General features: G+C 47.2%; 1 protein-coding gene across 1 annotated transcript; it reads right to left on the bottom strand.

Moving 5' to 3' along the window:
• Window positions 1–1,497: 1,497 nt before the first annotated feature.
• Window positions 1,498–50,197, bottom strand: adgrl1a (adhesion G protein-coupled receptor L1a). Its single transcript, XM_076085833.1, has 25 exons — window positions 50,128–50,197; window positions 38,268–38,481; window positions 36,967–37,076; window positions 30,479–30,493; window positions 22,235–22,442; window positions 21,741–22,005; window positions 20,054–20,381; window positions 18,531–18,824; window positions 17,078–17,181; window positions 15,950–16,135; window positions 15,712–15,750; window positions 13,758–13,938; window positions 13,463–13,585; window positions 12,379–12,587; window positions 12,103–12,276; window positions 11,310–11,519; window positions 10,824–11,044; window positions 10,451–10,517; window positions 10,177–10,268; window positions 9,889–10,057; window positions 9,499–9,654; window positions 8,267–8,363; window positions 5,328–5,444; window positions 2,558–2,575; window positions 1,498–2,414 (listed from the first exon to the last, which is right to left on the bottom strand). The coding sequence occupies exons 1-25, from the start codon at window positions 50,195–50,197 to the stop codon at window positions 1,498–1,500; spliced, it is 4,584 nt and encodes a 1,527-aa protein (XP_075941948.1).
• Window positions 50,198–50,622: the final 425 nt, after the last annotated feature.

Below are 50,622 nucleotides of genomic sequence, written 5' to 3'. Positions count from 1 at the left end.
TCTACGACACGTTATAATCTGTCTCTCTCTCTCTGCCTTTCTCCCTTTCTCACCAAGTGGCACAGAAGAGCGAGAGAGCGAGAGATCAAGCAACGGGGGGGGGGGGGGGGGGGGGGGGGGGAGAGAGAGAGAGAGTTCATCATCATTCAGTTCACAAACTCCAAAACATTTTATTTTTTTCTTTCGTTGGTTTGTTGCAGTACAAGAAGTCATTTTTCATAGTATTTGTTACTTTTTGTTGCTTTTGATCATCTGGTGTCTTTATTTACATAGTAGGAATAAAGTAGATTCATGTGTGGCTCCTATGTACACGGCTATACCAATTGGTCGACCAGTGAGTTTGCGGTGTTTACAGTCTTGCTTGTCACAACCACACACAGGAAACAAGTCCACTTCAACTGGCTAGGCTCTAATAGCAAAGTACAGGGGATGGGGAGGGGGGGGGGGGGGGGGGGGGGCGACACCAGTCCGCTCTTGCAGCCCCCAGAGGATGCAGACCCAAAGTCAACAAATTGAATACTCTCTTCAAAACAATAGCAAGGCAGTCATTTAACTTTTCAAATGCCTGAAGCAAACAACCAGAGAGAACAGTGGAGATGATTGGCCAGTCTTATGGATGCAAGTTCTGCTGCTCTGGAGGGGTGGTGCAGCTCCGTCTCTGCCTCTACTCCACTTCTGTACATAGTCGTCGATTCACAGCAAGAGAAAATGAAGGCAACCTACTCTGAATCTGCTCCCACTGCCTGCTTGGAACAAAGGCTCTTGTTCCCTTTTACTTAGATGGAGTACTGTTTTCACTTTTGATGTTCAGTAATGAGCACTTCTGGATGAGTGAGCGCATGTGTGTGTGTGTGTGTGTGCGTGTGTGTTTGCTTTGTGAATGCTCTAGTTTCCGTTCTGGCTCAATAAAAGATATTTTTGGCAACAATGAAGAGCTTTCTGTGAGACATTTTTTTAGGTTATAATAGTGTACTATATTCCCTGTCTCCACAGCTAACTACTCCGATCAAATGATGACTCAAAAAAGACCTATGGATGGTACGAAAGGGAAATGAGACTAAATATAAAATGATATTCCCATCTCAGGAAGCAGGTCTGAAGATAAATTACATAAAAAACTTTAACAAAGTTTTAAAGTTTTGAAATATCTGAAGGTAAAGGGGGTTGGATCGGTACATTCAGAGTGCTGGACTTGGCCTTAGGGTACCAAAGGAACTGGGGAGGACTGGGGTTGGAGAGAGCCGACGAATGCTCCGCAGAAAAACCCCCATCGCTCATCTCCTTAAGACAAGGGAGGGTTCAGGATAAAGGCTGATTCTGCAGAGTCAGCCACGACTCCCCCTGAAGGTCCCTCTGCTCATCTGTTAGCGAAATAAAAGTCAAGAGAAAAAGAAAGGCAACCAAACAAGCAGAAAGTGGAGAGACACGAGAACGAGGTGGGCTAGGAGGCGGCTTTGGCCATCACATTAGTCTCCAACTTCCTCCTCCAGGCTCCAGTCACAGGCTGGTGACCAGCTGCATCTGTCCGTCTCCCTCATTGTGGGCAGGCTCCTGAGCCTGGTGTCCCTCCCCACTTGGTCTCCGGAGTGGAGTCTGGTAGAAGGTCTGCATGGGGGCCCCACGAGAGCCCAGGGCGGGCCTCCCGGAGCTGTAGTACAGCTCCTCAGGGGGCTGGGCTGAACGGGGGACCACCTCCAGGGGCTCAGGACTGCTGTCGGGGTAAGGTGAGTCTCGCAGGTTGGTGATGCTGGTGTACAGGGAGTCACGGGCAGGGGAGTCTGGCGCTCTGTTGCCCACCTGCCCACCAGCACTCTGGCCACTGTGGCCGCTGTGGCCTAGGCTCTCGGTGAGGTCGGCCGTGTAGCTCTCTGACTCCTCTGGATCGCTTTGGTAGAGGACCGACTGGGCTCGCTGCAACAGCAGGGGCTCCTCCAGAGCTTTGTAAAGCAGCTCCACATCCTGCGGAGTGCGCTGCCGCCCCTGTCTCAGAAAGTCCTGGTCTTCATCCATGCCCATAGGCAGCTCTGGCCCGGCCCCCGTTGTCCCCCGACCAACCCCACCGTGAGGACGTCCCCTGGCCAGGCTGCCACACACCCTGTCCCCTACGTCACCTCCTCCACTTCCTCCTCCGACACCCCCTCTTAGGTTGTTGTGCACAAGCTCAGAGATGATCATTTTTTCGAAGGCAGCGGCATCAGAGAGGTTTCGTCGGATGCCTCCGCCTCCCAGTGCCTCTGAGCCGCGGGGATTGAGGAGGGGCGGGGGACTGTCTCCGCCCCCACCACCGAGGAAGTCACAGCTGCCCCCGCCCACACCCCCTGGGCCACTGCGCAGGGAGTAGCTGTTGTTGAAGTTACCATTCAAGGGCAGGGTTTCCATCCCACAGGGGTCGCGGGCCTTTGATAACGTGCTCTCTGGACCCAACACAAATAGAAGAGAGACAGAGAGGCAGAGGGTTTTGGCATTATTATGATACAGTCAGATAAAAGTGTCGGCAAGAACAGAGGAATAAATATCAGATGGTAAAATGATGTGAACTGAGGTGAATTACACTTACTTGGATCACGGAAGGTTCCTATGCGTCCCAGAGAAAGTCATGTGGAGTGAATAAAATGAAAGACACTAGTCAGTAAGTGTTCTTTAATGGAGTAACATTAAGTAGATTTATTCATTATTAAGACATTTCAAAAGGGAACCATTAACGGAATAAAAAATATCCTTGGTCCATCGGCCCCTTTTCTTTTCTCTCTGTCTCTCTCACACTCAATATCAAACCCTCCAACTCTTACCACACGCATTAACTCTGATTTATGCAAACTTGGATCTGTTTGTTTGACACTGTATTCCTCCAACATTTACATCTAAGCCAAAGAAAATACTCTGGATATTTATTTACCACTGGCAGTGATACTTGGATACATACATAATTCATGCAAAAACCTTGTACAGTAGCAGTTATGTTTTTTTTTTTTACGACTTTCTTTCAGCACACCACAGATGTTGTGCTTTTTCTCCCAAATTACCATCACACAGCAAAGCAAAAGCCACAGCCTCCCAGAAAGTTATTTTTTTTTATTTAATTTGAATGCGTAGTATGACTTTAATCAACGTTATTCAGTGGTGGTGTGGGTAATTAGACATTCTAATGAAGTGCTCTCCCTACTTCCTCTCCCACTCTCTTCTAAAAATGTCTTCGCTGCCAAGCCCGTGGCCATCAGGCTTGACGTATTGTGCAGAGAGGTTTTAAAATATTTAACAGAAACGCCGCCTTAAATTTCAGTGCTCTGACACTAGGCCTGATACACTGCGGGTGCACACTCAGCCAGCAACCAGCCACACGCAGTTATAGTTCTCCCGTACCAAGTAAATATTAGTACCGTAGTGGCGCAATTACCAGAACATTCAGCGGTTATATGCACCCAAAGAGTAGTGTAGGGATGCAGCAATGCAATAAACAGCCATCGGGCTGTTTAAAGAAACTCTGAGATAGGAGCAAGTATACAAACACGCACACACACACACACACCTGAGTGACCTCCACTCAGATGGACTGTCCCAGGCCACCGAGCTGCCTGATCCTTCTCTACGGCCGTCATGAGTTAAAGCGGACTACTTTTTCTGCCTGGGAACAGAAAAACTGTCCTCAAGATTCCTGGCAGTCGCAGCTGTAGCTAAACTTCAAAATCAATTTGTGGCTGTTCTCATGAAGATTCGAGATCTGACCAGATGGCTGGTTAGGCTGTAAACGCTGTTTGGCTCTGTTCTGCTCAGCCTAGTGAATCTATCTGACAGCTACAAAGTCTGAAAAAACAACACACACACAGGCTCTCGCGCACGCGCGCGCACACACACACACACACACACACACACACACACACACACACACACGCGCTAAAAGCTATAAGATATAAGCTAAAAAGAAATGACATGATGTGATAGTTGTATTTATTGATCATTTATTCATATTCAGGATTCATAATTTTATGAATTACTAGTAAAACTAGTATGCTACTTTTGTCACTTGCTCCTCAAAATACCGTTCCTGAAACCGGAAGTTCAAGGTGTAATAGGCCAACGTCGATGTAGATTTGCGCATGCGTTGTCGGTGCAAAGGTAAAGAAAAAGAGAAACATTTTTTAAAAAAACACCAAGTGCAAGGCAATAGCTCTGCCAATCGAGGAAATGTTGTTGAACATGTTGCATGTGTTGTCAGAAAGAAATGATAAATAAGGACATTGCCACCACAAGTCCCGTCAGAGATGAGTGGATATACAGTCCACTCATAAAACAGTCCAAGGAAGGGCGCCTGTACAGCTGCTTACTTTTTGGACAGACAATGATCTGCAGCAGACTGTAAACCCGAGGCCACAACACGTTTGAAGCTGGTCTTAACATCTGTGGACAGGACCTTCTTAAGGAAAGACTTATGGAACCCGGGAGTGCACCTAACAGGGAGGCCTTTTACTACAAAACCACTGTCATCGTTGTCCAGAGGGATAGACGCATTGGACTTTGTCTACAAATAAAGTAAGTGCATGATTTCTTTTTTTTTCTTTTTAAAGGGGGTTGTACCGAATAGATCCAAGCTTCAAAACTTTTCATGCTCTCTGGAAACACAAACTCCCCATTTTCCCCATTTGTTTAAGGTGATGTCATCGCAAACTATGACGACAACCATTCAAAGCCTCATTCGACATCCCCAGTAGAAGCTTACATTAGTTAAAGCCCTCAATAATTTTTTTGTTCAACCCTTTTATTGACGTTGTGTATGTTGTCTGATGATGGGCTACTGGTGCGCCGCCACCAGACGTGTGTGTGTGTGTGTGTGTGTGGGTGTGGGTGCTCGCTATTGCGCATTTTGTAGAACCGTTAAGCTGTTTTTTCTACCAGTGCGCCAACACAAATATTTCTCTCTTCTTGTCTTTATCCTGGTGGGCTGTCGCCAGAGCATGGTGTGTTGCACTTTTCCACATTTTGGAGAAGTGAATAAGCTGTTTCTGATGATGCACTACACCAAGATCTTCGCTTTTTTTTCTTTTCTTTATCCTGGTGCGCCGTCGCCAGATGCTCATTGTGCGTGGGTGTGCTATTGTGCATTTTGTAGGAGTGAATAAGCAGTTTTCTCCTGGTGACACCAAGTGCTCTCTCTTTGTTCTTTGTCTGGCTAACTAATATTATAATATAACTATATTTTATTCATCCATGTGTAATGTAGACTTATGATATGCCACACTGATTGTTTACTGCCTAACCAGGCAAAGAGTCCTACATGCGCACTGACAAGAGTGCACACACACACACACAGACTGGAGTGTTTGGGAGCTAACCTGTAGAGTTAAAGACACCAGGTGAGGGTGGCGTGAAGCTCTCAGCCAGCAGGGTGTTGTAAGGAGAGGTGCGAGTCTGTAACACCGGGTTCGTCAAAAGGTGGTTGCCCATGGTTGCTGCAAGACACAAACATTTAATAAATAAATAAATAGGCTCTTATCTTTGTCTCAAATGCAAGCAAAGCAATCACAAGCAGAAACACAACACACAATAGGTGTAGCGCTCTGAAATTCACGTTTCCAGACTCGGTAATAACATCTGGAATCATAAAAAATATTTACTGTTTATTCAGATGGGGTTATTTTTTGTTGTGCCGGTGCTTTATGGAGTAATGCATTTCACAGTGTTCTCCTCAATGTTTATGACTGCTGATTGTAACCTTTGAGTAAAAATACAATTGCAGGGGAAAGGTGCTGTTTGGAGCATTGCCATTATTTTGTTTTTTCCTTTTTGGCTCCTGACAATGTAGTCAGATGGGGTAGAACAGTAATGCATGCCATTATGCAGTCTAGGGGTGCAGCCATTGAAACACAGTTAATTTCCCAGTGCAATGTGAATGCCACTACAAGACAAATATAATTCAAGGGAATGGCACACAGAATGTTGTATAATGCCCATGTATGGCTCCAGCCTGAGGCAACTCCAACAGAAATGCCATGAAATTAAAAATAGGACAGCATGACGGAGAGTCGTCCTAGGCAAAGTGCAACCTTCAGGTCTCACGCCTACCGTTCATCACACAAGCAAAGGGAGCAGGGGATTCAAAAAAAAAAAAAATGCAATAAAATATGCACTCGCACACAGCTATTTATTTGTCATTTTCCCTCTTTTTACACTTCCGCTGTCCATCTTTCTGGCATGCCACACAAACCCCTCTCTCTCTCTATTCTCTGGCTCGTTCTGCTGTGTCTTGACTCAACCACATTTCCTCAGTTCCTCGTGCCAGAATTTTTACAAACAACACCAAATTAGTTGGGATTAGCTGCCAGTCTGTACCTCATAGGAATATCTTGTAGAAAATTAAAGGAACCAGCTTTAAGTGGGGAGAGAAAGTAGGGCACAGGGAATCATGGGAGGCTGTGTGTGTGTGTCTGTGTGTGTTCTGCACGCCTTGTCTTCTGGACACATTACTATTATCAGGAAGAGATTGTGCTTCATAAAGAAGTGAAGTGGAGAAATCAAAGAGATACGAGATGCCAGTTATAACGACGCAGCGTCTCTTCTCCAGATTTGGCCTCTTTAATTACTCCTCCATGATGGCGCCACCCTCTCTCGCTTTTCTTCTCCCTCCCTCCCTCCTGCGCTCCCCTTCGTCTTTCACTTTCTGCCAACTGACAAACTTTTCTCAAAGCCCAAAAAATAAAGGCTTCACACCACAGTTGTTTGTGTTTGACAGAACAACATGGAAGGATCCACATTGTGTGTCTTAACAGCCCTGGTGATTGCTATGTCGTGACGAAAAGCCCCGGAAACTGACCCGCCCGAACACACACCCACACACACACACACACATAGATACATACAACCCCCTCATCCATGCAGCTCGCTCGTAGCATCCTCTTCTTCGCCCCCCGCCTTGCTCCTGTCACTCTCTTCAATTAGAATAATTACCCCCTGTTCATTCACACGCTAATCAGTTCATTAAAAACAAAATGGATGAAATTAGCATAGAGAGTGACGGCTGATTTAGCAACTGCCTCTGTTGCCATCATCACCCTCCCACCTCCCCAATGCGGAACCTTAGCCAGCCTTGATCGTCTCCATGTCACTGGCGGCTGCGGCGGTGACGCCACCAGTTGCTGAGGCTGAGACAATCGGTGCCTCCATGCACATTTTTCACTTCTTAAATAATTGCTAGTGCGCTATATATATGTACTGTGGGGAGGGCATGAGTCACTGCATTCTGGCAAATAAGAAATGGGATGCAATTGATCCCATGACGCGATAAAAAAGGCTGAGGGGACAGAGTTCAAACTGGGGCTGGCAATCTCGGGTTAAACTATATTTTTCTATTATGATGAATCGCAACACATGCGATTCTGGAGACCCTTTTACTGCCGGCATCACGATTACATCACGGTGTTGGCTGGATACAAAACAGTGGAAAGACTGGAGGAAAACACAAATCACCTCAAACAGTGGGCTAAAGTTACACATGGAATATGTCCTCTTGCTGTGTTGTTGGGTGCCAGAATCGATATCTCGTACGTTTTTAAAATGATGAGCTGTGATGCGAGGCTCTAGCGAGCAACGATATCGGGCAAAAACTGGAAATTCACAAAACAAAATCAACAAATGAAGCTGAAGACGGATGACTCATCCTTAATGATGAACTATTTCATCACAACTGGCTGCAAACCATTTCTGAGAAATAATTATACCCTGTGATGGATGTGATCTATGTACACGCCCTCTTTCTTTAAGATAAATTAGTATTAATGACTTTAAATACACAACAAATATTGTAAGTCTACCTAATTACAATAACAGGAGTTTATTATGACCCACCCACACACATATTTACAGAACACGAGTGTTTCAGCTCCGGAGTATTTAAGTGCTTTTACTGACCAGCAGCTGCCACAAACTGAAAACCCACCAACCAGCCTTCAACCATATGTTATTCAATTCAAGCCATTACTGCTGCTAACTGCTGTTTGCTGGCTGCCCTTCTGGCTGTAAGGCGGTCTGAATCATTAGTTGACCTTAATACACCAGGCATGGGCACATATATTTCATCATCCTGTATCCCGTCACATGTGCACATCTAACACTGAATAACAGTGCTTTTTGCCTTGGCTAAGTGTCCACTCATGCTTTATTTGTCTTTGTGCAATACGTCTTTATGAGTGTGCTGGACTCTGTGAGTTTTGTGTGCATTTAAGCGTGTCAGACTTAACACAGGGGAAAGCAGAGCAGTGACAGAGGGAGGCCTCACCGCGGTTGAGTGTCGGGGTGCTATTGATATCTCCCGCCATGAAAGACGATTCCGTCTGCTTTCGAACCGTGTCGTTCCACATCCTGCGGATCCGACTCTGGAAGAAGGAGCAGAGCTCAGTGAGTGGCGGCAAACAGACAACAAGTTAAATATAGAAACGCGACGGGTAGACTTTGTAACTCAGTGGGGCTGCTGTAATCAAAACTGTGGGGCTCGCTCTAATCCGCAAAGAACAATAGGCAAACACGGCACACAAAGAGATCGAGACGTTGGGTAAAGAGGCACACAGCCATGTCATGTTATCATGAGGGGGGCTAATAAACGGGAGATGTGTAAGACATGATTGCAGTCGCTGATACAATTGTTCTTTTGGAAGCGACTTATTACAGTGTGGGGAAGCTCGTTTGTTGATTGTGAGGACTAACTGTCAATGTGTGTGTGTGTGTGTGTACAGTATGTGTCTGTGCCATAGCGCAATATGCCAGCATGCACAGTAGTTCCGGATGTCTTGTATGGCGCCTGTGTCTATATTTAGTACATGGACTTCAAAGGATATCTTTATTAATTGGTCATGTACTGTGTGAAGCACAGGGCTGCCAGTAATGGATGGAAACTTAAAAGTAAAACCGTTGCAACAGAAATGTCTGATGAACTCGTCATGTATATCGTGATGTAACGTTTGATTCTGCCTTGTCACTGTGAACAGCATGTGTTGTAACACTGGTGTTTCACTGGCAGCTTTTGTCTTTTTGTTATTGGCAAATGAAAACAATTTGAATGTGTGCTCAAAAGTAAGTAAAGTAAGTAAATTTGCGTGCTTTGCAAAGTAATCGAGTCATTTGTATTGATCAGGTGCACTCATTTTGTGCTCTAGAATCTTACATAACAGACCTTTTTAATAAAACGAGAGGAAAATATAGCAGCAGGGCGAGGATGTCCGAGCATGTCCTTTGTTTCCAAAGCTATCTATTTAATCCTTGTTTTAACACCCTTTTTGAGAGTGTTCTAAAAAAAAAGACAGCTCGTATCAAGACAGTCTGGAGGGCTGATTTCTACTGAAATCATCTCTCCGCTCAGGCACATTTACTTTTCATTTGTTCAAAGAAAAAATCCAATTTTAAAACTCGACGGTGCTCAGGTTTTTTTTTGTGCAAAGCTGGACGAACAATTGCACCCGCGTCGTTTGTGTGTGTGTGTACTGCTTAGTGTGTGCGTGTCTGTCTTGCCCGCACCTGTCGGTGGGCGGCTGCGTGGCGAGCTTGGCTGCCGCTGTAGTAGCGGTTGTTGGCACGTAAGCCCGAGTTCTTCAGGGAGCCGTGGGAGCTGGTGGTGGAGGTGCGGCTGCAGCAGTAGGAGTGACGCAGACACTTACTGTACTCCTTATGGACCTGTAAAGAAACAACACCACCGGCACAGCGGGCGGGTTTTAAAGCCACTCGTAAACACAAACACTGGGGCAATGTGGAGCAGCGGAGGCTTTTAACACACGGCAACAGAAGAATCACTCTGAACATGTATGCTGAATATTAATCACACATGCACATCCGTCTCAACAACATTTCATCCTCTTATTCAAAACGTTATATATAGCAAGTCTTCAGACACTGGTCTTGTATCGTTACCTTCTTCTGAAGTGCACAGTGGAAGATGAAGATGAACATGCCCTGGAAGGCGTTGAAGGTGGTGAAGAGGTAGGCCATGATTACCGTGTTCTCATTGATAAAGAGGAGGCCAAAAGCCCACGTCATTCCCAGCAGGAACAGAAGAGCAATGGCCCCCAGAGCCCACGACCTGATGGAAGTGGAAATATTGACAAATAATGACTTGATGCACGGAGTTACTGAATTAATTTGGAATCCATCTGACGGCGTGGCTTATTTATCACAAATTATTGAATAATTAGAACTCACTTGATGTTATCCAGGCGGCTGGAGTCGGGTTTGAGTGCTGAGGAGTTGCGGATCATCTTGTGTAAAGTGATCATGAGGAAAATGAGGTTGAGCTGAGGACGAAAGATGGGAAGAACCAAATAAATGTGTGGTGAACTTTACAGTCTGCACCAAAAGGTACTGGCTTTGCACCATTAATAACCTCATAAAGCAGGCACGGTGAAATAGTTTTGGTTTGACTGGCTGATATCAAAATAGAGAGGGAAATAATACTGTCTGATAATAAAGCTAATACCATAATAACAAATGAAACGGGTCCAATGAAGCTCCAGATGAAGTAGTTATCCACTCGCAGCCAGCATCTGGAGTGGCACAAAGGAGAAGAGAGAGTTACACACAACTAAGCTCACCAACACACACACACACACACACACACACACACACACACACACACAGGCAGGCAGGCATGCACACACTATTTCCCTGTCTCAGCGGATTATCTTATGAAGGCTAATCATCAGGCTTTGGAGAAGTGTGTTCAGAAAAGCCAGTCCGCAGGGAGGTGCAAGAGCCGTTCACACAGCGCTGCATATTACAGTTCCAGCTGAGGGAATAACATAATCCTACTTCTCAATCTGCAGGTGCAAAAGACCCGTCTTCACACGTACGCTTTCTTGGTCCCATAGCTCCTGTAGTCTATTGCCGCGGAGATGCCCACCACCAGTGCGGGGAAGCAGTAGCCGCACAGATAGTAGTACTTTTTGCGGGAGTACTCGCTCTCAAAGACCTCCACCAGCATGAGATAGAGTTGCACACCCTCCAGACACATCCAGGAGAAGGCAGCCAAGAAGAAGAAATGCAGAAGGCCGGCAAAGATGGGACAGGCAATCTGAAGACGGCAGGAAGGGAGAGAGTAGAGAGAGAGAGAAGAGAAAGAGAAGAGGAGGAGGATTGAAAATATTAGAATTAAAGAAAGGAAACGGTTAAGATCAAGGACGTAGTTTTGAAAACTGACCAGATGATGCAGAGTTTTAAAGCAGGGTATGTACTGTAGTGCAATTCTCTCTCTTTTATTTTTTTTTTAAAGATATATTTCCTTTCCAAGAAAACAAGCAAAACCATTTTCATGAGTGAGACCCCATCTAGAAACTCACATGGTATTCCGTCTTGTCGATGCCGATGAGGAAGAGCAGCTCGGCGATGAAGAGATTGATGCAGAGGTTCTTGTGGATGGTGTTGCGGTCGGTCTGCAGGCCGCGCAGGAAGCAGAACGTGGAGATGCAGATGGCGAGACACACCAGGGAGATGACGATCCCCACCCAGGTGATCACAAACAGGATCAGTTCGTGCATTCGCCCCGGGTACTGAGGTCCGGGTAGCGATGCGCAACCGAACACGGGGGTTGAGAGAGTGGAGGGGAACGGGGTAAAAGCAGAGGGCAGAGAGACGTAGACAAATGGAGCGGGAAAAGAATATAGGACAAGACAGGGTAATGGGAGATGGGGAGTACAGGGATAGATGGAAGAATAGTGGAAGGAAGAAACAATAGCGGGATAGATAGACAGAACAGGGGGAGGGGAGAGAAAGAGCAAAATTGCTTTATTTAATATTTGTAAATATATGCAAGGAGCTAAAGTGTAGAGACAAGAGACAAGACGTCCTGGAAACAAAATACATGACATTCAAATTCATGTGAATGTCAGCTAGAAGTAGCGGGACATGAATTTTTAAGCATGTGCGTCCCTGAATGTCGGAGTGAAGGAGGGAAAATAGGAAATTCAAAACAAAGGGCTTGTCAGCCTTGAGAGGGTACATTAATGTGCATGTGTGTGAGGGTGTGTGACTGAGAGCCAGCGAACGCTAATGCTCGCACGAATGAATGTCTGCATAAATTACCCGGCTTCAATTTTATTAACCGCGCGCCCTGCCACGCCCTTGTTTACTCACATCGGGCTCGCGGTGAGCCATGAGCACGGCGAAGTTGGTGAGGTGGCTGCAGGAGCAGGTGGTGTGCGTGTTGTTGGTGTCCAGCAGCTTGCAGCCCTGCGACGACCACTGGCCCGTCATGGAGCGCTCGGAGTAGTTCCAGAAGGAGCAATTCGGAGTGTTGTAGTTCTCCAACTGTAAAGAAAAAGAAAAAGAAAAGCAAGGGATGATGGAAAAATGTTAGATTGGAGTCTATGTGAATGAGAATTGAGTACGACATCGACTGAAGTAAGCCACCTGTAGGTGTTTGAGAGTGAAGACCACCGGCTCAATGAGAAACACCCTGCTGGACTCTTTGTTGATGGAGGCGGCGATTACGTGGGAGTTGACCGCCAGGCGCTTCTTATCGTGGCTTGGCCCGTCAAGTTCCATCTTTACAGTGGCGTTCTCAGTGGACAGGAAGGATCCCAAGTTTTTGTACAGAATGAACACCACCTTGACTTGTCCTGCACATGGAGGAGGAGGAGATAAACGAGGAGCAAGAGAGTGAAGGGAAAAGCAAGCAAAGAAAAGGCCGGCGTTATTTGAAAAGGGAGATGCAGACAGAAGGATAAAGGGAGGAGGAGGAGGAGGAGGAGGAGGAGAAAAAGACCGAATTCAGAAATGGGGCATAATATGGTAATGAGAGTGAGAGTGACAGAGATAGAGGGTGGGGAGTGACAGGGTGAGCGAGAGGGAGACAGAGAGAGAGAGTTAGTGAAGGTTAGAATGATGGTAAGGACCGTTTCATTTTGACTGGTGGAAGAGAGCGAGATTTAATGTGGAGGGCAATGGAACATTCATCCCTCAAGCATTCACAGATCTCTTATTATTCCATATGAATATTTCATGTGCGTTTGTTTCAATCATTCTAATCTCGTTCCCACTGCAGAGCCGAGCGGAGACAGAAAACAGAAAGGGGGTATGGGATGAGGGGCCGGGGGAGGGGGGAGAGGGGGATGACAGTGGTGGGGGTTAGAAACAAGGGAGATGAGAGAGGAGGATAAGGCGGCGAGGAGACGGAGCGAGGGGATGGGATGGGGAAGAGAGGGAGTGCTGAGATTGCTCTGTCAGACTGGGGCCGATTGTAATCTACACGCCTCCCCAGCTATTCTATTAAGACTGCTGTTAAGAAACCATCAAGAAAAGAAATTGTCTCAGCACTTTTGTTAATCTGATTAGCCTATTATTATGAACCAATAATTTTGTCAACTGCATGCAGATTGTTTTACGGTTGCATGAAACGGAAACATAAGTGGGCTCCACAGGACAGTACAATTTATCAGGCGGTGGGGGTGAGGATGGGGTTGGATGGGGTTGGATGGGGGTGGGGGCTGCTGACCGTTGCGACTGTACTGTTTGATAGTGGAAGCTGAAAGCTGGATGGTGCTGTCGCTGGCGTAATTCTGTGGGAAGGACAAGTCCTGCAGGTCCATCTCTGTGTTTAGGACATGCACCTCGAGATCTGATGGGGGAAACACAGCACGCAAAAGTTAAAGGAAGACTTCTACGCCGTCAAATACGCAACAAAAATAAAACACACAAAGAGAAATTTAGATTCACAGCCTGGAGGTTTGTTTCCACAAACTGTGGCTCATCCACACATTCACTATAATCAGCAATGCTGTTTTTCTTACCAATGCTGGGCGCTCGGTCACAAAACCGATTCCCGTACATGTTGTTGGCCAGCAGGAAAGCTCCCTTTTCCAGCACGTCCAGTAGCATGGTGGCAGTGTGCGCCTGCTCTGTGCTGTTCATGTCCTGCCACGACTCCAGGGCCTCGGGACGCAGCAAGTTGTCCACTATCTGCACCACCGCCTGGATACATGCAGGAGACACGGCATTCTTTACCGTTACCGAGAACACTTCACAACAAGGTACACAAAACCCAGAGTAGTCGACGAGGAACGAGTAACAAACGGATCAGGATTCAACCGATAGTTAATGAATGGCTTATGCGTAGTTCCAGATATGATGTGAATATTTATACATTTAAATGCGCCGAATAATTCTTTCTCATTCTTGTCTTCTGAGAACGTATAGCTTATTCCCACGTAATCTTTAGTAGCTATTTCTCAGTCCACTTGGATTTTTTTAATTGTAAGATAATAATTAGGTAAAGATCCACTCCTGTTATTCTACTCCACATGAGGGTACAAAACAATCACTCGTTTCTACAATAAGAATAACTTAATACTATTTGTTTTTCTGCCATGTGCAATTTGGAAAGTGATAAACGAATAAAAAAAATGTGTTAGTATGCAGAATCACAGATATCTACAGTGGTAGCTAATTATTAGACACTCTAGAGACAGTCTGTTCTCGGTTTTCAGGAAGCGCTGTTAGATATTAATCAGCCATCTAGTTATTATCAGTTGGTTCTTCATTTGTTTTTCGCATGCCCTTGGTAATCACTCTTTGTTTTGTGTCATTTTGTTAAGTGAAATCATATTACTTGAGCACTTTAAAGTACAAAGTCCCTCCGATTCCGCGATCATTTCCTCGAAACTCACCACTCCCCTGCACTACATTTATTACCGCGCTATGTCAGACATATTACTTTTCTATTTCACACTTACAATTCATTTAATGGCAATTTTGATGGTTGTATCAGCTATCCAATTTATTGGAGTAGCCTGCTTGATGAATCATGTAATTCTCTTGCTCAGGCCTCTCAAAATGAAGGATTGACTGCTGCGTGGAATAAAGAGCACTGCCGTTAACAAAATGAATTCGGCGTCAGAATGCGCTCTGTCGGCTGGAAAAAGAAAAAGACGGGAGGGTGTTTTCGGTTCATCCTCTGGACGGTACGCGGCGCTAACTTGCGGCGAGTGACCAAAAAGAACACTGGTCAGTTACACACGACACAGCAGCTCTGAAATTCATCTTGCGCCAACAGAGATGAGAAGATGCGGTGTCGTATTACAGACGGGTCAAGATACACGAAAGACTGTGTGCTGCAGAGCGCATGCATTTCATCATTACAGAGAGGCATACACAAGGCCTTTTCATGATATTAGATTACAGCGCTCTCACAACCAGAGATATTGCACACATATTGGAAAAGAACAGAAGGGCGTAGTAACACATACTGTTGCCTTTCATACAGTACTGTCGTCAAATTACATTTTCCCAGAGCCACAGATATTGTAGCCTTTTGTGCAATGCAATGAGGAAAAGCTCCATATTATACACGTAGGATCAGTCGCAGGCCAACTAAGCGAAGCTTATGTCGAAGACAGACGACCTCCACATTAACTCGTATTTCATACATATGTACATCGTGAGCAATTGGAAAAACTACAAATCAGCTTTCACTACTCTGGGAAATACTGCAACAACGTCTGCCAGGAGTTGTACCAAAAGTTACTCTCACTGCTCTTTGAAAAAAAAAAAAAAAAATAAAAAAAATAAATTCTATAAGTGATGATTCCAAAGGCAATATAAATCAAAATACAGAGCACTGAGCCGAAGGAATCTCATCCTGAAACCCAGTCTACTCAAGGATTTATCTTCCCCCAGTTATTCTAAGTCGCAGCGCAGTCCTACTCCACAGGCATGTAAAGCAGGCAGATAAAAGAGAAAAGCTACCTGGATGTAGGCCCGGCAGGTCCGCTCTCGCTTCTGGAGCTGGAAGGGAGAAAACAAAAGCATGGAATTAAACTGCTAAACAAAAAAAAGTCCGTAAATTAAAAACTCGCTCGTCCTTGCATGTGCACTAGGGGGGTAAATTCGCATTAACCTCAGCACCCTTTTCTAATGCTTGAATTAAAAACTAATGTGTGCTGTGTGTGTGTGTGCTTATGCGTGTGTTTACACTTTGCTCTACCTTGTTGTAGTTTCGTGCAGCCGACTCCTTGTTCGCGGGCCTCAGGGCCTGAAGCTGGGCATCCAGTATGTCCAGGAGTTGCTCAATCAGTCGCACGGACGAGCTCACATCTCCGGCCTGGATCCGGCCCCGTGTGTGGTTCACCAGCTCTCCTGCTATGTTGGCCGCATTCTCACCGCTCTTTATCTGCACGTGACCACATGCAAACGCGTACACGTTTTACATACAGCGACAGTGTAACGATGATACAGCCGATCTGGTTTTATTCGTTGAGTCATATTCAAAGCGGGGGGGAAACTAACTGTTTATGTGTTTACATGCATACTAAAATGAAAAGAAACCACATGTTTTGAGGTCGTCTCATCTCTGTCCCTCTTGCATCGTTGTAAACAAAGATGGACCTTGTAGAACCCATCGTGAACTCTTTATGCTCACTTGTGCTGTTTCACTTGCAAATCACACCCTTGGCAACCACTTTGCAATTGATTGTTGCCAAAAGGAGAAGGTATAATGGATTCTTTCAACGATGTTGCTTGTGACCGTGATGCTGCGTTCCCTTTCAGGCACATGGACAGACGTAAAAAAAAACTTTACGAGAGCCGATCAAGGGTAGACATGGCTAAATAATCTGGGTTATCTCCTGCAGAAATGTAGCAGCGTTTAATTAACGATGTAATTAACGACGTTTAATTACTTTTAATTCACATTTATATGGACTGAAATGTGATTACTGCCCAAATTGGGATTGATCAGATTACTACTCTAAATATCAGTGAGCCGAGGTCAAATCATGATGTTTACATACTGCACAGGTATAATGCATTATGTGAGACTTTGAGAAATTGAAGAGGCAGAGTACTTTGTAAGCTGCAAGGCCATAGGCCTGATTTTTTTAAATAATTCAACCAACTGTGATTAAACTATATTATGGAAAAAAAGAGAGTTAATTAAGTATCAAGAGCAAATGCCTTGTAATGAAGGGCCAGTTGAAATGAGCAAGTGTTTTAATCAGGCCAGCCTTGGAGATATGTTAATGTGTGTGTGGAGGTGGACTGGGAGGATGGTCGGGGCGGTGGGGCAGAGGACGGGGACGGACCCGTGGCCAGGGGGTACGGCTCCAGGTCTCACCTTCTGGGCCACCTGGTTGACCCACGGGGAGGTGCAGTTACTCAGGTCAGGACCCCGCGGGTTCCACATGACCTGCTCCACCATGCACTGGAACGAAGCGATGCCTGGAGACGAGCAGAGGGAGAGGAAACGGAGAGAGGAGAGGGAAGTAACGGAGAGATAATAAGCGTTAGGTGTCTGCAATTAAAGAGGAAAGTGTGGAGGAATTATTTTCTCTACCCAAGAAAAACGGAATGAAATGAATTTTAAAAATGCAACAGTCAAAAGTGTTTGAAGATGAGAGGTAAGAAGGAGGGAGGAGGTAAAAATGGGTCACAAATGGAAACGGTTCAATAATGGAGTGTAGAGCCGTGAGAAGGTACGGGGAGAGAAAGGGAGGAGGAAGACGGCAGGGCCAGAACGGACCTTCATGGGCTAAAAGGAACGGTTCAAAAGGAATACATGCAGACGTACCACATGGCATTTACTGTGTGCACACAGACACATAGACACACACACACACACCAAAGACATCAGGTATGATGCCTCACTTTCAAATAAAAACACCCTGAAGTGAAGCGCCTTCCACCAACTCTTATCTCCAGCGTGGTCTCTCTTGTTCCGTGGGTTCAGAGAAAGGACACCACGTGGGGATAAAACCAGAGAATGGTCTATATGCTGCTGCTAACACAAATAACCAACGTCAAGTCACAAAGACGAGGCTGGGAAAAGAGGAGATGAGAGACCACACAGAGAGAGAGCGAGAGAGAGATGGAAGCACAATGGCAGAGATGAGACAATGCGGCAACGCCTCACAGTTGTAGAGGGATCAGAGCAGATGTGGCGTTGCATTTCATACTGCCTTCTTCTCTCTCTCCCAATGATTTTTTTTTTCTCCTCCTCTCGCCTGCTTTTCTCTATACTCTCCTCCATCGACCACAGATTGGCTTTGAGAGCTCTGCCAAGATGCGGCAATTAAGCCAGCTGCTAATTTAACGTTACTGCCGTTCACGGAGAGAACATACAGAAACGGCAAAACGGCGTTGGAGAGGGAGATGTCTTTTTGATTGCTGCATGTTGAGAGGTATAGAAACTAGCATGAAGGGACGTGAAGCCTGTGTTGTCTAGCCTTTCATTTCATTATTCGCCACTTCCAATCAGCTCTGTTTCTGTGGGAGATGAGCCTTTCATATGTAGAGGACTGGCTTTCATCTGCGAGTCCTCGGGGGACTGTGCCTGCTGGTGGGACCAACGCAGGGACAGAAGAGGACAGCAGTGGAAAAAAACAACTGTGAGCGCACAAACATGCTGATCACTTGGGCACACGCTGAGAGATATATTGCACGCACAAAACACCCGCATGCCTGGAGAACATACCGTGTGAGTACACTCTAACACGATGATGATGTTTGTTTAATGGAGAGGAAAAAATGCACACCAGTTTTAAAAAATACACAAGGGCAGACGTCCTCACCTAGAGACCCTTTGGGACATGGGCGGTCTACTGTTTCCCCTCGCTGCGTGGTGGGCCACCGGACGCCACGGACCAGCTTGGCCTCACAGACGTGGTTCTCCGGGCCTTGAGGAGGGCGAGGTGGCTTGCGGGTGACGGGCACAGTGGCCGTGATTGGGCGAAGATCAGGGTGCTTGTTGATGGAGCCGATCGGGCGTGAGGTGGGGGCCGCAGGGCGGGCGGTAGAGGGGCTGGCACTGGAGGCGAAGGGCCTGGTTGGAGGAGTGGTGGTCACTTGGGTGGTGGTCAGAGGGCCTGAGGTAAACCGAACAGTGGTACAGAGAGAACAGACGAGTTAGAAGCCACAAATGAGACCCAGAGTGAGTGAGAGACAGAGAGTTACAAAAGGATATACGGGACTTGTTAGAGAGCAGCAAAAGCCGACAGCAAAGCAGAAAAATATCAAGAGAGTGAAGGACACATGCATGTGAATTAAAGATGTTTCTCAGAAGTTGAGTTCAAAAGTTAGCCTGACAATAATTGGGGTGACAAATACTTTTTTGAGCCTCTCAAAGCCTGCTTTCCAGAGAGATGAGAGAAGCAGAGGTGCAGAGAACGCATCATCTCAAGTCAGGGAGAAGTAAATAATTGATCAAATGTATCAGAGAAGTCACCATCACTAACAACCAAACCTAATGCGAACATAAAAGCAACGCATCACAACTACAAAATCCTAGCTGATCAAACGCAGAGGCAGCGCGCACGCTGAAATCCGCTGCCTGTGTGTCTCTGCCTCTTCTCTCTCTGGGCCTAATTCAAGCTTCATACGGTCCTTTATGCGGCTCAGATCTAGGCTCTACAATACATCCAAACCTCCCTCTCATACTGATGGACTGCCAAAACGCAGTGAGGTGTCCTCATTTTATCCTCCCCCTTATCGCTTCAAAATGACTTTTTCATTATCCATGACACAGAGAAGTTGATATGAAGTGCTATAGCAGTCGTACCTGAGAGGCTGCTCTTTACTGTAACTATGGCTGGGGATGGAAATACAATGGTTTGATATCCAAATGTCAGATAAGAAACAGTCACAAACACATTCTGCATGAGCCCAGATCAAGCAAAACACACGTTTTTTTAAATACAGTCATTGCAAGTGCTTAATAAGAACTGGGTATCGGTACTCGATACCTTTTAAATTGTCCACCGCTATGCATTTGATCCATTTTGTGTTTAATGCAACGTGTCTCTCTACTGCAGCAGCTACGAGCAATACAGATGCGACAACTAACCTTGCCAACAGCGCGAAAGGCGCTAACAGTGGCAATAGTGCTGACAGAGCCAACAGTTTTAATCTGGGTGGGGGGGGACCGGAGTGTGGGCGCTACATGGTCAGGGGATGGCGCTGGACGAGAGATGTGCACTGTGACGGCAATAAGCTAGCCAGTGGGACATTCACATGATGGGTATGGTATTAAATACTCTATTGGTGTCTGTGCTTCTCTACTGTGTTTCTGTGTGTTCGCAGTGGGGTCACTTCTTACCCGAGGTGGGGTCCGGCGGTCCAAACTCCAGCGGGTAGCGCAGCACATTATAGTTGTTCCAGACATAAAGCTGGTTGTCTCGAGGGTTGTAGTCCACAGAGGAGATGTACTGGTAGGGGTTGGGGAAAGGGATGTTGACGGGCTCCTCGCGTGCTCGGTTGGTATTGTAGGCATACATCACCAGGTCGCCGCCTGCTTCGCTGTCGTCGTCCTGGTAGACGGAGCGCACTGCGTAAAGCACGCCACACGCCATGAAGGCGTTGGATGCCACCCTCTTGTCAAAGCTCGTGTCCCAGGTGCCTTCAAAGCGCAGGGTGTAAGGGTTCACCTATGGGCAAAGAGGAAAGGCTGAACTCGGCCAAGGCTTATTGTATAATCGATCATATTGGGAAGCTTGAAGAGACAGTTTGGGGGGGGGGGTACTTTTTTCTTCACTTTCTCAGCAGAGTCAAATACTATCGCAACTAAAAGAGCAAGTCTATTTACATTTGATTTCTTGATCCTTTTTTTTTTATCTCTGTGTGCCGTTTTATGTTTATTAAACTTTGAAAATGATTTGATGTAACATTTTCATTATTGCTCATGTTTACATAAGCCCACAGTAGCACAAATGGTACTTCTGTACAATAATGTTTTAGATTTATAAGCACTTGGAAAAACATTCAAAAAGTAATTAAACCTCCAGTTTAAGCTTCGGAGGAGAGATATTTCTTTGCTTTTATGCAAAGCTGCTTCTACTCAATATATTGTACCTAAAAACTGTATGCAGAGAAATAATAGAGACTTGCTTGTGTTTGTTGCGCACTAAAAAGAAAAAACTCCCCAGAACCCAAACAATTCCTCGATGATGAAAGTGATCACTTCCTTATTTATTACTTTGTTGTGGCATTATTCTGCACCCTCATAGCTCATGCAGGGTTTGATATTTTAGATGGATAGCTTAACTTATACGGTTAGAAAAACAATTTCATGGTTAGGTCAAAGATAGTGATTATAAATGGGACCTGTCTATCCGAGCAACACATTAATTCAAACCCTGTTTGTGTGGAAACTTGCTGGCTGATTGCAGTTTTGTTTGTAAAGAAACAAAGAACCAACTTGTATTAAAATATGAATGTTCTGAAGTTCACAGAGATGGATCGTGTTTTGAGTTTGTCAAGTAAGCAGGGCAAAGAAATGCGATTAATTTCAAAACGGTCGACATAGTATATGATTCTAAACTAGTTCTATACAAATGAGTAGACTACCTAAATATATCACATTTCCCTCCATTCATTATCTTTAACCGCCAATCCCCAGGCTATCGCAGGGCTGACACATAGAGACAGACAACCATTCACGCTCACATTCACACCTACGAGCAGTTTAGAGTAGTCAATTAACCCGAGAGAACCCACACTGAACACATTTGAAGTCATTAAATCGTACAATGTTTGCAGCCATAAAGAAACTAGTTGTGGACCTACGAAACGTATGATAAAATATTTGGATATGAGGGGATTTGAGGGGCCAGACCTTTTGCAGATCATTTTATGTGACCCTTTTCATCTCATTTGTCAGTGCACCTGTGTAATCTCAATAGTGAGTCATTCATCTGTGACGTATGAGCTTTCGCCTGACTAATCAGATGAGATTTAGATATAATCCACATCTCATCCCCCTTCTGTGCAGCGCAGTGCTCTCCCACCTGGCTGACTACCAGCCGTCCATTGTTTGCCTCAGTGGCGTAGATCACCCAGAGGCCGTTCTCATCCACAGCCAGGTCGATGTCCGATTTCCCTCCCCAGCGGTAGGGCGAGGTGTCGTGGTAGTTGGCGTTCGTGATGATGGCCTCGCCGCTCTTGATGCGCGTCCGTAGGTCATACTTGACGATGTTTCGCGTGCGTTCTTTGTTGTAAAATACCGCACCGTCGTACACCACGAACCCCGTGCCGTCAACTCTGTTGGGCAACCTGTTGAGAGAGAATCACATGAGCGGAGCAGGAATCGAGGAGAATAAGTCCATTCATCTACTCCGCATGACTGTCATGACACAATCCTACACGACGGCCACACTGTGAGCAAGCTGACGCCACAGTGGGACCATTCTGCTACCACCATCCATATCCACATCAAAAGCCAATAAATCAATATAGCAACAGATGCTATTTGATCAACCAGGACTGTGGGAGGCACCCTCACTTGTAGGTGGTGGTGGCTCGGTTCTGTTTGAAGTCTTCCCAGGAGGCGTACTCGTACAGCATGTCAGTTCGATAGGGGGTCCAGGGCATGACGTACAGACGGTCCCCAGACTGCAGCGGGTCCTTGCACCACGCCCCCGCCTGGTGCTCCGCCTCCTGCAAAGAGCTGGCCGCCTGAACCCGCAGCAGCGTGCCCGGACACACAAAGACTGGAGCAGGGGAGGCGTGTTGCAGCAGAGACGAGCAGAAGAAGGAAAAAAGGAAAAGATAGAAAATGAAAACGAAGCATTGTAGAAATGAAAGATATCATGGAGATGGCAGGGGAGGGAGAGAGGACATGGGAAATAGCCAACGACCATGAAATATAGAACAGGAGAGAAAGACATGTAGGAGACAGAACAAAGATGTGAGTAGATAACAGTAAGTTGAGGATTGAAAAGGAGACAAAGAGTTGGACAATTGGAGTGAGAGGGAGGAGTGTGGAGTGAGGAGATGTACGATATAATATATAAACTGAAGGAACATATAAAGGCTCATTTGTAGAACATCAGCGTTGTAGTCGGAAAGCGTCTGGATATGATAAATGGGAGATTTCTGGCTGCAGCCGCGGCTTAGTTGTAGTCTCTAATCTAATTTATCTTGGCCTACTTTTTATTTGATTGTGCATTTTCTATTTGAAAGGCCTCTGCTACTGGGTGGTACAACAGTAATTGTGCAGCTTGTTTTATTAGGACTCAAATTTGGCTCTCAGTCAAGAGTAATGCCTCAAAGAAAAAAGCATCCCAGGGCAAAGATGTGAGGTTGGCCAGGCCTCCCCTTCCTCCGCACCTGAAACTTGGCTTCACACACACAAATTCAGACACAAGCAACGGCCCTTACTCCAAACACAAAACAGACGCACACACAAAAATACATGGGAACCCATACACACAATCCGTATACCAAACAAGAACACACACACACACACAGAGGATGTCTACTTTAGGCAGGTGGAGGTCATCCACTGGGGACTGGTGTAAATTGGCTGGCGGACGCACTGTGTCCCTGCCTGACAGAGACAGTGCCCTGGGAACACTGGGCATGTCAGGTGATATATGAGGAAAGCTGCTGGCATCCTCGCCACTCTGACGTCATAGTGGTAGAGGCAACACAGAGAGAGCGGGAGAGAGAGAGAGAGAGAGAGAGAGAGAGAGAGAGAGAGGGATTTGGAGGCACTACAGAATAAAACAGCTGAGGAGTCCCCACATCTCCTCTGCCAACTTATTTATGTGGCTCTCTGGCTCGGGGTTGCGACAGAACCAGACACCTGCTGGTCACCACATGATTGAACGTATCTCTGAACTAATTGGTCACTGCAGGGGCAATAGGACACAGATGACACACAGCACACACAGATGCACAGACAGACAGACACACACACATACCATCCCAACGCACACAAGGATAGTACACGACATGCATGCACAAGCTGACACACATGCATACGCTGTCACACAGTGACTGTTAGAGTGATGGATCAGTGTGGGCTCAAACTGTCTTGAATATTGCATGGAGTCTGGAGCAGGAGGAGAATCATAATAGAGAGATGGAGCAGCTTCAGGCTTTTGGAAATCCTGCTTTCTCTTTCCGCTGCCTGTCGTGCTGCTGTTGTTGTTAGTGGCTGGTGATCTGTGGTGCTCGGCCACTTAGGAATCTGCCTGTTCTGTCTGAGGGGGTCCAACAGGGATTGAGACCGGCAGCCAAACAGGCATCTAATCAAGCTCAGGCATAAACAAACAGTCTGAATACAAACTATTCACGGGGAGGAGGCTCGTCATGCTCCATTGTCGAACCAAAATGCTCCCACGAAAGCAGGGATGCCTGAGGTGTTTGCTTTGCAATTATGAACATGAAATAATGGTGGGAGCAATGGTTAAATCTGGCACTTTCAGACAGCTGAACAATGAATTTCTTGACTAACATCTATACCAATTCTAATGGATATGACATTTTTTTAATCCGAACACAGCATGCGTTCACTGCCAAAAAAAAAATACAAAAAGCGGAAGTTGTGCTCCAAAGCATTTCAAATAGAGGCTGTAAAAGGTGAGGTATTATCGGAGCAGAAAGCTATGGAGTGGAAAAAACAACAACCACTAAAAGTAGGACACTGCCTCAAAAGTACAATAGAGAAATAAACAACATGCAGAAAGCAATGCAGCGGCTCTGCGTGTAGGTGACCCATAAACAAAGCCAGGAACACTCTGCCTCAAGGTAGAATAAAGGACAAAGATACACAAACATGCAAGCCTGTTCTCTACAGTCGCAAAAGAGGATGTCCAACCAAAGACGAGTAACTATTAATGTGAACGCTAGCATTCCAACTCCTCTGTTTCCACGATACAGTGAGACTGATGTATAGGTCATTACAGTCAGGGCTCTCAGCTAACCATCTTTACCCCATCCTCCCGGAATAGGACCCGAAATTAATGTGGACCATCCTTAATTTAAAATCTTATACCTTATCTATCTTAAAAATGGTTTTGGTCCCCAATAAATCTAGAAGCGACCCTGCTTGCTGGTGTGTCCTAAAGTTGGAAGAGGTGCTGTCCATGATGCTCTTGTCATGGGGAGAGATGTAGCTTGTTGCCAAGGACAAAAGGTAATGAAGGAATCTCCCTGCAGCCTTATTACCCTTCGGGGATAAAGAGTAAGGAAGTAAATAAGCTTTTGCTGCTGACTGGCTAGCTTGCGGTTTCTGTAACGTTAGCGAACGGGTAATAATAGTAATAATAGTTGCATGCGTACCTCATTGACCTGGGTTGACTTCCCCGATGCTGCTGCGGCTGTCGGAAGGTCAGAGGTCAGCGGTATGCGCCGTGTGTGTGTGTTTGTGTTGTCTAGGTGGCTTAATAAGAACCGCATGCTACACAAAACGGCCCAAATTCCGCCCAAAATGTATATTCATACTGTATGCCTATGCCATTGGACTGATGGCTGAACCCTGAACCTTTAAGCTAAATACCATTGCTCAATAGAAGAAAACAAACGTAAATATACTCGTGTTTTCTGATGCAATTCTTGACTTGAGTCTGAGTCTTGACTGGCTTTAATGTGTGGGGAAGAGATACGAATGCACTACAATCTATCACGGCACCAAAAGAGTTGTTTTTATCTGCAATACAATTCACTGCCCCCCCCCCAAAAAAATTATTATTGCACCTAACCCTCTAACCCTGTCCTAAATTGGTAGCACTCTGTACTCTATTGGGCTCATCATCACAACAACACTGCGGCACAGCGTAGACCGACCGTCTCTGGCCTCTTCCTCCTCCATGTTCCTCTCTCACCCTCCTCTCCCATGCGAACCCTGCTGGCTGCCGATCAGCGAGCCTCGGTTAATTCTAATGAACCCACCGTTGGGTGGGCCCGCTGTCAAAGGAGCTCATCAACGGCCTCCAGGCTGTACTGTACACGCAGGCCACGAGGACACAGACACACACAGAGACACACAGGCCAAACACAAACAGTGGCCACGCTTCACACCCTGCAAACTCTGCCTAGGGGGGCTTCATTAACTCTGACCTGCGCTCCCCAGCCTTCCCGGCTGCCTTCCTGTTTACCAGCTCTTTCTGCATTGCCTTCACTCTGTTTCTTTCTCTCTCTCCTGCTAACTGTGAAGGGCGATTATAGCAGTGGGAAGCCGGAGCAGCCAAACTCTAAAAGTAGAGACTCTAGTACAAAAGGCTATTATGACGACAGTAGGAATGAGGTATTAGGCAATAGGCAATAGGCATTAGGCGTAAATCATGAGATTAGGCATTATCCTAGTCTGGCTAGAGCAGGTTAGCTGGAGTAAGAGCCATCTGGGATTATGTGAGATAGTTAGATTAATAGATCCGTTCCGGTTTTGGTGCGGATAGAAATCTTGCAGTCAGTGAAGTCACTAGGCAGCGCAGTCACAACACACTTATTTACCCTACAAACTAGCCAGATGGCAAATGAAATTTACCTTATCAGGGATTAAAACCCAGGCTGTAGCTATCATACTCTAGCATGCCAATTACTGCCACACATACAGGGAAATACTGCTGTAATAATTGACTATTTATCTCCATAATCCCTTTTCCCAGGAACAGGTCAGCTGTTGCTTGTCAATATGAGGCTCCAGTATAAAATGATTAAAGCGGCAGTACTTTTCAGAAAATGACAGTAAATATCTCCCATTAGTGTCTCGCTGCAATTTGTGATCGACTGGTAACGCAATTAAAAGTGAGCGCTGACAGCTTTAGGCTAAATTTAGACTTTTCATTTTGGTTGTCTTCTGCGATCCATGGTGTTTTTATGTTTGATGTGACAGCGCCACGGTGATGGTTAATGTAAGACTTTGATGATCTAAATACCCCCTGCCAATGGTTGGCAGCTGTTTCTAAAGTGGCGTCGTCGTGGTTGTTTGTGCTTTGGTTGTTTTTATTTATTTTTTTTTTTTTGCTACATGGGATCTGAGAGCTCTGCTGGCCCGAGCCTTTGCCCAGTTCACAGTCATGGCCTGTTCACAGGACTGACTGCTGAGAGCATGCTGCTCTAATTGAATCCCACACCTGTTACTGGCAGGTGCAGCACGTAGGCAGCAGGGGGCAGAGTGGAGCACGGCACGGTACCCCGCGTCCACGCTGGACAGTTAATGGGCTTTAAGGGTTAGTGTGTGTGCATGAGTGTGCAGTGGGTCTCCTGATGGTATGTTGATGTGCATTCAACAGCCCATTAGTGTGTGTGTGTGTGTGTGTGTGTGTGTGTGTGTGTGTGTGAATGCGTGTGTGTGGGCATGCCTGTGTGCGTTTCAGAGAGACAGAGAGGCAGAGAGATACAAGAAAAGAGTGAAGAAGGATTTGAGTGTGTTCTGTGTGTGCAAACAAGAAGAGAGAGAGGAGTGAAGTAAGAAAGAGCAATTAGGTTATTTCCTGTGAAATGAGAATTAGGAGTGAGTTAATCTGCTGAGGATTGACATATAGTGAGAGAGAGAGAGAGAGAGAGAGAGAGAGAGAGAAATAAGGAAGGAGACGGAAAGGGTTCCCATTGTGTTTCCGCTTCCTTTTAGACTACAAGGGGGTCAAGTCATGGGAGTAAATAGACAATACAGGACAAACAGCCGTGCAACGTATACACACATACTCTCTTAGGACACACACACACACACACTCTCAGACAATACACACACATACACACACACACACACACACACACACACACACGCACACAAACTGTCCAGACTGTGGAAGAGGCAGGTGTCAAACTGGCACCTTTATCAAACCAAACATTCCCCCCAGAGAATACCCTTCACTGAGACCAAAAGCTGGCAACAGCTCGAGATAACGTCCATTGAAAGCGAAGTCTTATCTGCGTTGGAGAGAAGCTGACACTGAGTGACAGGAAAGTTGGTCTGGACACGGTTGCAGATACAGTAAACGACATGGGGTGGGGGGGCGGCTGTACAATATAGACTACTGACTGTTAGCCTAGCCTAGCCTAGCCTAGCCTGCCACCGCCCTGCACATCCCTACTCTGAATCAGGCCTCCCGAAGGTGCTGTCTCTCCATAAAGGTCCTGAAACCAGAAGCTGTGATTCATATTCATGACCACCTGCCTCACTCACTCACCTCCCTGTTCTTTGGCTCTAACAATGCACTGACTTCTGCATGTGCAGTCAATCCCCACACTCTTCCCTATCGCCCTGTGCCACTGAACAGGGTGTCTGCACTTCCTCGGTCACATGACTATGCTTGTGTGTGGTGGGTCATCCCTAATGAGGCGATGCTGCCTGACTCATCGTCTCTATTGCGACTGCTCTCGCTCTCGCTCTCCCTCTCCCTCTCCCTCTCTCTCTCTCTCCATTTGCGGCGATCTCTTTGTGTTTTTCCTGTCACACGATGCAGTGGTTTCTCACTCATTTCCTCTCACTTTTCCAAAAAATCACAGGTAGAGAGCTGTTTGTGTGAGCGATGGCTCTGTCCTTGTAAGCCCCCCCCCCCCCTTGTCTTTCCCCCTTTTTCTTTAGAAGCAAACAGACTGGAGGTGAGAAAATATAGCGGACACTAGTTTGGTCCTGTCAGCAGTGATAAATGAAATACTGTAATGATGTGGGTAGTGCACTCTGCTAGACTGTCAGCAAAAAGGGTGAGAAAAGGGACAGAGCGAGTGATGGGAAGAAGGGGAGGCGGCTGACGCCGACATGGTCTTAAAATAGCCTAACAGTAGGTAGGTTGAAAGAGTGCTGGACATTCATTGAACAGGATCTCCTGCATGTGACATCATCACCGCGCGGTGGACGCCATCCCAATCCAAATCTGTCAATCAGCTGATCAATCAGTGAGGATTAATTCGACAGACACGGACAAGACACAGGTCTGGAATGTTAATTCAGCCATAAACGGAGAGAGGAAGTGTGTTTAGCAGCAGCGGAGGGATGGATTAAGGTGGGTAAGGGCAGGAGTGCAGACAGAGGAGAGGGGTTTTCATCTCAGTGTTAGTGGGAGGGAGAGTAGTAAAAACAAAACAACTAGTTGGGTTGAGGTGGAAGCAGGAGGAGGAGGATGGTTTTGTAGCTTGCTATTCCACCGCAAGCAGGGAGAGTGAGCTAAGATGGCTGCTTGCGGTGGGAGAAAAATGTGAGACAATGTTAATGAAAATGGACACGACAACAGACGAAGGGGTCCATAAACCATTAATGGCAACCTCTATAGGAGTTAATCCCTCCAACATATGGATCCAGCCATGGGGCCAGACAGGGAAATGGCTGAGGCTGAGACAGATGTAAGTAGGGGGGTTCAGAGAGAGTTGAGGAGGGTGAGGACCCGAGAGAGGGACTTAAGGCTCATTGGGACTCTGATGGCCACTACTCTCACCGTGACCTTCGCTATGGGTCAGCTCTAGCTCTCCTCTTTAAGAAGCTAGTGATTGAGGTGCCTGGCCATGCTGATTGGGACTCTTTAGGAGTGCTTATGGCGATGCCCTGCTGTATCAGACAGGCCATTACGAGAAGCTGGAGCACTCCCTGCAGGGGATACACCTCCCTCCCCCATCCCCTCCCCTCTCCTCCCCCTCCAGAGCCTCATTGAACACATAAGGAACCAGGAGGGATTGACTGATGTGGATGGGTATCGGGGGGTGGGGGTGGCAAGGGGAGGGGGCACAAGTTCACAGTGCATGTGCAATAAAAAGAGCAGAGACAAACTGTAGAAAGAGAGGAGGAGGAGGAGGAAGAGGAGTGTATGAGTTGCTCAAAAGAGCCTGCAGCTGCTTGTGATGGCCAGATGTGATCTGAGAGATAAACCAATCAGAGGAAGGCGAGAGAAAAAGAACGAGAGAAGAGGAGGATGAGAAACGTAGACAAATAAGGAGACAGTGAGAGAAAAGGAGTTGGATGGAAGTGTGATTATTTGAGAAAGGAAGAGAAAGACAGAATGAGAGGACACTGAAGCGCCTGGAAATGGGATACTGTGAAATGATACTGAGAGACACTTTGGCCAGTTACTGTGTTATTTTTACACAATGTTTTGCTTTCTAGATTACAGCAACAACAAACTTTTGAATCGGTCCTGAGAAACCCAAAAGAAGAGGGGGAGGAGATACAGCGTGGAGAAAAGGAGCAGCTGGGTAATGAGAGAGAGGGTTTTTTTTTTTTCTTAGATCTGGAGGGTCAAATATATTGCAATAGCAAAATGAGCTGACTTGAGAAATGTAATGAGAAATGTGAATTGTCAGGTGTATGTGAGGCAACAGTGTGAGATAGTTTTGGAAAGGCATGGAAAAGGGAGGAGAGATTTGCCACCCATGAGATGATATGAATGTATGTGGTCTGTACGTTTAGGCTGAGATGTACTTGTTACAGGAAAGGAATGAAGTTAATCTCTCGTTTATCTCTCATAGATACTGGACCAACCCCCCCGTAATGCCTTTTTGTGTGTCTGTGCGAGTGTGTGTGTGTGTGTGTGCGTGCGTGCAGGTCAGGCTGGTGTCATCAGAACCAAGGAGGAAATCTAGAAGGATTTTAGAGTTTTGGTTATAGTTCAGAGAGATAGAAAGAAAAGGGCAGAGGAGGCGATTAGAGATCGAGAAAGAAAGGGGAGGGATATCAACATCAAACATGACCACAACACGAGGTGCTGGGTTAGGAGGGGATATGGGGGGGGGGGAGGAAGGGAGACAAGGGAGGAGGAGAAGGGAGGAAGGGGCGAGCTGTGGTTGTTATGTTCATTGTGGTCTTTACCTTTTTGATCCACTTCTATTCAAGCATCGGAAAAAAGGAGAAAGAAGGAGATAGAAAGATAAAGAAGAAAGACAGTAAAGAAGAGAGAGAGAGAGAGAGAGAGAAAGTGAAGAGAACGAAAGAAAAACAGGTGCAGGAAAAAAGAGAAAATTGAGATTAAATAAAACGCTGTCCTTTCTCTCTTTCTCTCTCTCTTACTCTCTCTTTTTAAAGCAAGTTATCTGTCTGTGTTATGGTTGGCTACTCAGAGAAAGGATGGCTCAAATGGAAAATGAGGAGGGGAAATGGCCTGACCTGGGTTTAAATCCATTTCCATTTCATTTCAGCTTTATCAATAATCCCCCAACAACACAGTCCTCCCCCAACCACACACTCTCGACCCCACCTCCACCCCTCTTATTGCCACATCCCTTACGCCCGAAAAAGTGCAGCTCCAGGAACCTGTTGGGGAGAGAAACCGAGGGAGAGCCTCTTTGCGTTGTGGTCCTCTTCAGCTGTGGAAGCAAAGAAAGAATGGGAGAGGTCGAGGAAGAGATGAGGGGATGGTAGATGGGAAGGTGGCGATGGGGATGTCTATCTGTGGCTAGTTGTCTTCGGAGGGATCGTTGAATCCCTCCCTCCCCATGTACAGTCTGTGTTGACATTGGAGCGGCCCCTTGGTCTTAAGAAAGCGGTGCTTTAGGCTTTGCTCAATTTACAGAGTTCGGACACTCGCTATAGAAGCCAGCGAAAACACTCAACCCATCAACTGTCCAATCAATGGGGAGCTGCTGGCTTGCCTGACCGATGCTGGCTCATCAAAGAAAAAGAGAACAAACAACAGGGGAAAGGGAGGGCTTGACAGAGTGGAACGTCTCAGAAACACAGAGAGAAACTAACAGACACGGTCGGAGGGGGGAAGAGAGAGACAAAAACAAAGCTGGTAGAGACAAAAGAGAGATGAGAGCAATGTCTAGAGCGGGCTCATCACACACAAATCAATAGGGTTGGTGTGTTGAGTCACGCCGAGGCCTCTGCTGACAGCAGGTAAGGCGCGGCTCCCTCCACATCCATGACGCTGTTCGGCACCTGCTTGAGTCGCCTCGTCTGGGGAGGTCCGCCAGCAGCTGGAGACTCTGGCGAAGGATTGCTGGCTCCGCCTTTCACGTCACAGAGCCGGCGCGCGCCTTTCGTCTGTGTCTGCTGAGGCGCAAGCGGCGTGCGAGTGGATCGTCGCGTCTCTCGGGAAGACACGCGTCAAAAGGCGCACATGGCTGGTGGATCCCCGCTGCCGGCGTGGTTGTCATGTATGTGTCGAGGGAAGTCTGATGTCCCCCGGGGAGCCCTGTGAACTTGTCACGGCACCTCGCAGGGTTACCCATAACTAAGGAATAAAAGGGGAGAGACAGACATAAAGAGAAAAATAGCGAGCAAAAGAAAAAGGAAAGAAATAAAAAAAAAAGGGAGCGTTAGCAGCAGTAGCCTGATCTGTGTGGGGGATGGCCTTGCATCTTGCCGGCGATACAGCAGAGGCAGCATCAGTATCAGCAGCACCACTGATCATTTATCATCTTGTGCCAAGATCAAACAGACAAACAAACTCGCATGAAGACCCGGGGAATGGCAGCCATTTTCAGCCTAGAGGAGTAAACATGGCAAAGCTAGGGATGAGAGTCCTGTGAAGCTGTGGCAGGGGGCAAGAAAGCATTACATCCCCGCCACCAACTGCGGGTGCAATCATTAGCTCTAAGATCAGGGGGAGGGAGAGACCGACCAGAGAACATCCTGCTTTCATCTTCACTGAAACAACTGCGGGTGGGGGGTGGGGGGGGGGATTCAGGATTCAGCAGAGCTCGAACAAATGGAGCTTTCTCATAGACGCATCTACTGACAGCAGAGCTTGTCCACTTCATGCAAGTGTGTCCTCAAAAATTTGTATCCTAAATGTCATTAATGGACAACTAAGTATGTTTCCCTGAACGGGAGGAAAATGACGAGTGTGATGCACAGCGGTGACATGTAGAGAGAAAGAGAGAGAGAAAAGAAAGAAAGGAAATGTCTTCAATGCTGCAGAAAAGGAGGAGAAGAAGAATATTGGAGGAAGACTTCATTTCTTCTCCTCTTGATCGACCTGAAAAATAGACGCACACACACACACACACAGAAAATCATCACAAGTACCCAAGGACACACACACACAAACACAGAGAAAAGAGACAGAAACTCATCAAACTGTCCTCACAGTGAGCAGGTGGTTAGTTTAAGGCCACCTTGGTTGTTTGTCTGATTCATTCAGCATTTCTTTTTCAGGGCCCTTTTGAGAAATAAGCCACTGCCCTCTCTCCCCTTAATCACTCTGCTCAGCGCTCTCTACAACCCTATCAATTACTCCCACACTAATGAGTACAGCTAGGAACACACACTGAAGTACACACACACACACACACACACACACACACACACACACACACTGTTGTACTGCAGGATATCTTCAGCCTCGTCCGTCTCCTTCACAGTGCTGAGAGATAGTGTGTCCTCTCCAGCTTCTTCCGTCCTCTCCCTTCCCCTTTCTCCTTCTCTCCCTTTTTCAATCTTTCATGGTAAAGAGTCCTCCCTTTCCACGGCCCGAGCGAAGCCGCCTGCTTTCTCATTCACCAAACATTTATGAGCCACCACGTTTAATGGTGCCCCTAAACATATTAATACAATTTCATTTTCAGCTACATCAAAGCGTTTCCTTTTCTTCCCCGGAAAACGTGTCATGTGACAATGCCGTTATTCCTTCTACTGACGAACTCTTCCCAACAAGTCAACTGTCATTTCCATCGGCTTAGTGTCCGGAAGGCCGACGTCGCTTAATGAATAGAGGGCGCTGAATACATTTGTGGGGAAGAATCAATTTCATGAAGTGAAACACTGGCAGAGCCACATGATATGAATGTAAAAGTGCAAGAATGCGGAGTTACCTCTGCAGAAACCTCTACGGCGCAGCCTCGGTAGGCGCTTCAGCTACCTGCACCGTGCATATCAGCAAGAGAAATCGCAGCTGATGAAGTAGCAGAGGCACCACACTAAGTCTAACGGCTCTGGCATGGCTAGCATGGATGGCCCGAGTGGAGAGCGTTGGGAGTCAATAATGATGTAGCACTGTGTCCCGGAGGTGGGGGTGGGGGGGGGGGGCAGGTGGAGTTCTCTCGCAGGGTAGATTTTCACTTTGACTCGGTGTACATCTGTGCTAAGACTGCAGTGTAGGGTTTCCACTGCAGTAAATACACGCCGCAGCTGTGTGCGTGGATCTGTGATGTCTTAATGTAGCCCAGGAGTCTACAGCCGGCTGTGACAGTGCAAAATGAGAGTTGTGTTGAGCCGTTTTGTCTTGCTCTGTTCCGGCTGGCAAAAACAACGCTTTGTGGCGGGGAGGCCTCGCAGGGCTTTTTGGCTCGATGAGATATGATTTGACTTGTTGGCGGATGTTGTATTTTGCCAAGGCGATCCCACGCGCTGCAACAAACACACTCGTTCCGGACCCTTGTTTGAGCTCAGCTGACAGAGATGTGTGTGTGTGTGTGTGTGTGTGTGTGTGTGTGTGTGTGTGTGTGTGTGTGTGTGTGTGTGCGTGCGTGTGTTTGTGCGTCAGCTTGGCTGTGGCTGTCACCTCGCCGTTTCAGGTGACTGGTAACACGGCGCCTGTGTGACACGCACATAGAGGACCCTGTCAGATGCTAACATCACACACAGTCATCGACGTGGCTGCGTGCCATCTCAGCTGCTATGACACACAACCTCAACACATCATCTCTCCTTTGTTCACCTTTTTTGTTTTGGCCTTGGGCGACGCCGGAGTGCCCGACGTTCCCAGCCAGACGTGAACGATGGGGCATTACCAGAGCGATTAGCAGCAGCAAATTCAATTAATCTTGACAAATCTCTGCTGAGGCAGAACTGAGGAGAGCGCCGCGCGCCCCCCCCCCCCCCTCCTGGTAATTAAAAGTGGCCGAGTTGAGTGGCGTGCGGTGCGGCGGTGACTAGGTTTTGGGATGAACAGTTCCAGCTCCGAAGTCTGAATGTGTCAGGTCGTATTTACTTTGTCAAATGAGAACAAACACGTGGAGCGGCCCGTGGTATAGGTTGTGTGCGTACGCGTGCGTGCTTGTTTCTCTTTCTGGGCGTGTGAGTGAGTGTAGCGTGGTCGTGCTTCTCCTGCGGAGGAGAGTGGCAGAGGACAGGGGTAATTGTCTCTTCTTTGTCACCCCAGACAGGCAGGACTTTTCATCATAGAGGGATCAGCTTCCAATTTTCTAAGCCGCGCCATACTTCAGACGCAATCATGAATGTGTTTTGGTTTTTTTCCAAACAGGGCGGGGAAAAAATGCAAGTCAGCAGCTATTTAATCATCCCTTTGATTGCCTCGCAGAGAGAGAGCGCAAGCTCCCTCGTGCAGTCAGAGGAGGGGAAAAAACAAGGTTAAAATGCATGAGGAGTAGAAGGCAGGTACACAATGCTACCTTGAGCCTCCACGGACTTTACAAAACAGGACACTAAGCTACAGCACAGAACTTCCAGAGGGCTAACAACTAAAGTCAGGCGCCTGGAGAGGGTCAGTCTGACTGCAGCTAACATCGACTGAAAGACGGGTGTAGAGGGCAGAGGAGACTTGAGACACTTGTTGCCAGTTGGGCGGCAGTGAAGAAAAGATTCACACCAGAGAATAATCCCCAATGGGAAGAAACTCGGCTAACTTCTTATCTGTGACTGTGGCTGCAACCTGACTCGACAAAGACTCTCAAAAGGTAAACCAAGGGCACAAAAGCACCGAGCAGACGAAGGGCAAAGACTGAGAGTGGTGCTTGGACGTCCCTGAGTTTCTCCGAGCCTCTCCACCCGAGCTGGATGGTTGGATATTTGAATGTTTTGTCGCACCTGTAAAAGAAAAAAAACGACAGAGACAGCGGAAGAGACTGAATAGAATGATAAGATACTGTCACAGTTTGAGGTAAATAAATAGAAGAAGAATGAGAGAATTCGGTTTAAAGACCTTAAAGTGTAGATCGGAGGTGAAATAAGAGAAAAGCAGAATACAGAAAGGGAGGGAAAGGGGTGATATTGAGTGTGAGAGATAATAAGCAAAAGAAGGATGAGGGAGAGACTTCAAAGAGAAGAAATGAGATGGAGAAGAAGAAGAAGAGAGTAAAGGAGGTTAGCGGCTGGCGATGACTCCAACCCGTGGCTCGCCACAACATCTGTGCCTGAGGAAAGAGCAGAGAGAAACACCCCATATTTCCCCACCCTGATCAATCAAACATCCCCCGTGCGTCACAGTTTCCCACCACCCCACCACCCCACCACCCTCAATCGTCCTTGCACCCCTTCCTGCACCCCAATTCTGCTTCTGTCTGGTGAAGGGGAGCACCACTGCCCCTCCCCTCCAGCCAGGTGTTCCTGCACAGGGAGGGGATCAATGCTGAGAGTAATAATACATGAGAGGGAGGAGGGGAGACTGAGCGGAGATTTTCACATGAACGAGGATCAACACAACTCCGTATAATCCTTTGTGTGTCTGCTCCCTTGGCTGTGTGAGTGTGCTTTGGTTTGTTGTGTGCATGCTTGCTCAAGGGGAAGACGAGTGAGAGGGAGGAAGAAAGAGAGCAACTGTGTGTCCCCCTTTTTGCAAGTGTGAGGTAGACTTATGTGTGTGTGTGTGTTTGTGTGCGTGTGTCACACCTGCCACTGAGCTCTGAGCAGTGCCGCGTGGAAGTTAGCTGTTTCCATTGGGACATTGAAATGTGTGGCGCTCCAGGTCTATAAAATAAACCCTTTGCTGTTTGTGTTAACATTCCTATTGTGAGGCGCAACATACACACACACACACACACACACACACACACACACGCCCCCTGCCTCCCAGTCTCACTGCGCCCAATTTTCATTTTTATTGGAAATCAGAGGGACAGCAAAGGTGTTTGGCACCAGATAAAGGCAGTGGCGTGCCCCCGGGGTCAATCAGTGTGCGAGTGTTGGGCGGTGTGTGTTGCACTGCTGTGATCGCCAATAAGGGCTGACCCCACGTTTGCAGTGGGCCTGTGTGAAGTGCTTATCAGACCCTGTGTTTCCTTCCCCCATGTGAAAATCCCTCTCGGCGACTGTTGCGTTGCTCTGTCGATGAAGAAAAAAGGTTTACGTGCATGTGTGTGTCTGTGCATAGTAAGTGTATGAGAGAGAAAGAAAAGAGAGTGAGAGAGAGAGAGAGAGAAAGCAGGTGAGGATGACCGTCTGTCGTGTTTTGTTGTGCTTGTGTTGGAAAAATAAGCCATAGAGAGCACGTGTGCATGTGTACGTGTGAGAACGTCATTTGTCGAGGGCTTTTGGGGGGTTGAAAAGGGGGTAGGAGGTTCAGGTTGGGGGGGGGGGGGGGGGGGGGGGGGAGAGGGAGAGGGGAAGGATGGTAGAGGTGGTGAATGGGGTGAGGGGGTTGGGGAGGTGGGGGAGGGCGACAGGGTCTCAGTACTCACTGTAGGGGACACACTCGTACTGGATCTCCAGGTACTTGTAGGTCCCTGGGCAGGGATCTGGGAACACATCCGACCCCGCTACCACCACACACTGGGTGCGGTTATTACACCTGTGAGAGGAGACAGATGGGGGAAGGACGGGAGAAAGAGAGAGAGTGGAGAAAGTAAGCGATAACAAAAACAAAAAAATGACGAGTGCCATTGTAAGAAAGACAAAGAGGAGCGGGTGCAAAAAAAAACATCTTCAGGCTCTGAAAGATGAGGAGAACGGTAGGGAAGGGAGTAATTTCACACTAGACTAGATCATGTGACAGCTGCACCCGAGGGGAGGTGGGAAACAGAGAGGGAGGGAGGGACGGGGAAAAGAAGAGGGATGAAGGATAGAGAGAAGGAAGGAGGGAGGTAAGAGGCAGAGAGAGGGCGAGTGACGTAAGAGGCTCCTCTCCTGGGGGATTGTGAGTGGGAGCAATTAGAGGTGAGAGAAGAGGGAAGGACGCGAGGGGCTAAGGAAAATACTCCACCGCCACATGCACAAGGAAAACATTCATATGCACATAATACCTACATCTAAACCGCATCGCTGCATGCCTTCTCACGTTTGCACACCCAGAGAAACACCCAGATGAAAAGATACACACACACACACACACACACACACACACACACACACACACACACACACACACACACACACGTGCTCACTCATTCTCATCACATAATCCTTCTCTATCCAGCTTTTAGTGTTTCTCCCCTGCGCTGTCTCTCTTACTCCCTTTATATCTCAAATCTCTGCTGAACTCACTCTATCATCCCATCGTTTCTAGCAGTCTGTCTTCCTCCTTTACCCCCTCGATTCTCCACTCCCCCCCCCCCCCTTGCACCCTGTGCCTCCATTACATACGTGATGGATAGCTGGGAGAGAGCTTCCATTGATCTGAGCTCAGAGGAAGCAGATGCTGAGCGCAAACGCAGTGAGCAGCTGTAGGAAGCCCTACAAACACTCCTGCAACAATCCAGAACGTACGCATTCACATACACACACACACACACACGTGCACACACACGTGATAAACCGTCATAGGCATGCACGTCTCGCCAAGACGGAGTGGTGTTCTGCACGGATCGGGGATGCCGAGTTCAGAATTTCACTCAAGACATCAACACCTCAGGAGGAAAAGCAGGAAGTTCTGGAGGAATGATGTTGTGAAAGAGTATCTTGTTTCTTTGGCCAATAGCAGGCTCTTGACTGTACACACACACACACACACACACGTACAAGATCCAAACGGATCAATAGTTACCTCTGTGACATTATCTTGAAGGCGTCGGGCAGGTAGCACTGCACGTTCTCCATCTGGAAGGGGTCCGCGTCACAGATCTTGTCATCGGTGCGGCCGTAGTTGGCCGTCTCGATCATGATGACGTCACTTCCGGGGCAGCGCAGCTCGATCGGGTAGCCTTCGCACGCCAGCTCTCGGCGCATCAAGCCGAAGGGCATCATTGACCGGCTCAGAGCTGGAGTGGAAAGAGGGCGAGAGAGGCAAAGTTATTGATAATTCAATGAACCTTAATACTTTTAGGAGGCACTTTATTATTTGACCACATTGTAAATATGATGTGAAGTATTTGACAAGTGCAGGCGGAATGAAAGTGGTTCCCATTGTCCTCCATGTGAAACACAAATTAGCTGTTATCGACTCGCCTTCACCGAGCAGTGACGTTTCAGCACTGTTCCAGTTTTCACGTTGGAACGTCGCAGATCACATATTGGCACGACGGATTTGCAGCCGCACCAGCTTCTCCAATAAGATATCGCACCACTTGTGAAACAAACTGTGAGAGCTTCACATGTTAACAAACTCCTACACACAGCCAGGCAGCCGCTTATCATCCTCAGCCCCACACCAAAGAGGAACTCTGTGTGTGTGTGTGTGTGTGTGTGTGTGTGTGTGTCTCTCCTGGCATCCTTCCAGTCTATTCCACCACCTCTGTGGGATGTCAGAGCAGCACCTTAGCATTCACTCTGAATAAGAGAAGAAGTCAGGGTAGAGGAAGCAAAGAAAGAGAATTAGTGTCTCTGTACACCTTCACCTCTGGTGGGCACACCATTTGCACAGCCGCTGCTGTTAATCAGCGATCTCAATGCACTGCTGTGGCACGCATCCGGGCTCTGTGTGGAGACGGGTCAGCAGGGACAGCGGGGTGTTCAGGGTTAATCGCTGAGCCAGGCTGAGAGGCATGAAAGAGGGCTGCAAAGAGGCTCTGAGAGAGACACTTGTTGTCTACCTAGCTCTCTCCATGACTGCATACCTATCCAAGTTCTCTTTATTCAGCCACACACACACACACACACACACACACACAAATGACAAAATGGCTGCCGGCTTCCTTTCCAGCGCAGGTGGAGACAGGGGCACAGAAACAGAATAGAAGTAGAGACCGAGTGAGTAATCTGGCAGTGAACGTTTCTGTGGTGTTGAAGGACAGCCAGTGTTTCTCTGTGCTGAGACTCGTGCCAGCGACTGTGAGAGCTGCTGTCCGTGGTCCTGAACTGACAAAACTTCTTTGGGGAAAATGACTGCTGCGTCAGAGACCACTGGGTGCTGTCCGCTGTCCTGAAGGAGGAGAGGGCTTTGACTGGGCTCTGCTTTCCATCGTCGGTCGGGGAGGACATGACACATAGTGAGCTGATGGTGTGCATGCTGTCATATCTAAACAGAGCAGTTCTTGCGCCACTTAAGCAGGCTGGAATTTAAGAAGTTCTTTATGAACCGAGGCTCTCCCTGCACAGCATCCCCCCCCCTGCCAGACGGGCTCAGCAGCAGACGAGGGCACTGAGTCAGCCCCTCTCTCCCTCTTCTGTTACTGCTGAAACCCACAGAGTGGGGCTGTTTTCACTCCCCGACACTGAGCTAGCACTGCTTAGGTTTCAGCCGCTGTCCATTCAGGAGCGGTGCCCATCTGGGTCAATGTCAATGTCAGTCATCCCCGACATGCTCCGCAGCGGTGCGCCACATGATTCACTGCCATCGGACTTTCTCGTATTTCTAAATGCCACCCATATATGCAGCAGGGACTTGAGTTCAGTTGTGTAACTAACGTCATTAAGGCTGAATGACTAGCACAGACAGACTTCAAATCTTTTATGCCTCGCCAGCATGCAGTGCCAGTGCCAAATTACAAAGGCCTAGATGCAAAAACGCATACTAATTAAAGCGCACGGAGATGCAAACAGCAGACGAATGCATCGACACACGAACGCAAAAACCACACAAGCAAATTAGCACATAGGCGAACGAACTGGGCAGGTTCACACACACACACACACACACTTGCGTGCATGCAAAGTTTTGGTGTCACAGTGGGATTACAATGCAGAGTGCCAGTGTGTGGTCTTGTTCTTTTTACTACCCTGTGGTGTAAGTACACTGCAGCGTACAGCTGGCCAGCTTTTAGAACCACAGAGTGAGCCAAGAGGAGTGTTAAACTGAAGTGGACCACCAGGAGTGATCGCGCTCCTTCCACTTAGCCCCCATCAAAGGGGGCACACTACATGTTAAATATACTTTATATACAAAACCCACTTGATGTGGTAACTATTTCTGGCCATTCAGGGCCATCTGTGACGCCACGGAGCGCTAATACTTCAGGGGAAGGACTCAGCTCTTGGGCAAAACAGCCCAAGGAGGCAGTTAATTTAATTTCTTGGCTGCCGGTTGAGTTAGAAGAGGGGGTGTTTTGACGGGGACCGAATAAGATCATTTCTGCACTGTTTTTGATCAATAATGAGCCGTTGCATTGCTGATAGTTATGCTGCTGAGCTTGTGTTTGTGCAGATAATTTCAGCTTGTTACCATGACTGTGATGTCTGGTATATCGCTTGTAGCTGGCTGACCAGAAAGTCACATGCCATGTGTGGAGGTAAGGCTCAAACATAATATATTGAATCACAATGGTGTAAATATTGGGGGGGGAAAAAATCACCAGTCCAATTTCACACAGATTGTGACGCATTAACCTAAATCCCTTAACTTTTCCTCGCATTTCTTTTTGTGACCTGACTGTTACTCTATACTTTCAGCCATTATTGAGCTAGACATCAATGGTGACAGCATCCGCCATAACTAGCCTATTTCTAGCACCACTGCAATTCTTTACTTATACTATATTGTGTCATATTTCACACCTACAGTGTTTGACATCTTCCAGGTTTAAGGTGGAATTCACCGTGTAAATTCAGATGTACCTTACATACCGATTTACGGAGAGATTTTTGAATGGCGTATTCACAAACAAGCGTGGGACTTAACTTCAGGGATTCACTGTCTGAGTGTGTGTGTGTGTGTGTGTGTGTGTGTGTGTGTGTGAGTGAGAGAGAGAGAGAGAGGAGGGAGAGTGTGTGTGTACATGGTTGTGTGTCAGCCAGATGGCCTGAGGCCTAGCCGGAGCCGTGGCTGGCTCTGAGCTGAGATGAGATGAGCAGAGGATAAGCTTGGACTGGCCATGGGCTACGATTGTCCTTCACTCTGCAGGAATCCATTAAGGTTTCAGGGTCTCTTTAGCCAACACACACACACACGCACACACAGATGCACACACACACACACAGATGCACACGTGGCCATTTAGTCGTGCCTGTCAGAATCATAATAGCTGGATGACTAAGTGTCTTCCTCAGCAGCAGCCATATGTATAGGTGGATCTAATCCCACACTGTGAGGCTATGACTCATCTCCCGTGGTATCTAAAACTGTGTTAATACCTGTCATCCGCAAGAAATGGTTACCAATTGTCCCACATACTGATAGCGATATGAGCCAATTCGATAATGACATGAGTGGATATGCACAGCAAGAGACGGAAATCTCTCACACACACACACACACACACACAGAGATAGGGGCCTGGTGTCACTCCAGGGCAGCTGGTGTGAGGGGCTGAAGCGTTTACCTTCATAATAGAAGCGCCATACAAATTAAGAGCAAGAGAGAGAACTGATTTGATTTGACTCATTATCCTCACACAGTAATTAAAGCCTGAGGGTGGATAGATGTTTGAACCCTCAGACAAGAACATCAATTTGCAGAAGCTAAGCCAGTGTCATTCGTCCTCTTCCGTTCCAAGTCTCCGCATCTATGCTCATTCAAATGTACACACACACACACACGCGCGCGCACACACACACACACACACACACAGATGTTTGCCAAGATTCAACATCAATTGGAGATGAGGAGACACGACCTGCATCCAAGAGTTGTGACCAGCACTTGAGGAAAGTTAAAAAGAAAATCTGGTTTGTTATTTCAATGTGGACTTGGAGAGAGAATTCTGAAAAGTTGACAGTACGAATAGAAAAGAGATTTCTCTTCATTGAAACGTTCAGTCATCAGCGGTGTGCTTTCAAACGTAAAAGCACTTTGATTTCAACATCATTTGACCTTGGACTGTGTCATCACAGACACTCTATAGTGTCTTTTCTCAGAAATAATTGAGTGAGAAGCTTTGGGCCTCACAGGTAGCCACGAGCCAGAGACTATGAAAGCGACTTGGCAAGTGACTCACAATAAGAGAGTATACGTGTGGCGATCTGTGGCCCTGAGGCTGACTTGCTAGCTGGATGGCTGACCGTCTTTCGGGGCCCGAAATGTGATCAGCCCCTCTTAGCCCGTCTGTTCCAGCAGTCGTCTCCTACTGTTACTCATCAGCACAGCACTGAAGCGTAGTGCCAGAGAATATTCTCGCCAAGTGGTATTTGAGACACTTGGCATGCTTCTGATGAGGTGGGATTCTTGTTACATCCCCGTCCTTAAAATGAACTTTAAGTGGCATTAAGGCTAATAGGAGAGTGTCCTCTTTTTGCCCAGAGATAGGAGTGGAATATTGCTGTTAAAGTATACTGCAGTGCATACATCTACATATGCCCTTGAAGTCGGCTCTGGACAAAATATAAATGAGTTTCAGGTTAGTTCCTTAGTAAACTTCTACAGCCATCGGACAAAACCAAGACGTATCAGTGATGGGAATCCCTCTCTGGTGCAGAATTAACCCGACCGATTTCTCCAGTACTGTACCAGCTTAGCGCTGCATCTTAGCGACTCATTTAGCACTGCGAGTTAGACTAATGACTCGCTGGAGCATGGCCTGTCAGCACAGACAAGCTGAGGCGATGCGGCCACGACTGTCACATCCAGGCAGCCTTCAAGCTGAGGAGATGCGACAAAGTGACATCCTGAGACAAACCTAAAGGCCTAACATGAGGGTGCAGGGCGTGGGGGCTTTGTGAGCTTGTGGGACTGTGTGTGTGTGTTTGTGTGTGTGTGTGTATGTTGATGGGATGGGGTAACGCTGGCCTCAAAGCTAGCATGCTATCTCATCTCCTCTTCCTCCTCCGCCTGTCTAAGCAAAGGAGACAGGGGAGACGAGATGAGGGGCGACTGTATGGGGAGTCACCCGTCATGCTATAAGGTCAGAACACAAAGCAGCGCCAAAATAACACACATCTACTGTGATGGAGCCGAGGCCAGCTAACACACAGGAAAGGAGAAAGGGAACGGCAGAGCAAATTAGACCGGGTAGAGGGCAACAATAGAAAAAGGTAGGAACCGTCAAACCAGATGCTGGCCGAAGATGAACATGACGACTGTTCTTTGTGGAGGCACAAGGTCACCGACATAAAAGGAGTGAGGCAGACAGATTTGTGGGAGAGAGGACCTCCTATTGTTCCGATCCACTCAGCACAGACAGCCTTTCTGCTCAGCAGCCCGCTAACTGAACTGAATTACAGCACAGCCCATAACATTACATCATTCATAAGAGAATTTAACGTGCCCCGGATACACACACCCTCATGCAACCCATTCTCATGCATTTGCAATGATGCACACACACGCACACACGCACCAGAGTTCTTGTAGGCACACAAGCCCTAACGCTCGTCCACCCTCAACCTCGAGAAGTCTCAGTGTGTGTTGACAAACTCTACTGAGGGGGGAACTAGCAGGCATAGCAGAGAGATCAAGACAGGCGGTTAAAAAAGCCACTGAGACACGGAGCAACACACACACACACACACACAAACACACACAACTTGAGGAGGGAGGCGAGACAGGACGTGCTCATACTGTCAAACAACTTCATTGCTGGCCCTGGCGCCTAATTATGCAATAAAAGCGCCTCAGTGGGGGGAAAGCAGCATAGCCCAAAATAAGAATCAGCCTGCCTAAAAAGTAAGAGATTCACCTGGTGTAAAATAGCCGCCATCTCCCCAGGGATGGGAGCTGTGCTACAGGCCCAACACAACTCTATTCTGTTGTCTGTTTCCAGCACATATCACAAGAGGCAGGCCAGCAGACAGTGAGTCAGACCTAGATTCATACAAACATTGTGGTGGAGTAAAACTGCAGGTGATGCAGGGAAAACAGCCACGGGGACGAGGGGAGAATAGAGAAGCAGAGAGAGGAAAAGTTAGGAAGGTGGTGGGAGACTGAAGCAAATAAAGTGATAAGAAAGAGGGGTGGGTGTGAGAAATAAAGTGTGAAGGAGAGAGAGAGGGGGGGGCTGGGTGAGTAAGGCCTGCTGTCAGAAAGATGTGTGTGCGCATTTGGAAGAGTTGCAAGTCGCATCCAGAGACCAGTTAGGAAAGATGAGTGTCAAAGCCCAGCCCTGCCGCTGCATTAGACACTTAATTAACCTCCGTGTGCGCTAAGCCAAAGGCTTGGATGTGTGGACAGAGTGTGTGTCTGGGTGTATTTTTCTGTGCATGTTTATGAGCTGATCGATCTGTTTGCCAGTAGGTATCTACAGAGTGCAGCATTTCAAGTGCTCCGGTGCCGTCATTATTCATACATATATATATATATATATATATGTATGAATAAAAAATGAATTTGGCTGCAAAACGCTACTGAATCCTTCTTATTCTTGTATGCCATCTGTTTCACCGGCAGTGCAATGAACATACTGTATGTTTCCTCCACTCTTTGTGTTTTCTTTTTTGCTTTTTCACCTCAGCAACATCCCTCGATCCCTCGTCAAATTTCATCCACCCGGAAACTCCCTCATTTACCCTCCCCACCCGTCCTCTTCACCCTCCCCTTGTTCTCTCCATGTCTCCATCCCTCCCTCTTGTCCTGACCCTTCACGTCCAGTTGTCCCCTCTTTCCCTCCCATCCTCCTTTCTCCTCCTCCATCCCCTCTCGCAGTTTTACCAGCCTCCCCGCTCATCCATCTCTCTTTTGCTGCGTTTCTCTCTCTCTCTCTCTCTCTCTCTCTCTCTCTCTCTCTCTCTCTCTCTCTCCACAGTCTCTGCCCTTGCCTTCCAGCCGTAAGCTGCTGCTGGCAATTATCAATCTGCAGTCCACATAACACGCGAGAAGCAAATGCACACACTCTCGAGCGCACAACACGCGTGACGCATACACACCAGCGCTCCTGCACGCACTCCCAAACCAGCACTCCCGGACACACGCGCACAGTCCTTCACGGCTACAAAGCCTCGAAGTTAACGCAGCAAGGCCCTGAGAGAAAAGAGGCAGCTATTACACGACTGCACAAACAGCAACACAGTCCCCAATCCTTTATGTAGGAGCTTGTTTGCGGTACACAAATCAATGTACACAAACAAACGTACCCACGTTGCACACAACTACAAGCAAAATGCAAACACACAAACAAAGTGGGCACACGCACAAACACACGTACACTAGCACTGTGAACGAATGAATAAACAAAAAAGGCGCCGACACATGAGAGCAGTGTGCGTCATCTTCAAAGGGAGGTTTGAAAGAACACACCGCCACTCCGCCCCGGCCTCTCCCTCCTTCTCCCCGCCCGCCCCCGACGACCAATATGTGTTCAAAGGCCATCCATTAACCTTTCACTCACAGAGGCCTCTCTGTGATCTACTGCTCTCAGCCAAGGGCTTTGAAGAGCACAGCAACCACCAGCACCGGGAAGGCAGCAGAGGAGGTAGAGGAAGACGGAAAGAGGCAAAAGGGAGTGAGAGGAGAGGGGAAGGAGGGAATGATAACAACAAGAGAAGCGCCCCGTTAACGGATAGTAGGCAGAGGGTAAGGAAGGAAAGCAGAGCCAGGGGAGTGACACTCGAGGAGGGAGGCTGGACAGAAAGAGGGGTAAGGGGATGGGCAGAAGGGGAAGGAGGTGAAATAGAAGGTGGAAAATGGAAGCAGTAGAGGGAATAGGAAGGGAAGGCCGGCAAAAAGGAGGGGAGTTCGGGGGAAGGACATCACGACGCAGAGAGAGGGAGTAATAGCTGAGGTGTTCGGGGAGGGAAAGCAGAGAGATTGGATGAAAATGAGTGCCGAGTGAGAGAAGTGAGAAGCGCCGACTGTTGCTAGTAAGATGGGGCAGGCAATGTAAGCTCGAAAACACACACAAGAGGAGAGGCGGAGAAAAAAAGGCTTTACAGCAGCTTTTTATTGCAAAATCCAAATGATACGCCGCAATATTCACAAGCCACTAGATTAGCAATTAGTGTCAGCTAGGCCCGTAGATTTCAGCTTTATGGCGGAGAAAAAAACATAGTAAAACGTATTAAAAGGTCATTTTCAGACAAAATGACAGCATTTACTTGTCTCTATGAACACATACATAACTAGCCGGTTCTGACGGTCTATAAAACACAAAGTTATTAGATACTTGAAAATGCAAGTTGTCCGTATTTCCTGAAATTAAAGTAAGTAAGTCGTCTGTCTGTCTATAATTCTACAGCTTATTGTTATGGGAAAGGAAATTGTAGCTACGATTTGTTGTAGTGTTGTATCTGGTGATGCTAAGATGCTTCCCAAATTAATTCAATGTATGATTAATAAGGAACCTCAACAGCTGCAGATGCGGCACGTAGGAGAAGTGCGAAGAGCGTGAGCCTTTCAGGTGAAGTTCACCTCATTTAATTGTTATTCTAGTGTCACCTGATTCTGATCAGTGAACGCCATGCACAACTCCAGTGCTCTGCCTGAAGTGTGCTCGATTTTTCTGATTGCTCCAAAAGTGTAGAGCTTTAAGTTTACAAAACACACATTAAAGCAATTGCTGAAACAACAAGAAGCCAATTGCACATACAGTAGCGAGGTTAGCGGCACTATCTCTTTATTGCCTCCTCTCGAGATATTATTGCTACAAGCCTGTCAGAGAATCAATTCTTATGAATTAGTGAGTAGGTTGCAATTTTAAAATTATCATTTTAATATTGTATTGCGGGATTGAAAGTCTACTCTCTCTCTCTGTGTGTGCGAAAATTAAATATTGGATGTGGTTTCAGGTCAAGTATTATGTTATTTACTTTGAGCAACACTTAGACCCGGAATAACTGTCAGCTGGGTCATAAAAAACCATCTGGCTTGCAGAGGCATAGTGAATTCTTCATGTGGCCCTCCGCGAAAAAATATCTACCCACCCCTGCATTATAGAAAGCAAAATACTGCATCAGGATCCGTCCCCATTCAGACATTGTCACCATCCAAGGACAGTCAAGAGACTAAAGCACTTTGTTGAGAAGATGTGTTAAAAGAAAAAAGAGCTACTCCCCAATCCTTAAATAATAACTCCCGTTCAGGAGAAAAGGCACAGAAGACAAGAGCCGGGGAGAGGAGGGGACGACAGATAAAAATGTCTACGTGTGCACTAAAGGACCAGGGGCCTTTCCACGCGACTGATCTGAGAGCAGAGGCTTAAATACAGGGGAGACGAGAACAGATTCCACCAGTCAGCTGGCACCGGTGTCCTGATACGAGTGGCACACACACACACACACACACACACACACACACACACACACACACACACACAGACACTTTCACTCGAATCGCTGCGCACTCATGGACATACATGTACATACTTATAAATTAACAAGTTACAGGCTGTAATGTCCCACAAGTGGGCTTGTTATGGTCTAGCTTCCACCACTGGTGCACATAAATACTAACACACACGCACACACACACACCGATGCTTGTGCTGTGCTAAATGAAAGCTCTGTGTCAGGACTTCATCATGTACGGCGCAGCTGCCTGCAATGCCTGCCACATTAAGCAAGCCTAATGGGCTTTCAGAGCAGCAACACTACGTATGAAGGCTTATACATTCTCAGGCATTCTGTGGAATCAGCGGGACATTCGGTTTGTCGGGGGTTTGCGTGTCAGTCTGTCAGGGAGCCCGCCGAGTTGGGCAGTCGGAGGGTTTTTTGTATATACTGCAAGGAGCATGACATTATTTGCCTCGGTTAATTTGAGTTTGCATACACAGATGAAAACATTGTTTTTTGTTTCACGCAGCCATTAAATTTCGAAGAGACGTGGAAAATTGCGATTTAACAAGGTAATAGGACAGGTGAGTGAGGACCGTGGGACAGAGCAGGGGGAAGAAGTATGTCCACAAAGCTCATGCTGGTTAGGAACATTTGCAATACAGAGCTGTTTCCATAGGAGACTAACTGTGTGAGTGTTGGGGGGGGTAAATATTAGAATGTGCAGCCAGGAGTAGAGTGAGGTTAAAGCCTGGCAGATTAGTCGGGACACGGACGAGGAGCAGAGGTACACATTAGACTGTGAAGCCATGTGTGATGATTTTGCAGGTTTCCAAATGAGCTCCGATTAGCCTGAGAGTGATTTTGGCGACTCTCGTCACATCAAAAAACTCCTGCCCTCTTCCTTTAGACTCTACCCCCCCTCGCTTCCTTTTTCTTATTCTCTCCCTGATCACACTCACAGTATAAAGAGAATACATTGCAGCCAAAATTCAGCTGCCAACATTATGAGCACCAGAATGGTGTGGGTGTGCATGAGCATGTGTCTACGCGCATGCCCGTGCGCCTGAATCTATTAGAAAAAAAAAAATCTTAATTTCATCCAAACCAAATGTTGCGCCAGTGCTTTGGGGCTGAATACAGATAACAGTCAATTGATTATTAATGCATTATTAATACCCCCCCAAGTGCCAGGTCACACAGATAGTTGGATTCTTTTTCACACCCACCCACCCACACACACACAAACAAACAAACACGTCGCCAGAGGCCAAATGTGTCCGATGGAACAGAGCGTACACTACTCAAATCCAATGTTACAAAAGCAGCCAAATTAAGATGGGGGAGGGGGAAACAGCACCTATTAAAATTAGAAGCGCACCTGGCCAATCAGAGCTGACACAGAGGGAAAGCTCAAACCACTGCTGACACAGGCGTATACACACCCAATTTAATTTTAACCACCATCCCTCCCTCGGTTTCGTCGACTCCTCCTGCTTCATCACTCGCCCCTCCCTGTGGCGACTGTGTTTCCACCTAATGCTCCTCCCCCCCCTGCTCGTCCGAGCTGTCCGTCACCCAGCGGCTCGTTGGCACGGAGCTGACTGAGAGCATACAGCAGATGGTGTGCTGCTGTCTGCGTGGCAAACCACTAGCAGGACACCCAACAGCTCCTCCCTTCCCGCCTCGCTCGTCCGCCTCTCCCTGCGATCCCTGTTCCGTCCCTCCTGCACATCCTCTGACACACACACACACACACACACACCCTCCAGTGTCACTCCGGCCCAACCAGGTCACCTGCTGCCAGGCTAACAGCTAGCACACACACACACACACACACACACACACACACACACACACACACACACAGACACACACAATGAAATTTCTCATGGTACATGGCACATTCAAGGAGGTCACACATATGGCGCCATTACATGCACGGATTCCCCCTTATATTCTTGCCACGCTCCAACTAACATCAAGATGACAAGAAATTTTATTGACATTCACACACACTCACTCTCCAGCTCGCTCACGAGCTCTCTCCATCCCCAGTAGAGGCCGTTTGGTTAATCAAGTGCAGTGCTTCTAGCCTGGTCAGCAAGTCAATATACTTACAACCTTCATCACGTAGCTAACGCATAAATATTACATCCTCATTTGCTACAACCTGGTCAGGCCAGTTACAGTGAGCCCAACAGGAGCTCATGTGCTACATTACAAGCTGGCTCAGTGGAGTAATATAAAATGATCTGTATTACTGTATATATATATATAAATGAACAATATTAAGTAAATAATTACAAATAAATACTGAATGGACATGATTTTAGTGATTTTGTAATGTGAAAATGTGAAAGAAATTCCACAAAATGCCAATGTTGGTTACGCACCTGGCGAGGACGGAGCGACGTTGCTGAAAGCCACGGCACAGGTGAAGATGATCCAGGCTGCTAGAGCCATGTTGTGGGCAGGGCAAGGGGGGCGGTCAAGCGTAGAGGCGGTCAGCAGGCACAGGTGAGCAGGCGGCACTTCCTCAGCTTACACCCTCCCCGAGGGTGATCCTGCAGAAAGAGTGGGATAAAAATATCAGAGAGGTAAGGGCCTCGTAAACATTTGTGTGTAACTGTATGTTCATAAAGAGCAATTATGCTGCCGTTCCTGTTTTTCAATTTCACCCCTCTCAGTATGGCATTTGAATTAGACGGCGTCGACTAATTTATTCTGCATTCATCACTGGAATATGTGATAATAACTCTGCACAAAACTGAATAGCTCTCGAGTGGTACAGCATAATAAATGGTGTCGGAGCAGGCGGAGGAGAGGAGAGGAGAGGAGAGGCTCCCCCTGTGGTGGTCAGGTATAATGATCAGACGGGGAGATCTGAG

Source organism: Anarhichas minor, unplaced genomic scaffold (genome assembly GCF_050575085.1).
Source record: "Anarhichas minor isolate MPS153535 unplaced genomic scaffold, ASM5057508v1 ptg000007l, whole genome shotgun sequence".
In the NCBI taxonomy this organism is placed as follows: domain Eukaryota; kingdom Metazoa; phylum Chordata; class Actinopteri; order Perciformes; family Anarhichadidae; genus Anarhichas; species Anarhichas minor.
Note: the sequence above shows the minus strand (reverse complement) of the source record. Positions and strands in the feature narration are given on the sequence as shown.

Excerpts from the sequence above, each read along its gene's own strand:
- adgrl1a (XM_076085833.1), bottom strand. The coding sequence starts at position 50,197 with ATGGCTCTAGCAGCCTGGATCATCTTCACCTGTGCCGTGGCTTTCAGC. Across the intron at positions 22,006-22,234 it reads CGAGCCACCACCACCTACAA|GTTGCCCAACAGAGTTGACG; the intron begins GTGAGGGTGCCT and ends CTCTCTCAACAG. Across the intron at positions 5,445-8,266 it reads CACCCCGACACTCAACCGCG|CAACCATGGGCAACCACCTT; the intron begins GTGAGGCCTCCC and ends TGTGTCTTGCAG.